The sequence below is a fragment of the Saimiri boliviensis genome, chromosome 4 (genome assembly GCF_048565385.1).
Source record: "Saimiri boliviensis isolate mSaiBol1 chromosome 4, mSaiBol1.pri, whole genome shotgun sequence".
Lineage (NCBI taxonomy): Eukaryota > Metazoa > Chordata > Mammalia > Primates > Cebidae > Saimiri > Saimiri boliviensis.
Genome location: NC_133452.1, coordinates 30,636,414 through 30,708,502, shown reverse-complemented (window position 1 = coordinate 30,708,502; position 72,089 = coordinate 30,636,414). Strand labels below are relative to the sequence as shown.

At 40.5% G+C, this 72,089-nt stretch overlaps 1 protein-coding gene across 1 annotated transcript; it reads left to right on the top strand.

The window, feature by feature from the left end:
* The first annotated feature begins 22,711 nt into the window (after positions 1-22,711).
* On the top strand, positions 22,712-68,906 carry HECA (hdc homolog, cell cycle regulator). Its single transcript, XM_039467817.2, has 4 exons — positions 22,712-23,326; positions 53,568-54,608; positions 62,429-62,583; positions 65,346-68,906. The coding sequence occupies exons 1-4, from the start codon at positions 23,056-23,058 to the stop codon at positions 65,508-65,510; spliced, it is 1,632 nt and encodes a 543-aa protein (XP_039323751.1). The 5' UTR covers positions 22,712-23,055; the 3' UTR covers positions 65,511-68,906.
* The last annotated feature ends 3,183 nt before the right edge of the window (positions 68,907-72,089 follow it).

Genomic DNA, 72,089 nt, shown 5'->3' with positions numbered 1-72,089 from the left:
GTTAGGAGTTTGAGACCAGCCTGGCCAACATGGTGAATCCCCATCTCTACTAAAAATACAAAAAAAATTTTTTTTTTTTTACAAAAAAAAAATGTATTAAATGTGAAAGCAAAACAGGTACATCTATTTAAATATTTTTTACATAATTATAGATACAACAAAGACAAATAACTTAGCAAAAATTACAAGTTTAAAGAATAGTACTATTTTGAAAAGCCAGCATAGTATCTGAAAATACTCCATTTCAATCATAATTAGTGAATATTATTTCCAGAAAAAGTAATTTGCATTTTCTTGTGAAAAATATGGTTTTTTTAGATGTCTGCCAAGATTGATCAGAAAAGTCCATCTTTCTATAACTAAAAAAGTATAGCCTTATTGAGAACTTTTTTTACCCAATGGCTTTAAAAAACACCAGTGTCTTCCTTTGGGCTTAGGTGAACTCTAAATCTTTACTTCATTTTCAAACTACAGGGCATCAACATATACAAAAACAAATCAGATTGAGAGTTTTGGTTTGATTTTTCTTCATACTGAGCAAAGAACCTAAAAATCTCTACTAAAAATACAAAAATTAGCTGGGTGTCGTGGCGAGCACCTGTAATCCTAGCTACTCGAGAAGCTGAGACAGGAGAATCACTTGAACCTGGGAGGCAGAGGTTGCAGTGAGCTGAGATCAAGTCATTGCGCTCCAGCCTGGGCAAGACTCCATTAAAAAAAAAAAAAAGGAACTAGACATTCTTAAGGTAATATTAAATTATAAAATTCAGTGGAAATATTTTGTTAAAATGTAATCTTTCTCTCCTGTAGTCATGGGACCATCATCACAAGGACCCTTAAGAGCAATGATGCGTTATGTGGATATTGGGACATTTTAAAGATCTCATTGTCTTTCATTGAATGGAGTTAGAGAGATATTTGATCTGCTCAAGACAGGAAGTGGAAGTTGCTAATAGTATCTATTTCCATTCATTGTGCTGCTGCAAAGATGACATGTCATGGAAAGAGCAGATGAACAGAATCATTCCTGGGTTTTAGCATTTCTAAATCTGAGAGAGCAGTCCCAGGATTAAATGGATATGGTGATAAATACAAAAAGTTAATCTGAGCCACCTGATGGCTTTCCACTAAGATCATTTCAATTCAACTACAGTGAAATTTAATTACTACTTACTGAGTGCCTAAAGGAAACCAAGTAGGGATCATGGGTTTCTTGGTATTCTTTAACTGCTCTCAGCTTAAAGCTTTGTTCCAACTCTGAACATAATTCACTCTTACACGTCTTAAGTTTCTGACCTAATTTTGCCTCCTTTTTTCTTGTAATAAAATTATACGCTGTTCTCTTTCAAAACTCTGCTCAAGCTTCATCTTCTTTAGTTAGCCTCTGCAGACAAGGCAGATGAATGCCTGTCGTAGTGAAAATGTAGACCCTCAAGAGGGCCATCCTCGGTCCAGATCCTGTTCCCCAACACCTCACACCACAGGCACTCCCTGTACATCCCAAATCAGTGGCTCTCAATTTTGGCTGCACAATAAAATTCCCTGGGGAGCTCTGAAAAGCTTACTTTTAAGAAGCCAAAGAAGAATCTTTAATCTGGTATCCCTAGTAGCTGTAAAACAAAAACAAAAGCAAAACAAAATAAAAGAACAAAATTGGGAAAATGAAAGCTGTTAAAAAAAAAAAAAAGGGAAAAAAATGAGGAGCCCTTTTCTGGGCTAATTAAATCATCATCTCTGAAGACAAGGTTCCCACGATTTGTTTTTTTAAAGTTTTTAGGTTATGTAAAGATTTGTTGACAGGTGAGGCTTGTCTTCCACAAAGCAGGACTCTTAATGTGTCTATACTTAAGTATATGTTTCTTTATTTCTCTTTCCTTTTTTTTACATGTAATCTCACAAAATCACGTTTTAAAGTTGTATGTGGGTTCTCCAAAGAAACAAAACAATAGGAGACACCACACATATATACATAAAGATTTATCATGGGAGTTGGCTTATCCCCCACAGCCTGCTGTCTACAAGGCAAGCTGGGGCTGTGATTCAGTTGGAGTTTGAAAGCCTGAGAATCCGGTGGATGGTGTAAGTCCTGGTCTCAGCCTAGGACTCCAAGAACCAGGAATGCGGACGTCCAAGGGCGGGAGAGAAACGGAAGTCCTAGCTCAAGCAGAAAGAACAAATTCACCTTTCCTCTACCTTTTTGCTCTATTTGAGCCTTCCACGGATTAGATGGTACCCACCCACATTGTTGAGGATGGTCTTCCTTACTTGGTTTACAGATTGAAATGCTAATCTTTTCAGGAGTTACCCTCATAGACACACCTGAAATAGTGTTTCGCCATCTATCCGGGCATTTCTTAGCCCAGTGAAGTTGACATAAAACTAACCATCATAGGAGTTGAAACATGTCTTATATGTCATTTCTTACAATTTACCTTTGGAAATCTCCAGCAAAGGACATAACTTACCCAGCCCATAGATTGAGAACCAAAATATCAAGATTTACTAGGCTAAAGATGTTTGGAAGATTACTGGTATGATGATGTTGATTATTATTTTAGACAGAGTCTTGCTCTGTTGCCCAGGCTGGAGTGCAGTAGTAAGATTACAGCTCACTGCAGCCTCAGCCTCCTAGGCTTAAGCGATCTCCCCACCTCAGCCTCTGGGGTAGCTGGGACTACAGGTGTGTGCCACAATGCCCAGCCAATTTTGTATTTTTTGTAGAGACAAAGTCTCTCTATGTTACCCAGGCTGGTCTCAAACTCCTGGGCTCATGCAGTCTCTTGCCTCAGCCTCCCAAAGTGATAGAATTACAGCTGTGAGCCACTGTTCCTGGCCTGAAGATAGTTATTTAGAAAGCAAATTCAAGAGTCTGCTTTATTTGTAATAGCAGACCAAGGTGAGCCCACAGATCACTGGAATAGTCCTGATAGAGTGAACACACCTGGGCTCTGAAGTCATGAGACTTCTTCAACTTCAGCTCCTGGGATTGTCAGGCGTGTCTCAACTCTTCCTCTTTCAGTTTCCTTATTTTCAAAAATGCAGACAGTAATGCCTTGAGGCTTATTTAAGTATTAAATTGGGTAAATATTTATGACAGTGGTGACATATAGTTAATTTTTTTAGCAGTTATAAAACTGTGAGAACCTTCTTTCACTGACTTTAAAAGGTAAAGAGAAAAAGAACTATTTTGCATTTGAATAGGTGTTTATTATTTTGTCAGTTCTGAAGATTTTTAATATCACAAAATTTCTCAGCATAACCTGGCTCAACCCAGCCATTTGGATTCAAACATGTTTCTGGCATGCTTCCTAGAGCTTACATTTTTATATTCTTTGAAGCATCTGAAAGAAATATAAGCTCCACTGTTGTCCAGAAGGAATTTAGCATATTAGTTACCTATAAAAGAACAAACCTATAATGTTTACAATATATCCCTTTCAAAAATCTGTTTAGAGGAAGAAAGCAAAAGTATGAATCTATAATGTTTGCAATATATCTCTCAAAAATTTGTTTAGAGGAAGAAGAAAAACCCCAAAGCAGATAGACGACATGGTGATTCATCCATCACCAATGAAGAAGGAGACTCAGAAATGCAGTGAGAGGCGGGGCACAGTGGCTCATGCCTGTAATCCCAGCGCTTTGGGAGGCTGAGGTGGGTGGATCACCTGAGGTCAGAAGTTCGAGACCAGCCTGACCAACATGAAGAAACCCCATCTCTACTAAAAATACCAAATTGGCCAGGTGTGGTGGCACATACCTGTCATCCCAGCTACTTGGGAGGCTGAGGCAGGAGAATCACTTGAACCTGGGAGGCAGAGGTTGCAGTGAGCCAAGATGGCGCCACCGCACTCCAGCCTGGGCAACAAGAGTAAAACTCCTTCTCAAAGAAAGAAAGAAAGAAAGAAAGAAATGCAGTGACAGTGTGGGCCTCAAGTCCCCAGGGAGCTCAATGCTTTTGTGTGTGCACATGTGAATGTATGTGCGTGCATGCATGCCTGTGTGTGTGTTTTCTGCATGTTCCTGATGATCTTTCAGTTTGAGCCATGAAGAAAGCAAGTATCAACCACTTTTCTGTTTTGCCTCCAGGATAAATACCAGAACAGCCTAGCAGAGGTAGAAAAACAAGAGAAGATAAGATCTTAACTATCATAATGAGGACAGGCACTTGCTTTTAACCTCAGAAGCAGGGGAAGTGGTAGAGTTTGAGTGCTGTTTGCAGAATCCGGAAGCTCTACCCAAGGCTGGAGCAATGCAGATGTCTACCAAGACCTCTGATTATAAGTGACAATTTCAACATCAAGTTTTTTGGACTGAAAAGTAAATTCCATTCACTAATGTACTTTGGGGAAAAATTCTTCAAAAAATTATTTCCCTTACCTCTCCTACTCCCAAAACTTTTAACCTGCTTAACCTTAGGCTGGGGAGATGACAGAAATTAGATCAACATAAAAAATTAAATGACTGTAGAATGAAAGTATTGCATTCTACTTAAGTGTTACAGGTCTTTCAATCTTAACTATATATGCTTAACTCTGAATATATCTTAAATATAAGTTATAATAATGACTTATTTTATTTACTTAGGCCCAAAAATAATTGTTGGATTTAAAAGTATGTACTTATTTCACCTCTGTTAATTCCCTACTCTTTGGATCTAGGATACCTTAAATCATCACCCTATCTAATCTAAGCAACCTAAGATATGCTCCATAAATTATAATACAGCATCTTCCAGATAGCAAAACCATGATCAATGGACAGAAATTATAGAAATACAGGATTCATCTCAACATAAAAATCAACTTTCTGGGAACCAAAAATGTCCAATAATACAGTAGACTGCCTTACAGAGTGCTTAGCTCACTATTGCAGGAGGAGCTCAAGCTATGTCTAAATGATCAGGCGAAGGCCAGAGTCAAACTAAGACTAAATGACCATCTGCTTGGGATATTGTGGAAGGAATTCTAGTGCTTGATGAAAGGTTGGATTGCAAGGTCTCTTCCCAAGATAAAATTATATGACGTGGAATAACACAAATCTGACACTGAATACTTTGGTTGGTACTGCATTTATGATTTTAGATAATTTGGCTCATCAAGAATACAGACTATGGCTTACTTTTAAGCTGGAGCCCATCACATTTTATTGGGGGTCCCTTAGATGACTCTTAGTAACTTTCAAAAACTGAAATATTACCTAGTTTATGATCTTGAATTTCATTCACATGTGTTCCTCTCGTCCCCCTTACCCCTTACCTGTCAATGTGTTCTTCTGTTTCATGTTTTACCCACTCATTATGTCAATTATACCTGATTACAGAGTACTTTCATGGAAGATTGATTTCCACTGCAGCCCTGAGTGAAATCACATATATCATTTCCACCAATTATCTTTGTGGCTGGAAGTCCTGTGCTATGTATATGCCTCAAACATAAGGATGGCCCTAAAAGGGTCTGTCATTAGTCCCTTGAGTGAAAAATATATTGCATAAAACATAATTTATTTCTTTTAACTCATTAGGAGCCATTTAAAAGTTGATAGCAAAGTTTATTCTTTACCTGAAAAAAAAAAAAAAAAAAAAGGTGAGGGAGGCTGCAGATAAAAGTGTCCTCCCTCTCAGCACCCGGGTGTTGCACGTGTAGGCGTAACAGCTGGCATGGGGATATTAATAGGCAGCCATTGTTTTTGCACCTGGCTGGGGATCACAATCTGAGGCTGGAACCAGTGCAGCTGCAGAGGTTCTTGTGAGATTTTTCTGAGCCACAGAAATGAGAAAACAATCATTTTGATCTATGACAAACTAGTCTTCATGAAATACCTCAGATATTAAAGAAGGATACATGAAGTAAAGAGTAAAATATGATTATTTTGAACAGTCTCCAAACTATTAGTGCATTTTTCTATTATCCTAAGAATAAAGAACATTGATTCTAAAGAAAAACGAAATAGACGAGATATTTGAGTAAGATAAAAATATAGCACTAAACATTGGCATTTGGATATGTGTAAATATTGTGTGACTTAAGTTCTGAGAAGGTACAACTAAGACACTCATTCCAAAGGAAATGGGAATCTGGTTATGGAAAAATAAAGATACGAAAAATCTTATTTTGAACAGGAATAAAATTAGACATTTTCTGAAGGTCTATTACATACTTCACATAAAAAGACACTATGGGATTTCTTCCTTTCCCTTCCCTTCTCTCCTCTTCCATTCTGTTCCTTCCGGTGTCCTTCTGGTTCCTTCCGGTGTCCTTCTGGTTCCTTCCGGTGTCCTTCTGGTTCCCTTTTCCTTCCCTTTGTCCTTTTTTTCTCCTTTCCTTTCACATAGATTTCCTGAAACACTTAAAATCCTCATATAAGGTCATCTCAAATCTACAAAGGTGAGAAAAAAGCAGCTCTTACATAGCAACTGCTGCACGAAGGGATACAGCATCTTCATAAATTATTCAAATATAAGCTGGAATGGGCACAGCAGGGTCAGTGAAGTAGAGAATAGTGTGATGGGTATTGAGAGGTAAAGAGACCACGTTCTGCCAGGAGCCATCGGCAAACTGGCAATGGAAACGGAACAGAGGCCAGTCGACCTGTGAGTGACTGTGGATACAGAATCCACAGGGCCTGGGCTTCCAATGGCTAACGTTGGCAAGAGTGAGGTGAAGCCAAAGAGGACAGCCATTTTTCAATTATTTTTACTAGTTTGCCAGAGTGAAGAAAACGTAAAGGAAGAATGTGTCTCTCCTCGCACATAGTACAGGATTGAACACTACTATTGATTCCCAAAAGAAAATCTACTTCATAAGCCAGTGTTAAGAAGTTGGTATTTGACTTGCGATTTTACATATGTATGTGTGAGTAGGTGGAGACTGGGGTGGGTAGAAAGTGGTTACAGGGCAATATGTTTCATTACCGGAGACAGGTCTCCTCCTCCAAATCCATTTCCTCCCCCAGATCTCCCTGTCCCCACCTGCAGTTGACGGGACTCTTATTCTTTTTCATCCTCCCTCCCCCTCATACAATCTCCAGCTTCTTTCTTTTTTCCTGGTTTTCTCCCCACCTACCTTTCCATTCTCATATGCAGAGAAATGTGTCTTATCCCATCTCCTCCTCACTCATCACTTAATACTGTCTTCAAGTGTCTACAGTCCTGAGGATGACTTCATGTGTGCTCAGCAAACAAAAGATCCTTTCACTAAATGATCCACCCACTTTATGGAGTGACAGATGAATTTTAAACACTTATTTATTTCTGGGACACCCCCAAATGTTGTCAACCTTGGCATCTAAAGCCCTGCTGGGTAAAGATATTAAATACAGTTTTGTCATCTCAGCAAATAATTACAAGTATTCTGAGACAGAAGGAGCCTATGCAAATGTTTCCAAAGGTCCTCAGGTGGTCAGCAAGGGAGATCTCAGATTTCTCAACTGTGCCATTCATTATCATTTTGTGCATTTTAAATTTTTAATTTTTTTGAGACAGAGTCTAACTCTGTTGCCTAGGCTAGAGTGCAGTGATGCAATCTTGCCACTGCAACCTCCACCTTCTAGGTTCAAGTGATTCTCCTGCCTCAGCCTCCCAAGTAGCTGGGATTACAGGCACCCACCACCATGCCCAGCTAATTTTTGTATTTTTAGTAGAGACAGGTTTCACTGTGATGGCCAGGCTGGTCCCGAACTCCTGACCTTATGGTCCACCCGACTCAGCCTCCCAAAGTGCTGGGATTACAAGGGTGAGCCACCACACCCAGTCATTTTGTGGATTTTTATCTGTGGGAACCTAACATTATCCTTAGGTCTCTGGTGTTAGTGCCAATCATATTGCTGTGGACGTCCCTTCTGCCACATACCTGCACTGAGCACAGAGGCTCCTCTGTATCTGTTGATGAGGAAGCTAGTCATGCTACGAAAAGATTGGAACATGCTACTTTCCTTTCATACCTGGCTGAATGCTGAAGAAACCAACTATAGAAGCATATTACCTTCCTTATATCTTTCTTTTGCTTGAAGGCAAATCTCATTACCCCTTTTTATTAAGTGAGTTGGAAAACTAAGACTTTTTCTTTGACACCAGATATGTGGGTTATTTTATATTTAAAATTCCCCTTTCTGTTTTACTCTTCTCTTTCTATTATTAGGTAGAAATATAACTTTTAACCATATCATTTTGTTAAAAATGCAGTTTGACATGGAACCAGAACCATTCTCCAAAGAACATCTGTCATTTTGTGGTCTTGGATTTCTGAGGAAATCTGCTTTCACTTGCTATAACTCTAACCCCTTATTGATTCTTTAGACAACAATTCTCAGCTAGATAGACTCTACTTTCTTAATTTGTTATTTTTTATATTTACTATCAAGGGAAAGCCAAGATATGCGAAGTAAAAGAGAGAATCTTTCAGTTAAAGCCTGCTTTGATTTTTTTCAAGTGAAGCTTGTTTGTTGTGAGGGAATAGCCTGTTAAACACAATATCCCATCCATAATAAATATTTGCAGAAGGTTAGGTGTTTGCAACAAAATGTATGTATTTCCTTTAGAAACTGAATAGAAGTTTCCAGAATCTCTTCTCAATGAGACTTCTGCTCCAACCCTGAAAAATAGAACCACGGTTGTGTCCTGTTATCTCATAACACCTTCAGCATATTTTTTGTCATTGTACTTGCCACATTGCAATGAAATTGTCTGCTTAAGTAAACTCTGTAGACTTGCTTTTACTGAATTGGGGTTTGGTTTCAAGCCATCAGCCCATTCTGAGATATAATGTAATGAAATGTAGGAGGTGAAACTATAAAAATACTAGAAGAAAACTCTTCTGGATATTGGTTTAGGCAAAGAATTCATTAGTAAGACCTTAAAGGCACAAGCAACAAAAACAAAGCAGGCAAATGGGTCTTAATTAAACAAAAGCTTCTGCACAGCAAAATAATCAACACAGCGAACAGAGAGCCTCCAGAATGGGAGAAAATATTTGCAAACAATGTATCCAGCAGGGGGCAAATATCCAGAATATATAAGGAACTCAAACAACTCAACAACAGCAAACCAAATAACCTCATTAAAAAAAGTGAGTAAAGGACATGAATAGACATTTTTCAAAAGAAGACATACAAATGGCCAACAAGCATATGAAAAAATGCTCAACATCACTAATCATCAGAGAAATGCAAATTAAAACCGCAGTAAGATACCATCATACATCAGTCAGAATGGCTGTTATTAAAAAGTAAAGGCAGGATGTGGTGGCTCATGCATTCTAGCATATTGAGAGGCCAAGGCAGGTAGATCGCTTGAGGCCAGGAGTTTAAGACCAGCCTGGCAAATGTGGTGAAACCCCATTCTCTACCAAAATACAAAAAATTAGTTTGGTGTGTTGGCATAGGACAACACCCAATCCTAGCTACTCAGGAGGCTGAAGCATGAGAATTGCTTGAACCCAGGAGGCAGAGATTGCAGGGAGCTGAGATTGTATGAGTGCCTGGGAGACAGAGTGAGACTCTGTTTTAAAAACAAAAATAAAGGTAAAAATATAACAGATGTTGACAAGGATGTGGGGTAAAAGGAATAATGTAAATTAGTACAACCTCTATAGAAAACAGTATGAAGATTTCTCAAGGAACTAAAAATAGCATTACCATTAGATCCAGTAATCCCACTGGGTATCTACCCAATGAAAGGGAAATCATATCAAAAAGACACCTGCATTAATATGTTAATCACAACACTGTTTACAATAGCAAAGATATGGAATCAACCTAAAGTCCATTGATGAATGATAAAGAAAAGATTATATATATTCATATATAGTACTCATCCATAACAAAGAATGAAATCATATCTTTTGCATCAAGATGGCTGGAACTAGAGGACATTATCTGAAGTGAAATAACTCAGAAACAGAAAATCAAATGCCACATATTCTCAACTATAAGTGAGAGCTAAATAATGTGTGCACATGAGCATAGAGTGTGGAATGATAGACACTGGAAACTCAGAAGGCTAGGAAGGTGGGAAAGGCACGAGTGATGAGAAATTACTTAATGGATAAAATGTACATTATTTAGGTAATAGAATAATAAACAATAAAAACCCAGACTTCACCATTACTAAATATATTCATGTAATACAATTGCATTGTACAACTTACATTTATACCAAAAAAAAAAAAGAGGTCAAAAGAAAGAAAAGAAAAAAAATAGCCCCACAGCATTTACCATAAGGATAATGTTGAAAATGTTATTCAGTATATCACATAGTATTTGCCTTTGGGCTGGATGCAGTGGCTCCTGCCTGTAATCCAAGCACTCTGGGAGGTTGAGGTGGGCAGATCACCTGAGGTCAGGAGTTAGAGACCAGCCTGGCCAAGATGGTAAAACCCCATCTCTACTAAAAATGGAAAAAAAAATAGCTGGGTGTGGTGGCATGTGTTTGTAGTTCCAGCTATTTGTGAGGCTGTGGCACAAGAGTTGTTTCAATTCAGGGAGGCGGAGGTTGCAGTGAGCCCAGATCCTGCCACTGCACTCCAGCCTGAGCAACAGATTGAGACTCTGTCTTGAACAAACAAACAAGCAAAACAAAACAAAGCAAAAAAAAGAGAGTATTTGCCTTTGAATGATCGTTGAGGGTTTTGTTTGTTTGTTTGGCCTTATGTCAGGAATAGGTATGCTATTCCTGAGCCATTGGTCTGCTTTTATCTGGTGGAACTGAAACTGTCCCAATTGTCCCATGGAACTGATGTTTATGGTTTCTTTGAATAAACATAAAAATTAACCTCCCTTAAAACTTGAGAAAGTTAACATTTGTCTTATCTGAGTTCCTTTCTCAGGAAACTAACCATGAGGGCTCCCACATAGCACCAAGGAACTGAAACTTATCAGATCACCACATCTGAACAATGAGACACAGGACCCTTCAGCCATCATCATTGGCCTAAATGACCACCTGCTTCCTGTGAACCAACTCCCTTTCCTTATCCCTTCCTAATTCCTGTTTTCCACACCTGGTTAAAATTCTTCCCTGCTGTATAAACCCTTAGTTTTAGTCAGTCAGGGAGATGAATTTAAGACTGATCTCCTATCTTCTTGGCCATAGCACTGAATTAAAGCCTTCTTCCCTGGCAATACTCATTGTCTCAGTGATTGGGTTTCTGTGTGGCAAGCAGCAAGACCCAGCATTTTGGTAACAGAACCTGTGGATTTTCTGTCCCTTGACAGAGATTGCCAAGCTTACAGCCAAATTTCTGGTAGATCCTTAGCAAATACATGCAGATCTTCATTGCATTTATTTTGTGTATTACCCTGCCTCTAGTTGTATCTGTATCTTTCTCTCACCAGGCTATGAGCTCCTTGAGAATGTACTGGGATTGTTTCTCTATCACTTTGCATTTGGATGTGGCACAGACTTCACTGTATGCTCAGTAAATATTTTTGAAGGTAAACTAAATGAAGTTGCCATTGGAAAATAAGAAGGAATCATCTGGTAATTTGAACAATGCCAGTTTTCTCTTTCATAGAAGACAAAAGGAAAAGACTGAGAATCCAACTGCCACCTACAAACAAGAAGGCAGAAGATATTCCTTAAGTCAAGGATAAATAAATGAATTCAATAAAAAGTTCCTTGTTTTTTAACCTACTGATGTTGTGATCATGACAATTGTGTGGCTTATAAACCAAGGAAAATGAAAGATGCTTGTTATCTGTCCATCACAGAGCTTTGCACATAGTTGGTACTAGATAAATACACGTTGTACCCAGTTTCTCTGAATACTAGTTTGGAAAACAGAGTCACTTAGAACGCTTGACAGGAAATGTCTGGTACTTCTTTTTTTCTCAGATTGAAACCTAAAAACATCTCAGAAAACCATTGACTCAGGATTGTTAACTTAATCCAGAGTCACAAAAGACATCTAGCTCACTGGGCAATGTTTTTTAATGACAAAATGCCCCATTTCATCTAGAACTTTCAAGTCTTGATTTATAGTAGATTAATTTTGTTCTTTAAAAGCAAACAAACCAACATAGCAAATATTGGGTTATTTTTTCCACTTACAGGTTTTACTAGAATAGAAAATACTAGCAATTTATTTGTGGGTACTGAAACTTATGGTAATCTTTTTTCTTTCTTTCTTTCTTTTTTTTTTTTTAAGATGGAGTCTTACTCTGTCACCCAGGATGGAGTGCAACAGCATGATCTTGGCTCACTGCAACCTCCAGCTCCTGGGTTCAAGTGATTGTCTTGCCTCAGCCTCCCAAGTAGCTGGGATTACAGGCACCTGCCACCACACCCAGCTAATTTTTGTATTTTCAGCAAAGACAGGGTTTCAGCAGGTTGGCCAGGCTGGTCTTGAACTCCTGACTTCAGGTGATCTACCTGCGTTGGCCTCCCAAAGTGCTGGGATTACAGGCCCGTGAGCCACTGCACCAGGCCCAGCTTTTCTTAAGATCAAATTTTTGTCTTTAAGTCCTGTGTTTTTTTTTCCCTTTAAAATGTCTCCGATATGCATCCATCCTTTTCTTTGGTTCTCCTTTTAACTCCCTAACCCCAAATTCTCATCATCTCATCCCAAAATGATATAATAGCTGGCTTCCACGTCACTGCTTTTTCTATCAAATCAATCCTGAATGTTACTATCAGAGTATTCTTCCAAAACGATGTTTTCATCATATCATTCTTACCTAGTAACTTACAATAACTTCTTAGAGCTGGACGAATCAACTTCAAACTTGGGCAAAGCACTGCTTCTCGCAATCTCCTCCCATCCTGGCTCCCAGCTTTGTACACCAGAGTGCGCTCTATTGCAATCTTAGCATCCTGCATGGGTCCTTGATACAAACTGTCCCTTTAAGGTATCTGTATCTGCATGCAACAGGAAGTGGGTTGTGGTTTGTTCTGGGATGAGACTACAGCTGTATGTCAAAAAGGGTTTATCCTTGACCTAGAACTAGTATTGCTTTTAGAAAAAAAATCTTGTTTACAGTTAAAAAGGAGACAGTTAAAATAGTGCTTACAGTTAAAAGGAAGAAAGGCAAATAGCAATAGGCAAAGAATATAAAATTTAAATGCTCCTGGTAATAACAACTACTACCAAGAGCTTACAATATACTAGGCACTACACATACCTGAAATAGATACCGTTATCCCCATTTCACAAATATCTTGCCCAAGATCACACAGCTAGCAAGCCAGAACTGCAACCCAGGAAGTCTGGCTCCATATACGGGCCCCTAACCAAAAAACTATAATAACTCTTCATTGGATCTAAAGCTGGCATCTACCCTGAAGCCCGAGAAGTGCCTGCTGTAGGAAATAACCAATGTTTTCTGCTTCTATGCTAGAAGGAATTTCCCCTATCTTGGAAGGAAGGTTTTTTTGTTTTGTTTTGTTTTGTTTTTTACTTAACAAAAGCACACTATAGTGTGGGTCCAAACAAGACCATGTACTCTTATCACTCTTGTTTCCACTTTTGAGCAGCTCCTTTAGTTATTGCTCTTTATTGTTTCATTTTACAAAGAAACCCCACAGATTAGCTAGGACAATGTTTTAACCCAAACCAGACCATTCAATACAATATTACAAATTGGAGAGTGTGGTAGGATTGGTTCAGAGTGGAGTTCATGCTGTGATCCTCTGTGGGAGACTCTTGACTAAACCCAGCTTGGCAATTTTAATGGTGCAAAATAAATGGCCCAAGCCAGGAAGACTGCAGAATCAATATCTTGGCATTTAAAATAGAATCTTCTAGTACAAATGCTAACACAACATACAAGTAGAGAACTATGACTAGGTGATCAACAGCATATAGAAAATGGCCATACCTAGAATTTCAGGCATAAGAAGATCTTGTACATGGGATGTTGCCTCCGTTGCCTATTTAATAAAACAATTTATTCATTTCCCATTGGCTCACAAGAGCTAGTTGTGCACATCTATTTCCAACCTTGAGTTCAGTGGCTTGTGTTGATAACCTAAAATTGGCCACAGTAGGAGCATTTATACCATGGACAACTGGAAATGCTACAAATCAGGGTTCCCTTCCACCTCCCTTCCCAGCCAGTTTAGCAACAGCACAGCACTAAAACTACCCTAAGAGTTACTTAAAACAGCAACTATTTATTATTTCTCACAATTCTGTGGGTTGACTAGGCTCATCCGGGCAATCTGTTCCATGTGGTAAAGCCATGGTGACTCATACAGCTATATTCAGCTAAGATAGGATTTCTCAAGCTTGGCACTAGATTTGGGGCTGGATAATTGTTTGTTGTTGTGTCCTGTGCATTGTAGGCTGTTTAGAAGCATCTCTGGCCTCAACGTACGAGATGCTAGAAGTCACAACCAAAAATGTCTCTGGACATTGATAAATGTCCCTTGAAGGCAAAATTGCCAGGGATTCAGAACCACTGAGCTAAGAGCTTGGCTGGAGTTGGAACATGAATGTACCTTCTTATCTTCCATGTGTCCACGATATTTATTAAAGAAAAATATTATTCATGACACTAGCTAGAGATGATAAGGCAAACTTTTTTTCAGGGGAACTACTACCGTGGAGTTTTATATTAGGAGAGAGAGATTGGCTCAACTCCAAACACAAGGCAAAGGGGAGATTTGTAGCCAAGGGATGGGAGTTAGTGGATAGAAAATTACTAAGAGGAAACATCAAGGTTAGGGGGATCGTGGCCAAACACTTGAGAAGATTCTTGCTGAAGGCAGGCCAGGCTGACCTCATACCAAAAGTTGGGGATTTTTATGAAATTGGCCCAGCAAGATTCTTGCTAAAATGGAACTAAGCAGGCCAAGGACAAAGCAAGATTGGGGCCTAGTCAAAAAGAGGAATCAGAGGGGCCTGACTCAAGTTTGGCCAACAAGAGAGTCTCTGTCACCTTTTTCATGTGGCCTCTCATCATTCCGTAGTCTGGCTCAAGTTTCTTTGCAGCATGGTGGCTGGCTTCTGGGAGAGCAAAAGCAAATTTAGGGTCCAAACTAGAGCAGTTGCACTTTTGCTGCATTTCTCATTGGTCAAAGCAAGTCACAAGGCCAGGTTAGATTTAAGGGGAAGGCAAATAGACTCCACCTTATGAAGAGAGGAGTAGCAAATTTTTGTTCATCTTTAATACATACAGTACCATGTTTGCATTTAAGGACTTAGAACAAATATTCTGCAGGAGGAAAGGAAATCTTAAGACATAATTCTATTCAAGATTGACTGAAATTAACTCCAGAACCAGACATAGCAGTCCTTATTACTGGACTAAAGGTGAAACTGTAATCAGTGATGGTAAATTTTTGTTCCCTATAACAATTATAGCATAATTGAAATTTCTTAAAATGGAAGCATTATCATGAATGTTTAACTGTTTACATGATTTAGAATTAGCACTTAATGTATTATTTCTTCTGACAGTTTCTGTTTTATGGTTTTGAAGATATTTCCCAAGAAAATTTCCAAAGAACTGGTTGTTTACTAAAGGGATCCAATATTTGTCTTTTCACCATTGTATCAATTCTCACCTGATTGCTAGTGTCAGAAGTAGATTTTTTTTCTTTTCTTTTTTCTTTCTTTTTTTTTTTTTTTGAGATGGAGTCTCACTCTGTTGCCCAGGTTGGAGTGCAGTGGTGCCGTCTGGGCTGACTGCAACCTCTGCCTCTCAGGTTCAAGAGATTCTCTTGCCTCAGCCTTCCCAGTAGCTGGGATTACAGGCGTGTACCACCACGCCCAGCTAATTCTTATATTTTTGGTAGAGATGGGGATTCACCATGTTGGTCAGGCTGGTCTCAAACTCCTGACCTCAAGTGATCCACCTGCCTCAGCCTCCCAAAGTGCTGGGATTACAGCTGTGAGCCACCGCGCCCAGCTAGAAGTAGATTCTTTATGATTGTTCCAATGCATTATTTCCCAAAAAAATATTCAGCAGGACTCTACTTCCACAGATGTTAATGGGCATTCCATGTAAAAGGATTTATAGGTTATATAAACTTGGGAAATTCTAAGTTGAGAGTAAACAGATTTCTTTACTGCTGGACTTGTTAGGATCTTTACTATGCTAATATATATTGTGACTCATACAATATACAGTGTTTCCTAGACTTATTTAGCCACAGAAATAGAGGCATGTCTTATATAACTAGTGTTCCTCAGAATATTCTTGGTAGAAATCATTCCAAGTAGAAATAAAGGAGGAAGCAGAATCTTGAGAGAAAATTCTAGCCAAGATCAATCAAAATTAACTCCAGAAACCAGCCAAGCAGTGGCCTTAGCACTTAGAAGAAAATAGGTGTCCTTGAAGTAGATCCTCAGATCCAACAATGTATTAACTACACTTACTGCGTTTGTTCTAAAAGTCAATAGTTCCTTAACTACAGAGGCCTGAAACACTTAAGAATTTTTTGCTAAAGTTATTGTAAATTCATGAAATTTCACCATCCAAGATCATCAAAGATTCATGAGTTGAAACAGCAGTGTGAAAAGGAACTGGAATAAGTTCTTACCTTTTCCCATGTTTTTTGTCTTATAAACTAAACTTGAAGCCCTTGAAAAGGAGAACTTAGAGTGCAAGCAGTATATTAACATATTTGTGGTAGGCAGCGTCTAAGCTGGGTTTTAATCATCCCCACCCCTTCGTGTTCATGCCCTTGTGTAATCTCCTTCACCTGAGCTTGGGCTAAACCTGGTGACTTGCTTCCGAGAAACAGAGTACAGCATAAACGATGGATGTTACTTGTGAGATTAGATTACAAAAAAGATTGGCATCTGTCTTGTTTACTCTCTCATGCTCCCTGGCTTGCTCCCTCGGATGAAGCCAGCTGCTCTGTTGTAAGCTGCTCCAGGCTGAGGCTCCTGTGGTAAAGAATTGAGGGGAGGTCTAGGGCAGGAGTCCCCAAACTACGGCCCCCTGAGGCCATTTATGCAGCCCCCCGCCACACTTCAGGAAGGGGCACCTCTTTCTTTGGTGGTCAGTGAGAAGAGCACAGTATGTGGCGGCCCTCCAACAGTCTGAGGGACAGTGAACTGGGCCCCTGTGTAAAAAGTTTGGGGACTCCTGGTCTAGGGCCAGCAGCCCACAAGGAATTGAATCCTGTTCACAACCCTAGGAGTGAGTTTGTAAATGAATCCTCCCCCGGTTGGCTGACTGTAGCCTTGTGAGAACTCAGCTAAGCCACACCTAGGTTACTGATTCACAGAAACTGTGAGATAATAAATGTTTGTTGTTTTAAGCTGTTAAATTGTGGGGTCATTTGTTACGCAGCAATAGATAACTTGCTCCTACTGAGAGGCATTTAGAAAGGGCCAATGCTGTATAATCTAAGCCAAATCCTGCAGACAGCCTACAGAAGCACTGTGGTTAAGCCATGCTTTAGAATGGCAGAATAGAAAAGTACTGATTTTAATTGGGAAGAAACATAGGGGATATTGATAAAAACTAGGTGACAAAAATCTTTGAGTTTTCAGTGCTACTCCAGAGGAGATACCAGAAATACAAGCTGTAGAAATTGATAATTCTATGGCCACTACAATTGCTGATAAAGGTATTGCTATTATATGGCTCCTTGTTATGCAAATCTAGATCAAATTGAGTCGTCCCTTTTTGGTTTAAATATTATGCTAGCTGAACATAGAAATGTGGTTTTGGAAGAATTTTTTTCTTCTTGAGGTCTGGCTGGAGTTATTCCTTTAAGGTGCTCCTCTCTATTATCTTTTATTGAATGAATATGTATTAAACACTTACAATATGGCAGGTCCTGTTTTAGATATAGAAGATTAACAGAGAAATCCTCACCCTCTCGAAACTTACGTCTTAGTGTGGAAGGACAGACAATAAACAAAGTTAATAAACATAAAAATAAATCTCGGCCGGGCGCAGTGGCTCAAGCCTGTAATCCAGCACTTCGGGAGGCCGAGGCGGGTGGATCACGAGGTCGAGAGATCGAGACCATCCTGGTCAACATGGTGAAACCCCGTCTCTACTAAAAATACAAAACACTAGCTGGGCATGGTGGCGCGTGCCTGTAATCCCAGCTACTCAGGAGGCTGAGGCAGGAGAATTGCCTGAGCCCAGGAGGCGGAGGTTGCGGTGAGCCGAGATCGCGCCATTGCACTCCAGCCTGGCTAACAAGAGCGAAACTCCGTCTCAAAAAATAAAATAAAATAAAAATAAATAAATAAATAAATCTCTTAGGCTGAACGCCATGTCTCACGCCTGTAATCCTTTGGATTACACTTTGGGAGGCTGAGGTGGGCAGATCACGAAGTCAGGAGTTTGAGGTCAGCCTGACCAATATGGTGAAACCCTGTCTCTACTAAAAGTACAGAAATTACCTGGGCGTGGTGGTAGGTGCCTATAATCCCAGCTACTTGGGAGGCTGAGGTAGGAGATTCACTTGAACCTGGGAGCTAGAGGTTGCAGTGAGCCAAGATGGCGCCAGTGCACTCCAGCCTGGGGGACAGAGTGAGATTCTGTCTCAAAAATAAATAAATAAATAAATAAATCAATAAATAAATCAATCTCTTGAAGGAAACATCCTTTTGGGATTACTGGGGTCTAAGACAGCATTGATGCTGAACTAGGACAATAGTATGAGCAAGGAAGGAACAGAGGTTGGAGTAAGCACCAAGTTCAGGGGTCACTGAGAGCAAAATTCTGACTTTTTTATGACTGCTTTTCTAGAACATGAAAATAATGTAAAAGTCACAACTAAAGGATGGAAAAGAGATTTTAAGGGGAAATATTTGAAAAACTATTAATATTGGTAATCAGGAACAGCCTAAAGGGAGAGTCTATGGAATTTATTAATCAATAATTATTTGCTTTAATATTCCATTTTTTCAAAGTTTTTATAATCACAATTGTCATTCCTCAAAGAAAGCCTGTGGCCATAGAAGAAGCTATTTCCATAGGAAAAAAACTGATGCATAAAGACAATACATTGCTCCAGGTATATTTATTTGAAGTGACTTTTTAGCAGATCAAGCATTAGTACCTTTCAGCTTATGTTTCAATTGTGGACATATTCTTGTGTGCATTACTGTATTATCTGCAGAATTCCTTCTGAGTTCCTCTATGATTCTTTGGATCAAGGTATATTTCGATATTTGGCTTCTTACCTATGTTCTATGTCTTCAAGTATCCTTAACACATATATTTTGTACTTTAAACTTGACCCAAACTTAGCTGACCCCAGGAGCTCAGAAGACAGGCACAATAGGTCAAATGAACAAAACTAGGGCACAGAAACAATGACTGCTTATTCCAGTTTCAGCCCTGAAGATTAGCCCACCCCTTTCTCAAAGGTGTAAACTGTTTGCTTTTGATGCCCTTGATTTGTTGCTGTGCTTTATTTTGTTTTTGCAGAGAAGTGAGCGACAGGGTGGGTGAGGTTTGGGGGAAGGAAACCTAGGATAGAGGTATAATTTTTTTGAAGTTTATTTCAGAGCATGAGTTAATCAGGGAAATTGAAAAATGAGAAGGCAAGTGTAGATGTACAGAACAGAGTGGCTTCTTCAGTTCTTTGGAGTTCTTTATATTTCTGGAAGCTTCTGAGGGCAAGTTTCCATTGTACCACCTGCCACCTTTTGTCTTTTGATATGCGCTCGCTCTCTCTCTCTCTCTGTCTCTCTCTCTCTGTCTCTCTCTCACTGTCAGAAATGGTGGGAAAAGAGGTAGGACAGTAGGATTCCTGAGTAATTCCACACCTTACATAGAACATAGGAAATGAAGTCCTTTAACATCACCTAAATTTTGTTCCTAACAACTTAATTTTAGTATATTGTCTTTGTAGCAATAAAATCGGAACTATTGACTCTGCATCAAATTTGACTAAAGCTAAAAATAGATTAGCGAGGTTGAGCAGGGAAGAAGTGGCAAGCTTCTCCTTCCTCCTTTTCATTTTGTTTCAGTTTGAATAGAAGGAGGTGGCTCACACAATTAACCAGAACAGCAACTGGTTGGATGTCTGGGTACTTTGAGTCAATTAGGATATTTTTGTGGAAAGTTTCCAATTCTTAAGTCTCAGTTATATAGGTGTGGGAGGCAGCTGGTGTGAATGTCTGTCTGCAGGGTACATGGGTACTAACTGTGATCCAATATGGCATGACAGCAATGTGCTTATTCAAGAAAATAATTATCTCTATTTTCTTGTACTCTAACCTAAAATGTCATCTTCACAACTTATAAAACAACAACAACAAACAGGAAAAAAAAAAAAAAAAAAAGGAAAGAAACACCAAAACTAACATCACCAGCATATTTTGAGACCTCTAGTGGTATCAATAATGAAATTAAGCGCCATTGCACTCCAGCCTGGGCAACAAGAACAAAACTCTGTCTAAAAAACAAACAAACAAAAATAACAGGGTGGAGTTCCCAGATAATGGGGATGAACAGCAGGGCCCTGAATGTGAAGATGTGAAGCCTTCACAGTCTGGTCATGAAAACAGTTCATTCAAACAAGACCCACCATCCAAGGATGTAACTAGATGCCTGGACTATGAAGCAGTCCCTGCTTGGGGGGAACCCATTCCTGTGAGTAGGACTGAGTGGTCCTCCAAGATAGGTGGCCACGTTATGAGCAGGAGGTGATGAGGTGACACCTGTGAAGACAGACCTGAGGGCAGTGGACCCCTGGGAAGAGCTCCACTTGATCTCTTTCTGCAATTCTGTTCTGCCTTTTTGGCCAACTCGTTTCCTTCCCTCAGGTCTCAGCTCAGATACATCACTTCCACAGAGACCATCCCAGGAGACCTGTCAGAAGTTCCACCCTGTTACGTACCTCCTTCATCTCTAATCATGTTGTCAATGTACGTGTTTACTTATTTCTTGTGTATCTCCCTCTCACTCAAATGAAACCTCCATAGACAGATTTTATCTGCCTTGGGCATGTCAGAGAACAGCTAGCATGAATTTGTTGAATGTATAAATTAGGTTCTTTCCTCACGAACTGTGGAGGAAAGACTAGTTTAGCTGACAGTTTTGCAGTGTCCCCTTTTATAGTGTGATCTTTAATTCAGCTCTTCAGTAAAGGCTCTGTCATGGTGGTGTCATTACAGTTAGAGAGTTTTGACTGCAAGTTGTCCGGTTCTTGGCGTTTTGAACAAACAGCTGGACGAAACGCCCAGCAAAGCAAGGAAAGAAGAAAGCAGGGATTTACTGAGAATGAAAGTACACTTCACAGTGTGGAAGCGGCCCCAGCAGTGGCTCAAGGGCTCAGATACAGAATCTTCCTGGGTCCAAATACCCGCTGGAGGTTTCCCACTGGCCACTTCATGCTCACCTCAAGTAAATGAAGTGGTTGCCCACGATTGGTCTGATTGGTTGCGGAAAGCAATATTGCCACCAAAGCAATATCCCAGTGTGTAAGCTGTGTGGTGAGGAAGGTGCAGGGAGCATATGGGTACAAGTCTAGTTTGGGGTTGTCAGAGATTTCCTAGAGAATTGATGATTTAGCTGAGACTTTAAGGTTCAGAAAAATGTAGCCAGAAGAAGAGTGCTTTAGGTATCTTCCATGCAACAAATTTTTATTGAATACTTACTGTGGGTCGAGCTTTATGTTAGACTCTGCAGCATTAGAGAGCTAGGCACAATCCCTGCTCTCCTAGCACTTAGAGAATTTCAAGATAGGGGGAGAAATAGACATGAAAGTATAAGCACAAAATATCTATCCATCAATAGGGCCTTCTAAAGGCTCACTATCCTCTAATATATATTAGGCAGTTAAAAGTTTCATCATTTTTTTTCTACTAAACAGTCCAGCCAGCAATTTCCCTGAGTATCCAGGGTTCCTGCTTGCTGCTCCAGGCTCTGTTACGCACTCTGCTACGGTTGCCCAGAGCTCCCAGATTTCCCTGCCATTACCTGAATGTGGAGACGGTACTGTGTCTTATACTTTCCTGTCTGTATCTCTGTAGTTCACAATTCCGCAGGAAGAGGGTCTGGAGGCAGGGAACCTAAGGCCCTTTCGCCTCCAACTTCCTACAACTACATTGAAAGGAAAACCCTAATTTTCCACGCCTAAGTAACAAGAGGGTCAGAATATACTCCATTTGCAAACCCTCACCTTCTTGCAACCAATCAGATGTTTGCACAGAAATGTAACCTTTGTAACTCCACTTGAGCCTCTGATTGGCTCACCACAACCTCTGCCTTCCAGGTTCAAGTGATTCTCCTGCCTCAGCCTCCCGAGTAGCTGAGATTACAGGCAAGTGCCTCCACGCCCGGCTAATTTTGTATTTTTGGTAGAGACGGGGTTTCTCCATGTTGGTCAAGCTGGTCTCGAACTCCCGATCTCAGGTGATCCGCCCACCTCAGCCTCCCAAAGTGCTGGGATTACAAGCCTGGGCCACCGCGCCCGGCTCACCCTGTTTCTTTAATTACTGATACTGAATGGCATAACCTTTGAATGGGTTATGAATCGAAAATCCTTTGTTTTCCATTCTTGCTCTAGTCACACAGCTTATTTTTCCAGACCATACTGTTCTAAGCCTCAATTACATTAAGGTCAGGAGGCCACCGAAGAACTCCACATGCCACCGCACTGGCGCGTGGAGCAAGTCAAGAACGGCTGCCGCGAACGCCTAACGCCGGGGACCCCAGGAGGCCCGGGGTGGGGACGCCTCGATGACGTCACTCGACGTGGGCCGGCCCCGCGCAGGCGTGACGTCACGCGGGCGGTGCCGCCAGCCGTGAAGTCACCTGGTGGGCGCGGCCAGGCCGAATCCCCAGTGTCGTCACGAGACGGGGTGGGCCCAGAGCGTGTCAGCGCAGCCGAATCAAAACAAGCCGGAGACCCGCCTTTTCTCTCCGGCTCGGGAGCGTCTAGCTCGTGCCCCGGGCCCACGGCGCCCGCGCGGCTGCGAGCCTCGGGTGGCCGCGCGCCGGCTCCAGGAAGCCGGAGAGGGCGCGGCGGCCCGCATGGCGCGGCACGGGCCGCGCGGCTAGACGGGCGCTGAGGGACCGCAGGCTTGCGCCCTCCGTTCTTTCCCGGAGCCGGCTCCGCGCAGGGCCGGGAGCGGCCGCGCCGCTGGGAGTCGCCTTCGCTGACGCCGGGCACCTACCTGGACGCCCGCGAGCGAGATGCCCAACCCCAAAAACAGCAAAGGGGGCCGCAAAAACAAACGCGCCAACAGCAGCGGCGACGAGCAGGAAAATGGAGCCGGGGCCCTGGCAGCGGCGGGCGCGGCAGGAGCGGCGGCCGGGGGGGCCCTGGCGGCGGCGGCAGGCTGCGGGGCGGCGGCGGCAGGCGCGCCGGGCACCGGGGGCGCGGCGGGCGCCGGAGGCGCGGGGACTGGCGCCGCGAACGCCGCGGCCGCCGCGGGGGCTGCAGCCGCGGGCGATGCCAAGAACGGTAAGAAGGGGTTGGCGGGGCGAGCGCCAACTTCCTCCCCGACGGGGACGGCGCGGTGGCGGGGCCCTGGGTGGCGTGGGTGGTGCGTGGACAATGCAAGAGTCAGGAAGTGCTCACCCCGCCTCTCCGCCCCGCCGCGGCTGCCCCTTCGTGGTCCCCACGCCTGGCAGTGGCGGCGGGGACGGATCTGCAGCCCCTGCCTAGTGTCCGCGCGGGGGGCAGCCCCACTCCGAGGGGCGCCCGGCGGCAGCAGCGCTGCCCTGGGGCCCAGCCTGCTGCCCGCGCTGGCATTGCCCCGCCGTGTGTGCCGGGCCGAAGGGAGGAAGGAAGGGAGGAAAGAGCTGCCCAAGTTGAGAAGAATGATCCGATTGAAAACTTAGGCACCGGTTCATTCTTCCTGGTGCTCCCAGGCCGCGCATAACCCCCTAAGAGGAGGAGATCCTTAATTCTCCGCACAGCCAGGCTTGCTGCGTCGATTGCCACAAGTGAGGAGGCCTCGAGACATTTAGGGCCTGTGTGTTTGCTCTTTAATTCTCTGGCTTGCTTGAGGAAGGAAGAGAATCTGAACTTGACTTCCGTTCCCAGCCCGGAGTTAAAAAAAAAAAAATCTTTCTCTGTGTCATTCTGCTTAACATTTTGAGAAGGAAGCCTTATAGTCTTAGGTAGTGCCTGAATGCTCCTTTTGAGGGGGCACTTAAGAACTGGCCAAGGTGTGACAGGATTTCTATTCTCACTACAGAGACACGGTTTTCGTTGTAAGGTGCTACTAGGCAAACACTTTTACTTATTTGGACAGTTCTTTGAATTCCTTTAGTCAGGCACTTTTTCCAGGAAGATGATGTAGGTATTTTAATGAAGGGTGATTGGAATTTTTATATATGGCTTTTAATTTACAGCTTTAGCTTTTGAAGCTGTTCTTTGTGTAGATGAGCCACTTTTTAAACAGGGCACCTGCACTTATAAGCAGCCCACGGTGCTCTGAACAGAGGCGGCTGAATGTAGCCTGTTAGAACTGTAGGCCCCGTTGGCTGTGTCTCGGCAATATTGAAATAGGGAGATTTATTTATTTATTTTCAGGAACAAACTTGCCACATTTGAGAATGTTTGAGAATACAAGTTTTGGGCAGCCTGTGTTCTTCAGGTTCTTTTGTTTTTCTCCTGGCTTTAACCTTCATTTTGGTATTGATGTGGCAGAGAGAAAGGTGCTCACACTCTGGGTGGGACAGACTCGTGGCTCAGCCATTTAGAGCTTCGTCATCTTGGAAAGGTCAGTCTTCTGAGCCTCAATTTCCTTGTTTGTAAACTTGAAAAGAAATTACCCTGGCTCTCTCCTAGTGTTATTGGGAGGCTTGGAGTGTCTCTTCCCTATTATGCTCCTAGTTCTTGTTATTTTAAAGGTTACGTATATAATGAACCTCAAGTTTCTCACAGGGTTCATGAACAATGATGACAGCTTTCATTTATTCATTCAAAAAAGATTAACCACCTGCAGTGTTACAGGTACTGTGTTCAATACTAAGGGATCCAGCGGTAATCAGGAGGAGACATCCTGGTCCTCAGGGAGCTTGCATTCCTGTTCTGGTGGTGGTTTTGGTTTGCTCTGCCCACCTTTTCTTTGGCCTTTGTGAAGCTTCAAGTTTGCCGTTTCCTTTTTTTCTTGCTCCAAAAGATTAGACCACTTCAGGGTGGCGTGAAGAAATTTTTTTCTTAGGCTACTTGTACTTTCTAGTTTGTACATATCAAACTGAGCGAGGGTTATTTTCTGAAGTGGCAAACTCAAGAATATTTAGCAGCACAGCAAGTGTATGTCTGTGTGACGCTATGTTTCTGATTAGGAGCTTATTTTATCAGGTGAAAGTGGGGGAGAAAAAGGAATGGGCCAAAATTCTCATAGTCAGGGTCAGAGAATATAACTTATATGAAGAGGAGTGAGCGGAATTTTATGATGCCCAGTTCTTGGTTCTGACATTGTGTGAAGTCTTCGTGAATGGTTCACCTTAATTTGAAGAACCCCTCACTGCAATTCTGCAGTTAATGGTAACTGAGCTTGGATGCTAAGGACTCCTGTGTGCAAAATCAATGAATAAGGAAATTACAAATTCCTTTGTTTCTGTTTGGCTCTTTAAAGCTATACTTTATAAGGGAGAGGTGTGGGAGAGGTATTATTGGTAAAATTTTAAAGAAAGGCGCAAGAGACATGTAAACCTTCAAAATCAACTAAGGACCAATGTTTGAATTTTTAGTGTTAACATTATTATTAGTAGCATTTTAAGTGTATTTCAGTTTTTTGCTTAACTGTGACATTAGATTTTATAATTACGAATATTGCAAACAAATCAAGTAGTTATTCCCAGAAAGGAGGTACTTAGTATTCTTTGAAAACTTTTAAATAGTTTGTTTTCACTGTTCAGGTCAGCTATCTATATCTGCAAACATGCAAACTTAATGATTTCACTTAAAATTAATAGTGTTTATTTGTAGTTGTTTGGAGTTTATAGAATTGTTTTGTGTCTTCTAGCTCTTGGGCAGTGTGACCACCAGGACAGGGCAATATTAGCTCTTAGCTGTTCAGTTTGTCAAGTGGGCATAAACAAATACTCTATAAAAGGAGATGACTAGCTAGGGAGAGCTTGGAGAAGCTATGGTATAGTTGTAGTTTAAGAAGTGGAACTGGTTGCAGTTATGTATCTTAAGTTACTATGAATTATAAGGATATTGTACCTCTCATAAGAAATTTATTAGATACTAGTTTATGAGGCTTGTTTTCAGGGATTGGAGTAAAAGAGCCCTCCATCCTTTTCCTACATAGTAAACATCTGTCTGCCCATACTGTTTGCATTTTCACTGTAGGTAGACAAGATAGCCAAAGGTTATATTTAGAATCTAATAATCAAAAAGTAGATATGTAGTTTCATGGTGGTTCCATTAGGCCTCTACATTTTTGCTTCAGGCCTAAAAATATTTGAAACCCTGATTATAGTATACCTAATTTTCGATGGTCCTGGATCTTAAGTACTTTTATAAATTCCTGTTATTGGATGACTATGGTTCATCACTCCACTTATTACTGACTTGCCACCAGAGCCCGTGGGCTGTAGAGTCTGCCTTAATGCATGGAACTGTTTCTACAAATGGAGTTCATTTGCATAGTGATTGGCTTTGCGTTTGGTGGACCTAGATTCAAATCCTGGCTCCTCAAATTACTTGCCACATGACCTTGGGCAAGTCATTTAGCTTTTCTGAACCTTTGTTTCTGCTTATGTAAAATGGGATTAGCGTACCTACTCATATAGATGTAGTAAAATATCTATATCTATCTAGTAAATGTATTTAAATAGATTACATACATTAGAACAGTGTCTAACTTACACTACCAGCTTATGAAGTGTTAGCTGTTTGTCTTAGATCCTGGAAATAGTGTGAGCAGAGATACATGTGCTGGAGGTTTACTGGAGGGTGCTCTTAGCATCATTCCTAGTGGAGGAGGGAAGGAAGCAGGATTGGGCAGAGGCAGGAGTTGAACTGTGATGCTTCTGTAACAGAGACCCTAGTTGATCCTCTCTTGGGGAGCTCTGGAGGTGGGATGGCCTTTCAGAGTTATCTCACCTTAAACAATAGGGGCAGGGCCTTCTTCCACACACTCCCCCGACTTCCAGTGGACTGGTCATTTGGACTTGGGCTCTCCCCCAAGGAAGAGAGTATGACCTTGAGGATGGCATCTCTTTATGTGGAAACCTTTATGGAGAGGGACTCAGCTGACAGGCTTCAGCTCTGAGTGAAAGAGCCATTCTTATTCCGCTAGCATTATGGGTGTCTTCACTTAGACCACCAGTACCATTCACATAAAACTCAGATGTGGGATAAATGTTTCTCACGAACAGCTAAATAGGCATTGTGGAGAAAACGGAGAATTAACCACCATTATAACAATGTTTCCATGGGAAAATGCATTCTGAATTCCATATATCTGTTTACAAGTAGGTTTTTTTTTTTGGAGTACCACCTGTTCCCTATATACAGGATTTGTATTCTGTTGCATATTTAGGCCACTAAATACACTTTTTATAACCTAGGTTTGTAGTATATTTTAAATAGTTTCTTTTTAGATGTTTACTTTAATTCTACTACATTTAAATTATGTATATCCATCAGAAAGAAAATGAAAAATGCTTGCTGTTTATTTTCAAATCAAGGAGCATCTGTTAAGGATGTAAGGTATATAGCGCACCATCGTGATCTTAGAAAACATTTTCTTGCCTTACCTAGAAGTCAGTTTTTCGGGTCTCAAGAAGTATTTGCCTCCTTCGGATGTTGTCTGTTGAAAATGCTGCCTCATGCATCGAAGATTCTTTCTGTACACTTTGTGTATTAAAGTGAAGAACTCTGTGTGCTCTGCTCATGGTGCTCTATTCGCAGTCTTGTCTTTCTCTCATTCTTTACTTGTTATAGGATCTGTGACCTGTCCTTAAGTTCCAGAAACTAAACCTTCAATGTCAGTTTTCCTGTAAGTCCAAGAACATATTTTATTCCACGGAGAATTAAAAATGGGAGATAAAATGGGAAAATCTCTTGCAGCTTAATCCTCCTATGAGTTTACTTCAGGCTTTTAGCTATGAATAATTTAAAACACTTGAAGGTATCAGAAGAGATTCTTTACAGAAAAAAAAAAATCTGTCCTAATTTTGATCACCAACTTTTTGGCATTTTAAGGGCTTTATTTATTTGAAAATACTGTGTTATTTTATTATTTTACCAGTAATAAAATAAACATTGTAGAAAAAAAGTTTTCTTTGCCTTTCTGGTTAAACACATAATTCCACCACTTAGAGATCAACATTATTAATATTTTGATATATATTCTTGCAGCCTTTAAATTTTTTTCTCACAAAACTTTTCAAAGTACGTGTATAGTTTCTGCAAAAAGATCATATATTTTATAATCTGATTTTTACACTTAGAATACTTCGTGGACATTTTAGCAGAGCAATAAATATACAGGTGTATCATCATTTGTCTGTGCCTTGGAAATTTGATCATTCCACTATTGGTTTACTTTTAGCTTCTTATTCATATATCTCTGGGCATTTGTCCACTTACTTACTTAGTTCATGTTTTAGTTTGTTTCTGCTGCTACAACAAAATACCTCAGTCTGGATAATTTATAAATAATAGAAATGTATTTCTCACAGTTCTAGAAGCTGGGAAGTCCATGGTCACAATGCCAGCAGATTCTGTAGCCGGTGAGAGCCTATTCCATTGGAGGTGTTTTCTTACAGCATCCTCACATGACCGAAAAGGTGAAAGGGATGAAATTGTTCCCTTAAGCACTTTATGGGGGCTCTAATCCCATTCATGGGAACCCTCATGGCCTAAACACCTTCTAAAGACTCCACCTCTTGAAACTGTTGCACTGGAGAAGAAGTTTCAGCATGAATCTTGGAGGGACACAAACATTCAAACCATAGCATGCACTTAGGAAAAATTCTTCCCTGTGGACTTGCTGTGTCAAAGGATGTGCATATTTTTTATGATTTTTAATACATGCTGACAGATTGCCCTATAGAAAGGCCGTACCAGTTTGACATTGCTGTGGTCTGAGTGCTTTTCCCCTTGGCTTCATCATTTTCTGGTTGTTTTAAAGGCATGCTGGAGAGTTGCTGGTACCCCAAAATGTCTCAGCAACTGGAGGGCCCCATTTGCATCCAGAATCTGGAGCAGATGCTTTTATACCTAGGGGGAGTTTGCAAGGCTGGATGTATTTCCACTGGGGACTTTCGTGGTCTTTAGTGATTTGGTGGTAAACAGAGATTTTAAAAAGTAGTAATGGTGGCCGGGCGCAGTGGCTCACACCTGTAATTTCAGCACTTTGGGAGGCCTAGGCAGGTGGATTACGAGGTCAAGCGTTCGAGACCAGCCTGACCAACATGGTGAAATCCCATCTCTACTAGAAATATAGAAATTAGCCAGGTGTGGTGGTGGACGCCTGTAATCCCAGCTACTCAGGAGGCTGAGGCAGGAGAATCACTTGAACCCTGGAGGCGGAGGTTGCAGGGAGCTGAGATCACATCGTTGTACTCCAGCCTGGGTGACACAGTGAGACTTTGTCTCAAAAAAAAAAAACAAAAAACAGTAGTAATGGTAAACAATATTTTAGTAACTGGTGATAGAGTTAGTGAAGATGAAAGCATAGACCTTTGAAATTCTGTCTGCATCATGATTCTAATCTACTGAAGTAAGATCTGGAGTTTTTAAAGTTTTAGTGAAAAAGACTGGGTACTTCAGGTCTGGGTGTAAACCTAGTTGCCATAACTTACTAGCGAAGTGGCTTTGGGGCAAGTTATTTAAGCTTTCTCTGTCTCCATTTTCTAAATGCAATCCTTTGGGGTGTTTTTTTTTTGAAGAAAAATAATATATCTGAAAGACTTTGGCACAGGGCCTGGCAGAAATGAGCTTTGTCAACAACAGCTTTGTAAATTTTGTGGTTTGTTCAACTTTATCCAACTAAAAAACTTGTTAAGCCGTTGTGCTGTTGAGAACAGACCCTGAGAGACATTAGGTTAATGTGGAAAAATACTATAGTATGGTGTAAGTTTTTTTTTGTTTGTTTTTTTTTTTGAGACAGAGTTTTGCTCTTGTTACCCAGGCTGGAGTGCAATGGCGTGATCTCTGCTCACCACAACCTCCGCCTCCTGGGTTCAGGCAACTCTCCTGCCTCAGCCTTCCGAGTAGCTGGGACTATAGGCTTGTGCCACCATGCCCAGCTAATTTTTTTTGTATTTTTAGTAGAGACAGGGTTTCACCATGTTGACCAGGATGGTCTCGATCTCTTGACCTCGTGATCCACCCGTCTGGGCCTCCCAAAGTGCTGGGATTACAGACGTGAGCCACCGCGCCTGGCCACAAGTTTTTATTCAAGGACTGCTTTGACTCAAAATGATTATCTACTCTTCCCCTATCTTCTCTTTCTTATCATAGTTTACTGGGGAAAAAATCAGATGATTTAGCTAAAAATCAGCAAACAAAAAGCAACATGTAAAAATGGGTACATCTTCCTTATATAGAAATAAATGCAAATAAGTTATTACATGTATTAAATAAGGACAGCTGTGAAAAAGCAGGAGTGTATGAGTGGCAAAATATTGGGTTAAATGTAAGTATTGGATTTGAAGATGGAGAAGTCAAATGAGTATGTGGAGTTGTAGGAGGTGAGGAGCCTAGGATGTACTTTGGGGGATCAGCCAGGGCTTAGTGTTACTGAGAATTAAGCAAAAGACCCTTCCCTTTCTCTAGAAAACTATTGGAGAGTTCATCCATTAGATCCTCATTCATTGTTTATGCACTCATCCGTTTACACATTTGTTACTTACCTACTGTCTCCTATGACTGAGAAGTACAATGTTAAATTATACTTGGGGGCATCAGAATCCAAACCCTCAAGGACTCACTGTGAAGCTGGCAGAGAGACATGGGAACAACAGGAGCCATGATAATGGACTGTGGGTACCCATTGGAGAAAATGATGTCTCCTGGAGGAGGGACTTTTGAGCTGAATCTTAAAGGAAGAGAGACAGTGAATTCTAAAGATAGAGGAAGGATGTTCCAAACAGAGGGAGATGACAGAGGGCCTTGAGTTTTGGTTGGTCCAGGAGTTTGATGTGGCCAGTGTGAGGTACCATGGTAGGACTGGAGGCTGGAAAGGGGGCTGGGCCAGTCAAAGCTGGATGTTTTGTAGCAAGTGAAGAACCGTCCACTTAGGTTTATAAGCAAGGACATGGTCAGCTGCATTTGAGAAGGGGGTAATCATAGGTTGTTGACAAGTTTGTAAAATTATATATTTTTACAGAATTAGTATCTTTTAATACTAATAAAGGATTGGAGGTGGAGCCTGCCATGGACCCTCAATTGTGGTTTTTCAGTGAAGCAGTGGGCACATGGCACATGCCGCTTTTCTGCCCGGCAGGATGACAGTGTTGCAGGATCCAAGACTGCTGTATGGAAAGCCTGTCTTAATTGTGGGCAGCAACCCTGTGCCGTCCGAGCCATGTGAGGTTACTGATTGAGGTTAACATCAGAGAACTAGATGCCAAGGGGAGGGATTGGGACCATCTGAGCAGGTGAGATTTTCTGTAGAGGTAGGGCCTTGTCCCTGTGGTTTATTTTTCATACCTTGGTAAAAAGTGTGTATCTCTGTGCCTAGTTGTACTAATTATCTTGTTTTGTCATTTTATTTTTGTCAGCATCTTATCAGTTTTTAAAACAATAAATTCTGGTGAGGGAAATTCTGGTAAGGTATCAAATTGCTCATGTAAGTTAAGTAGCTACTTGCCACATTTAAAATGTATATTTGTCCCTAGGGGTAAGCATAGGTTTGATTATACTTTAGATCCTGTCCCTTCAAGTTATAAAGTCATCTCAGGAGAGTCTTGAACTGAAACTGAATCACAAGCTTTGTTTTTGTTTTATAAATGAACACTCCTGAGTGCGGTGCTTATTTCAGTATAATATTTAGTATAACACAACTTCTTATTAAAATAACACACTAGCTGTTATGCCTAACACAGCTGTGGGCAGAAGTGGAAACAGAAATGTACAAAAACAAGTTCTGGCTATTTTTTTTTCTTCTTTCTCTTTTTTTTTTTTTTTTTTTTGAGATGGAGTCTTGCACTGGCACCCAGGCTGTAGTGCAGTGGCTCAGTCTCAGCTCACTGCAATCTCCACCTCCTGGGTTCAAGCAATTCTCCTGCCTCAGCTTCCCAAGTAGCTGGGAATACAGGTGTGCGTCACCATGCCCAGCTAATGTTTTTGTATTTTTAGTAGAGACGGGGTTTCATCATGTTGACCAGGCTGGTTTCAATCTTCCAACCTGTGATCCACCCGCCTCGGCCTTCCAAAGTGCTGGGATTACAGGCGTGAGTGACTGCGCCTGGCCTAAGTTCTGGCTATTTTTGATTGGCAGTGGGTACAGTCTGTAATCTGAGAGTGGGAACCTGAGATGGCTGGTGATGGGTGTCAATGAACAGACACGGAGAGCCTAGAGCAGTGCTGCCGGAAGCCGCGAAGAGGGCCTGGCATTGAGAAATAAGAATTGCCCTGCAGAGGCAGAGTCGTACATGCCTGAAACATAGGGAAGCTCAAATAATTCTTCCATATGGTTTCCAGCTCCTTGGATCTGTTCTTACTAGGCAGTGCCTACCTGCCACAGTGACTTTCTTTACCTCAGTGATGATACAGTTCCACTGTGTTAGGCATTTACTTTTAGTAGTGAAGGTGATGTGCTGCAGTGCAGAAGCAAATTAGGGAAGATTCCTGGGTGATTGGTGTGTTGGGGCTGTACAACTCACAGAAGGGAGAAGCAGCCATTCCTGGTGACAGGAACAGTAAAGATGCCACAGCTCCCCTTTTTGAGAGCTTAATAGGAGTCACGTGTGACATCTGCATTCTACATTTGAGTATGAGGACTCTAAGCTTCAGAGATGGCCTTCCCTTCCTGCAGAAAAGGCTTGGCTGTAGGGAAGTGTGCCTGACCCCCATGCTATATAGTTGGATTTTTGTTGATGTTGGGTCTGTCCTGACTCACACACATGTATATAAATAATGAAAAACTATATGCAGGTTTTTAAAGGAGAGGACTTAAATTCAATATAAAAACATCAATACTGTTTTTATTACACCAATACTGTTTTTATACTGAATAGGGACATTTACATTACTTTTAAAAGGTCTTATGGGTCGGGCATAGTGTTTCATACCTGTAATCCCAGCACTTTGGGAGGCTGAGGTGGGCGAAACGCTTGAGTCCAGGAGTTCGAGATCAGCCTGGGCAACATGGTGAAACCCTACCTCTTCACAAATACAAAAATTAGCTAGACATGGTGGTACATGGCTGTAGTCCCAGCTCTCGGGAGGCTGAGGTGGGAGGATTGCTTGAGCCTAGGAGGAAGGGGCTGTAGTGAGCTGTGTCTAGCCTGGGCGACAGAGCAAGATGCTGTCTGAAAAAATGAAAAAAGCTCTCTGGGCACGGTGGCTCATCCTGTAATCCCAGCACTTTGGGAGACTGAAGCAGGTGGATCACCTGAGGTCAGAAGTTCGAGACCAGCCTGGCCAACATGGTGAAACCCCATCTCTACCAAAAATACGAAAATTAGCTGGGCGTGGTGGTGGACACCTGTAATCCCAGTACTCGGGAGGTTGAGGCATGAGAATCGCTTCAACCCAGAAGGCAGAGGTTGCAGTGAGCCGAGATCACGCCACTGCACTCCAGCCTGGGCAAGAGCAAAACTCCATCTTAAAAAAAGAAAAGAAAAAAGCTTTATGCTTGTCATTCTGGTACTTGAACTGAAATTAAGTTTGTAAAACAAGAAAATACTTGACCAGGGAAGCACTTTACTCACACATTGTACATGTATGTCGATCTAATCCTCCTGTCACAGAAGGACTTCCTGGTGTCGGCTTGGGAGGGTGTGAACATTTGAACTGGCACTTCCTGTTCTTAATGGACCAGAGTTCATAACTAGCATGTGATTATCTTTAGGATAAAGTCCTAGAAGTAGGATCACTGCTTTGATACATATTATCAAACTGCTCCTAAGGACGAGGTTTGCCAGTTTACACCATTAGTGGTGACGCAGTTTCTTCATACTCTGTAATGTAAATTTCGATAACTATTTTAATCTTTGCCAATCAGATGGATGAAAAATCACATCTTGTTGTTACATTTGCATTTGTTGGATTGTCAGTGAATATCTTCTTATATGTATATGGATCATTTGTGTTTTTTCTTGTTTGTGATTTTTGTCTATCTTACTTACAGGGTGTTTGTGTTCTTACTGATTTTCACAAAGTCTATATTCAGGATACTTTTTGACATATGCTTTCCCTAGTTTATTGTTTGTTTTTCAGCCTTGTTTATCATTGTCTTTACTGGTTAGAAATTTTACAGTTTTGTATTATTACATTAACTTCCACATAGAAGTGGAACCTCTATAAAGGTAAGGGAGTGTGAGGAAAGTTGTGAAATTACTTGTAGGCGAAGCAGTTTGGGCATGGCATAAAGTTAGCAGCTTTGAGTTCATTTGTATACCTGTATACAGTAATGCTATTATATTTATGAGGTTGTGTTTACTTTTTCATTTGGAAGCCTCTGTTTCTCAAAATTGGTTGCAACTGGCTGGGCACAGTGACTCACGCCTGTAATCCCAGCACTTTGGGATGGCGAGGCAGGTGGATCACTTGAGGTCAAGAGTTTGAGACCAATCTGGCCAACATGATGAAACCCCATGTCTCTACTAAAAATACAAAAATTAGCTGGGCATGGTGGAGCATGCCCGTAATCCCAGCTACTTAGGAAGCTGAGGCGGTGAGCTGAGATCATGCCTCTGAACTCCAGTCTGGGCATTAGAGCAAGACTGTCTCAAAAAGAAAAAAAAATTGGTTGCAACTCTTGCTGCCCTCCCTTACCTCCTCTCTGAGTCTCTACCCACTCACTGCTGTGCAGTCAAAAGCTGAGCTCCAGTGCTCAATACCCGTCTTGCACATTTCTAAAATCCCTTGTAGTTTTTTTTCCAGCTATATAGGACTTTGACACTTGTAGATAAAGATTTATTATTTACTTGTAATTACCTCTTCTCAAGAACCGGGCTGCAAACTGAGGCCTCTTAAGGCCAAATTGCCCGTAACTTGCTCATGATAACAAACTTAAATGCTGAATCAGAAAGTTCTCATTTTCCTCCTTCTGGCACTTGAACTGAAATTACATGTGTATATTAATAAAATGAGAACATAGCACTCAATTGAACCAAGAGTTTATTCACACATCATGCATCATGCTGATCCAGGCAGCTTCTGTGCCTTCTCAGATGTCTGATTTGGAAGAGGCTTCCAAACTCATTCCTGTTCTAAAGAGTCTGAGATTTGGGAGACACAGGTTTTGCAAGGCCGCCGAACCTTGCTAAGCCCAAATTGTATCTGCAGAAAGTGAAGATAACGTGATATTGTTTGTGACAAGCTGTTTGCAAACCGTAGGGCTGTTTGGAAAAGCAAATCGTCGTGCCATCATTTGGGGATTTTAGTTTTTTCTAGGTAAGTTTTTGGTTCTCTGTGATGTGGTAGTGTGGCTGCTTCCCAGCCAGTGATGAATGCACACACTGATTTGTTGGAAGAATCAGTGCAGACCTTGGCTTTCCCCCAGGGAGTTTGCAGTGAATGCTGGTCTTCCAAATCTGTATTCTGCTGCTTTGGGGGGAGGCTTTGGTTTCTCTGAAAGTTTGGATCTGGGAGCTCTTGCTGTGCAGATTTTGCCCAGGGAATCTGTAGTATTCATTCTCCTGCTGGTCTCAGGGCAAGCCCAGTTTTTTGAATCATACCTTCTGGAGCTGCTGCTGCAACAGCCTTTCTGACCCCATAGTGGGGAGAAACTGAGGCAACAGAAGCCTGCGGGAGGGTTCTTTCACCAGTGTGAGTATAGCTGACTTTGGGATTGTTTTGTTGTGATCTATGGATCAATCCTATTTCCAAGCTCTCCTGATTTTGTTATAACAGCAGAGTTCACTTAGATTTTAACCATTTGGTTAGCAGAGCCTTGCTTTTGGCCTGTTGTACTGCATGATTTGCAGTGTGCATCTGGATTTGTAATTACGCTTCACATAGTTTATATTTTGATTCACTTCAGGCTTTTCTGCTTTCTCCTCTTTACCTGCCTCTGGGACCACGCGGAGTAGAAGTTTGCATGTTTTTGTAAAAGCGTTTTGAAATGTTCACCAGACTTTCATGATTTCCTTACTTCCCTGTTAGGTTTTGCATTTTAAATCAGGTGATAGAATTGTGAATTTATCAAACCATATTGTGGATTTTATCCAAACAGTTTCTGTGGGTATGAAATACAAGTCATATGTATGTATCAACATTTTATATGGAATCATGATCTTTCTTGGGGTTAGGTCGAGAGAAAACAATTTGTTAGCTTCATCCATGAGAGATACTCAAATTTGAAATTTTTGACTTTGGAATAAATCAGTTTTCCTCAACTTATGTTTTAATGTTCTGTGATATATGTGATCTAAAGATAATTTTTAGGGTGGGACTGGGGCTAAAAAAATAAAGAAAAAAGATGATCAACAAGATGACTTTGAATAATTTTTATCGAATTAATTTTAAATATTTTCTTGATGAATTTTGGCCATATGAGTTAGAATTCGTTTAGAATATAATTTCACATGTTGAGTATAATCACATTTAATATAACAAATTGTCTTATGGTAGGAAATCAGTTTTAGTTTTTTTTGGTAACTCTTCGCAAATGTTACATTATTCTTCCCTTCTGGTTTTGAAATGAACAGTTTTGAGTCTTTGAGAATGGTCATACTATAAAATTATAATTGTGTGCCACAAAAGTTAGTAATTGTAAAAGGAATGAATGTTTAGTTAAAATATCACTAGCTTAAACTATCAATGGGAGTCTGTAATTGTAAGTTTACTTAGTTTTCCTTAGAACATTTTATGAGATAGTCTCTTGAAATCAAATCATATTATAGCAAGTTGCTTCAAGTTTGTGTATATGGTGAACTGCTAGGCTAAGACATGGTCATGACTGACTGTTGAGTCTAGTTTTCATTTTTACTGAGGTATGGGTAAGACTTAGACATGCCCTCTTCTTTGACAGGTTTTTCCTTGTTGCTTGTTGCAACAGATTCTCTAACTTGCCTGTTGGTTGCTGATGCAGCTTTTCAGAAATAGGCTGGGCAGTGTGGCCCCAGGCAAAAGCTTTGTCTTTTCTCCCCAGAACCTAGTAGAATGACTGCCAGGGTAATCACTATAAAGCATTTTACCAGGTTATTTGGAAGGAAAGCAGGGAGCAGAAAGAGTATATTTCAGGAAGTTCAGCAGGACAGAAAAGGCCTGTGGAAAACAAAGGAGTATAAGGATTACATTTATTTAAGGGTATGGATAGGGTAAAGAAGTGAATTTAGCTACCTCGTGCTGAGATTTTACTGATTTAAATACAGTGGTCTTAAAATCATCTTGGGAGTTGGGATGTTAACTCAAATCTGTTAAACCCAAACAGAATGCAGGCAAGGCAGGCTGAACTTCTGTTTCTCTCTGGCAATGGTTTTTCTGCTACTTAATATCTCCATACTGAGAGAATGATGTTTCTTTACATTCTTTCTAAGGAAAATCCTCCTCTTTCGAGTTTAGCAGTTCTATTAACTAAAGCAGATTGACCTTCTTGTCGTTATTTTTAAGGTGCAAAGATTGGAGTCAGGAAACCTTTATACTGTAATTGAGTTTAAGTACTTTTTAAAGTACTTGTATTAGGTCGGCGCAAAAGTAATTTGCAGTTTTTGCTATTTTTTACCTACTTTTTAAGTACTCTAAGGATTAATATGAGTATTGAACTTTTTGAATAAGACACTATTCTTATACTACAATCTGGTCACACAAAGCTGTGGGGTCACTATCTCTCCAAATAAGCTGGCTCTGTGCTCTTGATTGTCCTATGTGCAGTGTGAATGGAAATACAAGAGAGAAGGCCACTTACTGGCTACATGGTCTTGGGCACATCACCGAGGGAGCCTCCCTGTGCTCAAAAAGAGTTTGTGGAATCTGGACCAAAGTGATTGTCCAATTTCTATTCTGTGAAACTTTGATACTTCTAAGAAACATTTAGGATAAACTATGACACCATTATCTTCATCCTGATGTTCAGCCTAAACCAGGCATATTCTGGGTCTGTGTTCTTTTGGGTATTGACATGGCTTCTATTAGACAAGGAAATTATGACTCTTCTACTTTATAGCCATTAATGATGTGATTTCTTACTGATATCAGAGTATCAGAACCAGAATTGAAAAAAATAGGTAAAATAGAAGCCTGTAATTTTTTTTTTTTTTTTTTGAGACAGAGTTTTTCTCTTTTGCCCAGGCTGGAGTTTAGTGACGTGATCTTGGCTCACTGCAACCTCAGCCTCCCAGGTTCAAGCGATTCTCCTGCCTCAGGCTCCTGAGTAACTGGAGGCCACAGGCACACACTGCCATGCTTGGCTAATTTTTGTATTTTTAGTACAGAAGGGATTTCACTGTGTTGGGTAGGATGATCTCGATCCCCTGACCTCATGATCTACCTGCCTCACCCTCGCAAACTGCTGTGATTGCAGGCGGGAGCCACCGCAGCCAGCCAGAAGCCTGTAATTTTTTATTAGTTTGAATCTCAGGCTGGGTAGACTTGGGGGTTTTAATTCAAAGTAAGGAAAGGGTGAGTCTAGGAGAATAGACTAAATATATTAAGAGAGTGTTAAAAAGCCCAAGTTGTTAACTGTAGTTGAAGAGCTGGGTGTGTATGTGTGTGTGTGAAGCTTCCATGTTTATTTTGACAGAGTGGTTTGCCTAAGTAAAAGTTTTGTATTTAAATCCTAATCTAAGCAAAGAAAAACATGTTTAACTGAATGTAATGGCCTTGTGCTCAATTTGCTGCTCACTTTGGAGCAGCTTCACACACTAAAATAACATAAGGGAGGTTAAATTAAATCAAAGGTTAAGGCAGATAAGCTTAAGTGAGCTCACTGTAGCTCCTATACGAATTAAAACAAGTAGACAAAATATTTTTGTAAGTACTAGCCTTCCTTTATGTGTGGTGCTTAGTGTCTTTATTTTTTTCATAGAGAAAAGGTCTTAAAAATATTTAAGGAAATTTATATTAAAACCGTTTGAGTTTTCATTTAAATAATACTTGCCAGTTAATCAGGAAATGATTCTTAAAACATTTTTTTTTAATTTTTAAGTTTTGTGGGTACATAGTCATGTATAGGAAATGATTCTTAAATACCCTGTGAATTTGAGGTACAGTGTGGAGCATCAGTGGGCTGCAGTTAGCCTCTTCATCTGCTCCTGTTTCTTCTCATCTCATTTCCATGTTATAGTCACAGAGATGGGCCAAGGCTGAAGCAGAGACTTGACTTGTGGCCTACCTAGTGATCAGATGGAAAAGCAAGGCTAGAGCCTAAGTATGGAGCTCCTTGAAGATGATCCAAGAACTTGGAGCATTAGTCTGAGTTTCTGAGGTTTCTGAATGTGTATATGACATGATCATAGTCAAGTTTTCAGAATGTCCTTTTGAAGGTTTCAATCAAACTTTTTTGCTGTGTATCTCCTAAGAGAGTTAGAAAAAAAAAAAAACAGCATTCTTCTACATTTTTAAGTTGTCACACTGGTTTTTAAAGGCTTAAACAGATGCTGAGGATACAGTTTCCAGTTTATTATAAACATTGTCATTTACCTTTATGCAAACAAAATCCTAGTTATCATAGTAACTTGGTAACCATTATCATCCATTTAAAAAAATAGAATTTTTTTTTCCAAGTTGGAATTTTGCGTTCTTGTCACCCAGGCTGGAGTGCAGTGGCACAATCCCAGCTCACTGCAATCTCTGCCTCTCAGGTTCAAGCGATTCTCCTACCTTAGCCTCCAAGTAGCTGGGATTACCATGGCATGTGCCACCATGCCCAGCTAATTTCTGTATTTTTAGTAGAGATAGGATTTCACCATGTTGGTCAGGCTGGTTACTCCTGACCTCAGTTGATCCTCCTGCCTTAGCCTCCCAAAGTGCTGGGATTAACAGGCATGAGCCACTATTTCCATTCAGTTTGTACTCAGAATTTGATCCTAAGACAGGGTATTGTCCTTTTATTAATCATGGTATATTTTTCTTTTCTTTTCTTTTCTTTTTTTAATAATAAGAAAAAGAATAAAGAAGAGGGAGAAAGAGGAAGAGGGAGAGAGGATGGGGGTATTGCTTTATTGCCCGGGCTAGAATGCAGTCTAAATATGGGTACGCCTATAATTGTCCTTAATAATGGAGACATGAAAGAAAATGAGGGAAGAGAATAACAAACAAGGAGCCAGCCAACATTTCGTTTAAACTGCTAAGTTGATATGATGTGGTGCTGATAAGAGTGTATATTTTGTGTATTTAAAGTGGAGAGTTCTATAAATGTTAATTACGTTTACTTGTTCCAGATTTGAGTTCAAGTCCTGGATATCGTTGTTAATTTTCTGTCTCATTGATCTGTCTAATATTAATGTTGAAGTCTCCCACTATTACTGTGTGGGAGTCTAAGTCTCTTTATTAGTCTTGTATGTCTGGGTATTCCTGTATTGGGTGCGTATATATTTAGGATCTTTAGCTCTTCTTGTTGCATTGATCCTTTTATCGTTATATAATGTCCTTCTTTGCTTCTTTTGATCTTTGTGGCTTTAACAACTATTTTATCAGAAGGCAAAAATGGTAACTTCTGCTTTTTATTTATATATTTTAGCTCTCTGTTTGGTTGGTAAATCTTTCTCCATCCCTTGTTTGGAGTCTTTGTGTATCCCTGAATATGAGATAGGTCTGGATGCAGCATAAAGATGGGTTTTAGTTTTTTATTCAAATTGCCTGTCTGTCTTTGGATTGGGGGATTTAGTCAATTTAAATTTAGAATTAATAATGATATATGTGAGTTTAATACTGCCATTTAATATTAGCTGGCTATTTTGCCCATTAGTTGATGTAAATTCTTCATTATATTGATGCTCTTTTTGGTATTTTTTAGAAAGGCTGATACTGTTTGTTCCTTTCTATGTGTAGTGCTTCTTTCAGAAGCTCTTGTAAAGCAGGCCTGGTGGTGATGAAATCTCTGAGTGCTTGCTTGTTCACAAAAAACTTTATTTTTCCTTCACTTATGAAGCTTAGTTTGGCTGGATGTGAAATTCTTGGCTGAAAGTTCTTTTATTTAAGGATGTTGAATATTGGTCCCCACTCTATTCTGGCTTATAGGGTTTCTGCTGAGAGATCTGCTGTAAGTCTGATAGGCTTCCCTTTGTGGGTAACCTGACCTTTCTCTCTGGCTGCCCTTAGTATTTTCTCCTTCATTTCAACCCTGGTGAATCTGACGATTATGTGCCTTGGAGTTGCTCCTCTTGAGGAATATCTTTGTGGTGTTCTCTGTATTACCTGGAGTTGTATATTATCCTGCCTTACTAGGTTGGGGAAATTTTCCTGAATAATATCCTAAAGCATGTTTTCCAGCTTGGATTCATTCTCTTCGTCACATTCAGGTACACCTATCAAGCGTAGATTAGGTCTTTTCACATAGTCCCATATTTCTTGGAGACTTTGCTCGTTCCTTTTTATCCTTTTTTCTCTAATCTTGTCTTCTTGTTTTATTTCATTGAGTTGGTCTTCGACCTCTGATATCCTTTCTTCTGCTTGATCAATTCGGCTGTTAAAACTTGTGCATACTTCACGTAGTTCTCGTATTGTGTTTTTCAGCTCCATCAATTCACTTATATTCCTCTCTAAATTGTGTATTCTTGTTAACGTTTCGTCAGACCTTTTTTCAAAATGCTTTGTTTCTTTAGATTGGGTTTGAACAAGTTCTTTTAATTCACAGAAGTTTCTTATTATCCACATTTTGAAGCCTGCTTCTGTAATTGGAACACACTCGTTCTCCATCAGGCCTTGTTTCGTTGCTGATGAGGAACTGTGATCCCCTGCTGAGGGAGAGGCATTCTGATCTTGGGTATTCTCAGCCTTTTTTGGCTGTTTTCTTCCCTTCGTTGTAGATTTATCCATCTGTGGTCTTTATAATTACCGTCTTTGTAAATGGGTTTCCGAGTGGACGTCCAACTTATTGATTCTCAGCGCCGAAATCTCAGCAACCCACTGCGCCGACTAAATCAGCGGCGTTAAGATTGATGGTGCTTTTCTGACTCTGCACCAAGAACTGACGCTCCGAGGCACCGGCAAAACTGCCTCGCAGGTCACAAGAGTCGCACTGGCGACCGGTGGGGCTTCTCCGCTGGGAATCTCCTGGTGCGTGAGCAACAAGAATTCATGTGAAGGTGTGGCGTCCTCTCGTTCTTTGTGCTTTCACTGGGAGCTACAATCCCGAGCTGCTAGTAATCAGCCATCTTGGATCTCTCTCCGCGCCTCTATTTTTCTATAACAATATATGTGTATAAGCTTAAATTTTTATTAAGTTGAACTTCTGGGATGGTAGAGTAAGGGCCTCCAGAAATTTGCTCTTTCATAAAAGCAATGAGAACACTGACAAGAATTACCAAAATCAACTGTTTCACAACTTCGGAAGTTAACCAAAGGCTTGTAGTAATTCTAAGAGTCTTCTTTCAATAGATGACTAAATCATAATAACAAGTGAGCTCGTGGTATTTTAACTTGTGTTGGCCCCACCCCCTTTCCCTAGCTCCTGGTATCTTTCAAAGGAATGTAAATGTTAAGTAAATAGTTGTTATACTGTATTTAGAGAATAATGACAAGAAAAATAAGTCTGTGTATGTTCAATACAGAAACAACCATCTTTTTTTTTCCCCCTGAATATTTTCCATTGACAATTGGCTGAGTCCACGGATGTGGCACCCACAGATATGGAAGACAGACTGCGTATGAATGGGATTGAGAGGGAATCCTAGCTACCTAAAGAATGTGTGCTGCACCAAAACAGCATTCTGATTCACATTCCATAACAAAAACTCTTGACTGGTTTAATAAGACACAGTGCAGGCCAAACTGCCCCATTGGAACTCTGATCTAGGGGATATATAGACATCATATCACTTATTAGTTAAGCTATTAGAAGATTTTGAAAGCAGGAGTTGTGGGTTGCGTTTTTGAACAGGTGGTCTACAGATGACTCATATTGCCAGTTAATCATGCAGTCATATGCTTTACCTGTTGGGTGGACTAGAGAAGGGTTAAAGTCAGTAGTCTTTTCAGCAGAGGTAAGGGGAAGGGGCCAAATCAGCCAGGGCCTTTGGCCTCCAAGCACCATTTTGGGCCTCATCAAGAGAGAAGAAGCAGGTCCAACATTTGGGGATACTGCATTGTAACTTACGTGGTAAGTGGAAATCACATAGATAAAATGTAAATAAGGAGGTTTGACTATTGCCACATTTTGCGTATTTGTGCTGACAAAAGAGGATATTAATATGGATAATCAAAATCAAGTTTATTTTGCAAAATCAAGCAAGGACAATATTGGAATACAATACTAAAGACTGACACGAAGTTTTAAAAATAATATCATTTAACAACTGGTTGAACAGTTTCTTTGTAGTTATACATATACAGTCATGAATTGCTTAATGACAGGGATACATTCTAAGAAGTATGCTATTTGGCGATTTCATCATCAGGCATATATCATACAGTGTACCTGTACTAAAGTATAACCTACTACACACCTAGGCCAGATGCTATACCCTGTTGCTCCTATACTACAAACCTGTAAACAGGTTTATACTGAATACTGTAGGCAGTTGGAACACAATGGTATGTCTACCTCTAAATATACAGAAACATAGAAAAGGCACAGTAAAAATACAACACAAAAGATAAACAGTGGTACGCCTGTGTAGGACACTTAGACATGAAAGGAGCTTGCAGGACTGGAAGGTACTCTGGGTGAGTCAGTGAGTAAATCTGAAGGCCTAGAACATTACAAAACTGTAGACTTTTATAAACGCTGTATACCTAGGCTACCCTAAATGTGGGGAAAAATGAGATGTGTATACTAGGACGTCACTACGCAATAGGAATTTGTCAGTTCAGTTGTAATCTAATGGGACCACTGTTGTGTATGGAGTTCATTGTTGAATCAAACGTCATTATATAGCACATGCCTATATATGTACACATACATGTACACACATATATACTGACACATATGCTTCATCTGGACTCCTCTTCCCATTTTATGATAGTGTGATTTGGTTCCAAGAACTCCTGGATCTACAGTTCCTTCAGAGCACATTATACAGTGCATGTATGTACATGATGCTGTGTAGTTTTCAATGATTTAGTACCCTCAAGAGCTAAATCTCTAAACAAGAGAAAAGGCAGCTTGCTAATTTGTTTTCTAGTACAGTGTGATCCCATTATATGCAAATTATATTATGCAAATTTCAACTAATCCCATATAAATAATATTAATAAAAGCTTCACATTGTGTGCAAAATTTCAACAAGCATGTTTTCCCAAATTAGGCATGAAGCCATTTCATATTTTCAAAGCTGTCAGGTCAGCTGAATTATAAAAATGCTTTCTTACCCAGTGGTACCATTTATATTTTTTATATTTTATATTTTAATATTTTATAAATGTGTTTATATTTTCTTAGAAATATCTACTAACTTGTGGCAATAATACATGAACTCTTGTTGCTAGAATTTCTGTAAGGATTTTGGTGACGTTTGTATTACTATTTTTACATTCAGTGTTACAATTTAAAATCTTCACTATAGCTTTTTCTTTTTTTAAATTTGACAGAGTCTGGCTCTGTTGTACAGGCTGGGTATAGTAGCATGATCTTGGCTCACCGCAGCCTCTGCCTCCCAGGCTCAAGCGATGCTTTCACCTCAGCTTCCCTAGTAGCTGGGACTACAACAGGCCCGCACCACCACACCAGGCTAATTTTTGTATTTTCTTTTTGTTTGATTGAGACGGGATCTCACCGTGTTGCCCAGGCTGGTTTTGAATTCCTGGGCTCAAGTGACCTTCCTGCCTCGGCCTCTTAAGATGCTGGACTTAGCCATTGCACGCAGACTGTAGCTTTCAAAATATTATCTAAGTGTGCTAATACTGATGTTGAAAAACATCCTGAAAGTCAGTAACTTTGGAACAGAAATTAGATGTGATAAAAGATACTATGACATGACATGCTGTTTATGAAATAAAACTCAGAAGTATTCGAGTTAATGCTGATACAATTTAAAAGTACGAGTAAAGCAAAAATACAGCACAATAACTGAATGTGTATGTGTTCTGAGTGTACATTCCTCAAACTCTGCCCTTAGACTGGAATAATCTGTTCTGAATTATGTAAGTTCTTCAGGATCATGTCCCATAAATAAAATGCAGCCATGCTTTATGAATCTCTGTTACCCATATTAGGGGAAAACGGCTTAGGATTAAAAATACGTATTGTTACAGAACAGGGTCCCTATCCAGACCCCAAGAGAGGGTTCTTGGATTTCATGCAAGAAAGAATTCAGGGCAAGTCTGCATTGCAAGTGAAAGCGAGTTTATTAAGAAAGTAAAGGAATAAAAGATTGGCTACTTCATAGAGCAGCCCCAAGGGCTGCTGGTTGCCCACTTCATGGTTATTTCTTGATGATATGCTAAACAAGCGGTGGATTATTCATGCCTCTTCTTTTTAGACTATGTAAGGCAACTTTCTGACGTTGCCATGGCATTTGTAAACTGTCATGGTACTGCTCAGAGTGTGGCAGTGAGAACGATAGAGGTCACTCTTGTCACCATTCTGGGTTTGGTAGGTTTGGCCGGCTCCTTTACTGTAACCTGTTTTTATCAGCAAGGTCTTTATGATATGTATTTTGTGCCGACCTCCTATCTAACCTTGTGACTTAGAATGTCTTAACCGTCTGGGAATGCAGCCCAGTAGGTTTCAGCCTCATTTTACCCAGCTCCTATTTAAGATAGAGTTGCTCTGGTTCACACGCCTCTGACAGTATTTGTCTGACAAATTTTTCTGACACTGGGAAGAACATCTTTAGAGGCTTAAAAGAGCATACTTTTGAAGGTCTCCTTTTCCTTCTACTTCCTTGAAACTAGTCATTAAGTATTGAGTGAATTGTTTTATGCATGCCATAGTACTGCTTGTTGTGAAGAAGAAATCTACTTCTTGCCCTTCATAAGCTTAAAGTACACATAAAAAGTCATGACTGACAAAAGTGTAAGTTGGGAGAGCATGCAAGTGGCAACATTTGGCCCAAGAGTTGATATAGAGGGCTATAGAGAGAGGAATGGTACTTTCCCAGCTAAGAGAGGCTGACGCCTCTCTGGGCTTGGGATGGTGTGGAAGGGATTTGGGCTTGGGACAGGATTGAGGAGAGGCACAGGTGAAGGAGGGTGTGTGCCTGTATGTAGTGAAAGGAGCAAATGAGAAGGGGTGAACATAACACTGAAGTGCTCATCTCCTGGTGGGCTTGGCCAGCGTTGCACTTAACGTGGAGAAAGGAGGATGGATGGTCACTTCCTGGTTGTGGCTTTCCTCTGAACTTGTTCAGAAATCCCTTCATTTTTCTGACAAGTAATCTAAAGTAATATGGCACTTATTAACAATTGCTTATAGTTAAATAGTGCTCGGCTAGGTACAGTGGCTCACACCTGTGATCCCAGGACTTTGGGAGGCCAAGGCAGGATCACTTAAGCCCACGAATTAAGACCAGCCTAGGTAACAGAGTGAGACCCCACCTCCACAAATTTTTTCTTTAAGTCAGCTGGATGTGGTGGCATGAACCTGTAGTCCCAGCACCTGTAGTTCCATGCTGAGGTGGGAGGATGGCTAGAGCCTGGCAGATTGAAGCTGTACAGTAAGCCATGATCACACCAGTGCACTCCAGTGTGAGCAATGGAGTGAGATCATGGCTCAAAAAAAAAAAAAAAAAAAAATTGGTTCTTCGGTGTCAAGCACTGTTCTAACTACCTTAGTAACTTCTCTTTCTCCCTCTCTCTTGTTTTGAGTGGAGTCTTGCTCTGTTCCCCAGCTTGAGTGCAGTAGAGTGATCTCGACTCACTGCAGCCTACACCTGCCAGGTTCAAGCGTTCTCCCGCCTCAGCCTCCCGAGCAGCTAGGACTACAGGTGCACGCCACCATGCCCAGCTAATTTTTATATTTTTAGTAGAGATGTGATTTCACCATGTTGGCCAGGATGGTCTCGATCTCATGACCTCGTGATCTGCACGCCTCACCCTCCCAAAGTGCTGCGATTACAGGCATGCGCCACCATGTCCGGCCACTTTAATAACTTATTTATTCCTCATCGCAACCCTTTGGGGGTAGGTATTAGTACTATTATTTTTGCCATTTTACAGGTACAGAAACAGAGGCACAGGGAAGTTTAGGTGATTTGTCAAAGGTCTTTAGTAAGTTGCAGAGCTGAGTCACATCCAGTCAGGCTGGCTCTATGTCATATACCACAGTCTGGGTCGGGAAGCTGGAAATGGAGGACACTGGCTAGAAATTCATACCCTAAGGGGGCCATGCTCTCTGCAAACAAGGGGATTTGTTCCCACATAAGAGGAATAATCAGCGATATAATAAAAGTTTTGAAACCCTACATTTTTGTTTGTGACCTAGATGCTAAAAGGAGGGTGGCAGGGATGATGTTAGTTTGAGGAAGTGAGGGTGAGGGTCAGGCTCTGCCCCGACAGAGGAGGCCTGGATGAATCTAGGAGACCCGGCTGGAGCTCTGTAGCTGCCTCCCCAGCAGCTGGGCTGATTCTCCTCAGGGATTTACCCTCTCTAGCACTATGGTCACCATCAGAAGACTAAGTCTGGTTGGATCATTCTTTTCTTCAACAGAAGATTTATTAAACACTTATTTACATAGTAGTGGGTTTATAAGAATGAATGTGACTACGTCTCTAATTTAGATTTTGCCTGGAAAGCCTCCTATGACTTAAAAAGACTCTCCTTACCTTCATTCCACCCAACTCCCCACGTGCTTATGATGCAACTGTTTTAAGAGGGATAAAAATATTTAACTCACAGTTAAAAAGCTGAAAATAGCAATGTTTGGTTTATGGGGCTCCTCAGTGTGAATGAGTTTGTCAGGGGGCTTGGGCTCCTTGGGCAGTCAGTGTGTAAATGACTGCTGTCAGATCCTCTTTCAATAGATGGCGAGCATAGAGTTCTGAAGTGAGGGTACGATGCAAGGTAAGAAAGCTGGAGAGACAAGATAGGCTTGGCCCAGGTGACCTCAGCCTGGCTACCCTGTTGCCCAGACTTGAAACTCTGAGATTTGTGCCCAGAATCACATAAACCCTGTTTATTTTAACTTGAGCAGGAAAAAATAGAAGCTGGGTACTGAATACTTGATGATGAACCTAAAATAGAGGCCTTGGAGGGTTTATATACTTTTTTAAAACAATGCTAACTCTGTGTAAAGGAGCATTTTTCTGTTTTGCTTATTAGGTTATCACAGTTTAGATTATTGCCCCAAGGGAAGTTGGTGGCACAAGTGTGGGATACCCTTCTCCCATCTCTCCTGTTGAAGATTTAGTTGCATCAGATCAATCTGTGTTCCATTTATACCTTTATGGGACTGCTGTTCTCTTTTTTCTTTGGAGATAAGGTTTTGCTGTATTGCCTAGGTTCACTGCAGCCTCAGTTTACTGGACTCACTTGATCCTTTCACCTCAGCCTCTTGAGTAGCTGAGACTATAGGCACATGCCACTGAGCCCAACTAATTTTTAAAAATTTTTGTGGCGACAGGGTCTCACTATGTTGTCCAGACTGTTCCTTAACTCCTGGTCTCAAGCTATTCTCCCGCCTCAGCCTCCCAAGTGCTAGACGTGAGCCACTGTGCCCAGCCATACTTACTTATTTTCTAAACACCTACTGTATGGCATGTTCAAAACATTAGGAAAAGTAGAAAACATTGGAGTAATTTGCATTTATCTGGGAAGTGAAAAACACAGGTTTAAAATTATGGCAGAAGTAGCATAAAGTAAACATTTTTATGAAACTTTGCTGTTTGTGTTTCCATGTACATGAGCTGAATAGGGCAAGCATTTTATCTCCACTTTACTGATGAGGAAACTTGCTCAGAGTCAAACAACTAATCAGGAGCAAAACTGGCACCAAACACCTCTCTTCTGTTGTTCCCTGGTGCTTTTCCAGTTTGGACAATGTGTGTGTGTGTGTGTGTGTGTGTGTGTGTGTGTGGTGTGAATGAGGGAGGAAAGTATTTTTGAACCGAGCCTTGAAGGAAATCATGTCCAAGTTTAGAGGCCAACACACCTCTGCAAAAGCATTGTCAGACATCCTCTGACTGTTCCCGAGGCCCACCCTCTTACCCATTTTGCCTGCCTCCCTGGGAGCCTTACCCTGCTGGTGTGTAATAGGGTGAGTTGTCTGTTGTGCATATAACTGGGTATTTCACATACTCTTGGCCTTGTATTTGTTTTTGAAGCCTACCCTCAAGGCCACATCAAAGTGGCTGACTGTAAACAAGCAGGCCGGGCAAGTCGGAGTTGGGGTTCTTTATACAAGGAAGAGGCTTGCGGGTTAGGAAACAGTGGAGCGTAGCTGTGAACATGACACTGTTAAAGTGACAGGAACAGGGCACAGCTATTGTTCCTCGTCTGTGTTCCATGTGTGCACTTCTGTTAGATCATTAGGGCTCTTAGCTTAAGACCTGGTATGTAGGAAGTGCTCAGTATTGGTTCAATGCTGTATTTGCTGCTTTTTGAAAAGATATAGAATTTTTCCTCTCTTAATCTACCTTTCTTTAATGTGAAAATACTTTTCTTTGTTTTTTTTTTTTTGTTTGTTTGTTTTTGTTTTTTTTTTGTTTTTTTTTTTTTGAGATGGAGTCTTGCTCTATAGCCTAGGTTGGAGTACAGTGGCGTGATCTTGGTTCACTGCACCTCTGCCTCCCAGGTCCCTGTTCAAGCAGTTCTCCTACCTCAGCCTCCCGAGTAGCTGGGATTACAGGCATGAGCCACCATGCCCAGCTAATTTTTGTATTTTTTAGTAGAGACAGAGTTTCACCATGTTGTCCAGTCTGGTCTTGAACTCCTCACCTCGTGATCTGCCTGCTTCGGCCTCCCAAAGTGCTGGGATTACAGGCATGAGCCACTGCGCCCAGCTGTGAAAATACTTTTCAAATAAATATCAAGTCACTATCAGCATTTACACTTGGAATATTGTGAATGCAAAGATTAGTTAGGTCTTCCTTTAATCTAATTTGATTTTATTATTCTCGGGTTAGTAAAATTTGGTTACTATGGTTACATTTCAGTGATGTTCACTTCAAGGTTCTTCATATGAAAGATCAAGATAAAAACAACTAAACTTAATAATTGACCAATTAACATTTTAAAGGACTCTAAAGGTCACAGCCTAGGTGACTGGTTAATTTACTCAGTTTCAAACCACTCTTCTACTTCTTCTTGGTGTACTTCAGTACATTCAAGTCTTTCTGTCCAGGATTATAGCTCACTTTTTCCCTTCTGCTCCTCTTGTCATGTGTGGGTTTGGTGAGCCAGTGTCTTTAATGCAACTTTATTCAATACTGGAGTTGTACAAAGCTGGGGCCCAGTGGTGCCAGGAACACTAAGATGAGTAAGAGGCTTCCTCTCCTGAGTTGTCAGCTGGTGGGAATCCATGATGGGGCAATCTGGTAAAATTGGTGTGTAGAGAGGTGAGCCTTGAAGGATCAGAGTGGGGAGGAAGTTGATTAGGTGCCCGGTGCTGTTCTCAGCACTTCATGCATACAGCTTTTTTTCGTTTCATTCTTCTGAACCATTTAAGGTACATTCTGTTGTTTTCTGCATTTTATACAGAAGAAACTGACACAAAGAGAAGTTAAGTAACTTGTCCAAGAGCACTCAGCTCATAAATGATCCTGCCTGGATTCCAACTCAGGCGGTTTGGTTGCGGAGTCTGAACTGTGAATGGCTGAATGGGATTTGGACCAATGAAGATTAAGGGGAAGCCACGGTGATCAAATATTAACATGGAGGTAGACAAATTGGTTTAGGGCCATTTTGCTGAGGCTCTGGAATCCTATACCAGAAGGGGATAATTGTAATATATGACAGAACTAATATTTGTATAGGCTTTATGGGTCCACATTGCCACCACCTCTGCTGATTGATTTGGTGGAACGTTGTGTCTGTTGTTCAGTGTGCAGGGATAAGACTGGAAGGTTGTTGAGTAGAGGAATCCCATGGTTTGTTCCCTCTCCTATGTCTTTAAGCTGTCCTGAGGTTTTGGCCTGCATTCCCTGAACATGGTTAAGGCTTAGTCTCTGCTGCTTCTGTCCCTTGCCCATGCTCTTTCCCTGCCCTACGGTTATTCTCTGGAAATAGTTTCCTGGAGTCTCCCTGTTTCTCCCTTTTCACCTCACTGTCCACCTCTAATCTGCCCTCCATCATTCCACTGTCTCCCTGAGGAGACAGTGCCTGGCTCCCTGCTTATTTTGACTGGGACTTTTCAGGCTTATCACATCCGGTTTGTTCTTAACCAGGGGTGATTTTTGCCCCCTAGGGGCTACCTGGCAGTGCCTGGAGACATTGAGAGAGGCTGGCCTCTACAGGATAGACAGTGAAGTTGCTGCTAGACATCTTACAGGATGGCCATTTGCAGTTTTCCATTCTTTTTTTTTTTTTTTTTTTTTGTTTTTTTTTTTTTTTGAAAGGAAGTCTCGCTGTGTCACCCAGGTTGGAGTGCTGTAGTGCAATCTTGACTCGATACAACCTCCATTTCCTGATTCAAGTGATTCTCCCACCTCAGCCTCCAAGTAGCTGGGATTACAGGTGTGCACCACTACGCCCAGCTAAGTTTTGTATTTTTAGTAGAGAAGGGCGTTCACCATGTTGGCCAGACTGGTATCAAACTCCTGACCTTGTGATCCCACCTGCTTTGGCCTCTCAAAATGTTGGGATTACAGGCATGAACCACCATGCCAGGTCACAGTTCTCCATTCCTAAAACTGTCCTCTGACTGCCTGTACGGAATTCTCTCCTGACTTGTTTTTCAGTAAATTCTCAGTTCATTTTTTACCAATCTCTAGGGGGATCTTCTCCTCCAGCCTTTGTTCCAATCCATGCATCCCAAGATTCTTTCCCTGGCCTCTGGTCTCTGCCCACTCCTCACATTCCTCTTGCGTGTCTCATTAGTCCTAGGGATTTAACTTTCATCTCTGGGTGAATGACCCCACATCTGTATTCACAGCTCTAGCTCGCTTGAGCTCCAGTAAAATTCATGTCTTCTCCACCTCAGTGATGCACAGGCACTTCCAACTCAGTGGTTGCTAAATAGAGCAGCCAAAAGTCTTCTTCCATCCTCCCTGCCCCCCTCCCACATTGCTGTCCATCAGTATGGACACACACACACTAGTGTGCGCACACTCTCTCTCTCTCATCACAGTCAGCTAACGACAAGACCAGCAGCAGCAACATTCATGATCCTTTATGTGCCAGGTAGTGTGCTAAACTCTTTATAAGCATTTTTTATTTAATCTTCAAAAAATCTCTACAGGGTAGCTACTATAATTATGCCCATTTATGGTTGAGGAAATTAAGGATTAAACAGATGAAATAACCAGTTCACTTTTACATAGCTAGTATTGCATGGGACCAGGACTTACACATATAGGTCCTTTTTTTCTCATTTAAAAAAAAAAAAAAACAGATTTTATTTTTTAGAGCAGATTCAAGTTCACAGAAAAACTGGAAGTATAGAGTGTTCTCGTATACCTCCTGCCCTCCTCCAGCCTCCCCCACTATGAACACAAAATGGTACATATGTTACAATCAATGAACCTGCATTGACACATCACTGTCAATTCCGTAGTTGACATTAGAGTTCCCTTTGGGTGTTATAAATCCTATGGATTTTGACAAATGTATAATGACATGTGTCTACCATTATAGTATCATAAGAATGGATTCAGTGCCCTAAAAATCATCTGTGCTTCACAGGTTCATCCCCCACACCCCATGGCAATCACTTGGTTTTTTTTGTTTTTTTAACTGGCTCTATTTTGTCTTTTTGACATTTTAGAAATAAATGCTAAGCTCAGATGTTCAGTTATCATTGAATAGCTATAAGGAATCAGTGGAGTTCCCATATCCGTGAATCATGTTTAATTCTTAAGAACTGGGTTAGTAGATTTTAGTTTCTGTCACCATGTTTTCTGTCCTTTCTGGGAACCCGCTTGGCTATTTGCACTGTGTGTGGGGGACGTGTACTTAAGATAAAGAGTACAAATATGTTGTTGTTCCCACTTCCTGTCCTGATAGCTTTGGAAGAATTCTGGTTTTTTCCTTCGCAGCCTGGCTTTGTAATTCTGTGTAGACCAACAATTAGTTTGATCTAATATCCCTGCCATTAGCTGTCAGACCACCTTTGAAGAGAACGGGGCATGAGGCCATCTGTATTCCAGCTTCTTTCTGGTATTCAGGACAACCTAAAGCTTGCGATGAAGGACTTTGAAGGCTCTTTTTAGAGATTCCACCAGGACTGATTGGTTAAGTAGCTTCATCATATTGTTCCCTGGTTCACTGGAGTGATTCATCTTTAAAGGAACCCAGGAACTGTCTTTCATTATATCCATGTCTTAGAAAAACCTCATACCATACTGTTGCAAGTACAGTTGATAATATCTCTAATCCAGACATCTGAAATCTGCTATCTCTCTCTCTCTCTTCCTCCCCCAGAAGCCCCATGTGCCACTCCCCTGATCTGCAGCTTCGGGAGGCCAGTGGACCTGGAGAAGGATGACTACCAGAAGGTGGTGTGCAACAATGAGCACTGCCCCTGCAGCACCTGGATGCATCTGCAGTGCTTCTACGAGTGGGAGAGCAGCATCCTCGTTCAGTTCAACTGCATCGGCCGTGCACGCAGCTGGAACGAGAAGCAGTGCCGCCAGAACATGTGGACAAAGAAGGGCTACGACCTGGCCTTCCGCTTCTGCTCCTGTCGCTGTGGCCAGGGCCACTTGAAGAAGGACACAGACTGGTACCAGGTGAAGCGGATGCAGGATGAGAAAAAGAAGAAGTCTGGCTCTGAGAAGAACACCGGGCGGCCTCCTGGTGAGGCAGTGGAGGAGGCAAAAAAGTGCAGGCCCCCAAATAAGCCCCAGAAAGGGCCGAGCCACGACCTCCCCCGCCGGCATTCCATGGACCGGCAGAACTCCCAGGAGAAGGCAGTGGGTGCCTCGGCCTATGGTGCCCGCTCCCCCGGTGGCTCCCCAGGCCAGTCACCACCCACAGGCTACTCCATCCTCTCTCCTGCCCACTTCAGTGGCCCCCGCTCCTCCAGATACCTCGGGGAGTTCTTAAAGAACGCCATCCATCTGGAGCCTCACAAGAAGGCCATGGCTGGGGGCCATGTGTTCAGAAATGCCCACTTTGATTACAGCCCCTCGGGGTTGTCAGTTCACAGGGGGGGACACTTTGACACCCCTGTGCAGTTCCTGCGGCGGCTGGACCTCTCCGAGCTCCTCACTCACATCCCCAGGCATAAGCTGAACACTTTCCACGTGCGCATGGAAGACGATGCCCAAGTGGGCCAGGGGGAGGACCTGCGGAAGTTCATTCTGGCCGCGCTCAGTGCCAGCCACAGAAATGTGGTAAACTGTGCCCTGTGCCACCGGGCACTCCCGGTGTTTGAACAGTTCCCACTGGTGGACGGAACTCTGTTCCTAAGCCCGTCGAGACACGACGAGATCGAATATGATGTTCCTTGTCACCTTCAAGGTATAGGTGTTACTTCACCTTGCCTGCTTTCCGTTTGTTAAAACCAAACAGCAAACAAGATGGATTGCTTTATTTGGCTTAGTTTTCACCAATGTTGTTTTTTTGTTCTAGTCAGGTGCAAGGTAACATTTGAATATTTCACCTTTGCCCAGTGGCGTGGTGATTTTTACTCTGATGTTCCTATACCAAGTACCATTGTCCTAGTGAATAATTTTGTGTGCTTGTTCTGCTGTAATTTGAAGAGAGGATTGCTGGTGTATCATTTTGCATAATGGGGAAAGAAATTAGAGGAGTTGTTGCATATTTGTCACTTGACTGTAAACCTGTTTAATGGGCCCAGCTAGCCGTGTATTCTCTTTGATCCTTATAAACATAACAATGAGGAAAAGCAGGGGTCAGAAAGGCCGGGGTATTTTTAGATTAGTTGAGTTAATTTTGAAGTTTATGAAAGATGAGACTGTCTTGATAGCAGCAAAAGGAGAACAGGATTATTGAAAGCTCAGGCGTTAGCCGGTGGTGGTGGTGGAAGGCAGGACGGTGGGATGTAAGGACTTGGTACATTTCAGCCATAAATTGAATGACAGGAGGTTGCTTAGTATAGGTGAGAAATCTGTCAGCTCATGTACGACTACTGAACTTGCATAAAGATGACACATCACATATAACATGTTTATACTTTAAATGTGTGCTAAAAGGCTTGTAAAAATGATATATCCCCACCTGCCTCCTTCCCACCAGCCCTGCTGTGTCAGTACCCAAACATTTCAAACCTTAGCCGATGTTTCATGTTTTTAACATCATTATTGTAAATACTGCTGTCTTCATTCTCCAGTTTTACATATTGTCTGTTTTTGACTGGCTTTGAAGATGGATGACTGTGCATCCCCCTTCTTCCTCAGGATGAGATATCACAATTCTTGGTTAAATCCTTAATGTTTACTATCATGAATACATACTAATATTGAACCAAGAAGTGTAGGGTTTTTTCTTGTTAAATAGAACAGTATATCCTAGAACACCTTTTGTTTTTATTAGGGTTAATTGATTATTGTTTTCATTTGCATAGGTTTTTTTTTTTTTTTAAACTTTGGCTAGTTGTTTTGACTCTCCAGCAGCTTTACAAACGAGCTTTTAAAAAGATGGCAGTGGCTTACGCCTGTAATCCCAACACTTTGGGAGGCTAAGACAGGCAGATCACCTGAGGTCGGGAGTTTGAGACCAGCCTGGACAACATGTTGAAACCTCGTCTGTAATAAAAACAAAAAAAATTCTCCAGGCTGGTGGCAGGCACCTGCAATCCTGGCTACTTGGGAGGCTGAGGCAGGAGAATCACTGTAAACCCGGGAGGCAGAAGTTGTAGTGGGCCGAGATCATGCCATTTCACTCCAGCCTGGGCAACAGAGTGAGACTTTGTCTCAAACACACACACACGCACACACACACACTCACACTCATACTCTCTCTCTTCCACATACCTGTCAGATTTTTTTGGAAAAAGTATTTTTCCCCTGAAAATGTCTCTTATAGAGACTCTTGACCTCCTGCTTCTACCTGTCCTGGGGCACTCAGGACTTCATATACCACATAGCTGTCCTAGGAGTGCCTTCATTTCTGTCGTATTTTTAAAAATCTTTTTTCCTAGATCTCATATTTTATTTTTTCTTAGTTTATTCTCTCAGTTTTTAGGAAACATCCTCTAGAAGCTTTTTGAGAAAGGGAGCATGAGAATAGATGATTTGAGACTTTGAACGTCTGAGAATACCTTGATTTTATCTTCACACTCCATTGCTGTTTAACTGGGTCTAGTCTTCTAAGTTATACATATTTCCCCTTGGCATTTCAAAGGCATTTCTTTACTGTCTCCCATCTTACAATGCCTCTATTTTGAGAAGTCTGATACTACTATTATTCCTGTCTTTGCCTCCACCTCCACCCCTCCATGAAGCTTTTAAGATTTTCTTCATATATCCCTAATGTTCTGAAATTTCACCATGATGTGATCTTTTACAAAGTTTTCTTTATTTCTTATGCTTTCTGTACTCTTTTTGGCACTTTGGCTCTATAAACTTACCATCTTCCATTTGGAGACGGAGTCTTGCTCTTTCACCAGGCTGGAGTGCAGTGGCGCAATCTCAGCTCACTGCAACCTCTGCCTCCCAAGTTCAAGCAATTCTCCTGCCTCAGACTCCTGACTAGCTGGGATTACAGGCATGCACCACCATGCCCAGCTAATTTTTGTATTTTTAGTAGAGATGGGGTTTCACCATGTTGGCCAGGATGATCTCAATTTCTTGGCCTCCTGATCTGCCTGCCTAGGCCTCCCAGAGTGCTGGGATTACAGGCGTGAGCCACTGCGCCTGGCCAGAAATTTGCTTTTGTGTTATTTCTTTGATAATTTCTTCCACCCTATTTTCACTTTTTTAAAAGTCTGTCAAACTCTTATTAATCTAATTACTCTAATTAATATTAGACCTCTTAGATTATTTTTTTGTTGGAGTAGAGAACTTCTTTATTTTATATATAATAAAGGATATCTAATAAATATATACATGGATCTTTTCTTTTTTTCTTTTTTTTTTTTTTTTTTTTTTTTTTTTTTTTTTTTATCTGTGGCAGACTGTGGCCCATTGTTGGCAGTCAGTGATTTTTATTTTTTTATTTTATTTATTTATTTTTTAAAATTCTTTTTTTAAATTGCATTTTAGGTACATGTGAAGAACATGCAAGATTGTTGCATAGGTACACACATGGCAGTGTGGTTTGCTCAGCCTTTCTTCCCCTCACCTGTATCTGTGATTTCTCCCCATACTATCTCTTCCCACCTCCGCACCCCCCATCCCTCCTCCATTTCCCCCCAACGGACCCCAGTGTGTAGTGCTCCCCTCCCTGTGTCCATGTGTTCTCATTGTTCAACACCCGCCTATGAGTGAGAACATGTGGTGTTTGATTTTCTGCTCTTGTGTCAGTTTGCTAGGATCTTTTCATCTTTATATTTTTATTCTGCTTTATGGAAAATTTCCTTGACTTTTTATTCTGGTGTTTTTACAGAGTTTAAAATTTTCTGTTCTTACATTTTTAATTTATAAGAGCTCTTCTTAATAGCATTATTTTCTTGTTTCATGTATGTAATTTCTTGCGCTACCTTTCTAAGCAAGGAAAGGGAGCTGAAATTTCAGAGAGTAGTCTCATTCATTTTGAGAATTGTACCTAACTCTCTATAAGCATTTGTTATAAAGGAGAGCATCCCAAAACTTAGTGATTTAAAAGGATAATTTAATGACTTTTCACAATGCTATGAGTAGATCGATTAGGACAGTTAGGTTGGCTTAGGGGACCTCAGCCAGAATGGCTTGTCTGTGTTCTTTCACCTTCTAATAGGCTAGCTTGGGCTTTTTCACATGGTGCTCTCAGGATAGCATTTAAGAGATGTGAGTGGAAGCTGCAGGGTCTCTATCTAGAGGCTTAAGCTTGGAACTGAGTAACATCACTCATCACATTTTGTTCATTAGCATAAGTCTGAAGACTAGCCCAGATTCAGTTGATGCTGAAATACTCTGCTTTTTGATGGAAAGTGTTGTATAGAATTTATGATGGTTTGAAATTTATTGCTGCCTATGATCTCCCTTTCCACCCTCCCCAGTGCTTGTCCAGTTTCAGAGCGTAATCATTTACTGTTCCTCAGTCTGCTTTCTGACCTCACATAATTTGATTCAGGGTTGAAATAACCTCATTGTTTCATGGAAGATGAAGGGTTTTTGGTATTTTTTTTTTTTCTGGTTAGGGGTAATTTTAGAGGGAAGTGGATGGAAACACCTTTATTTCTCCATTGTAAAACCTGAAACATTTTTTATGAAGATAATATGGGTACATCATATATGAGAATAGTAGTGTTCTTTTTCTATCCATGATGGACAAATTCTTTTTCTGTAATCAGTTGATCAAACTTACGGATTTTACACATGCTGAGTACTATCAGTTCTTGCTTGTCATCAATTTGTAATCTTAGGATAAGATGCTTTTATAAAATGCAACTAACCAGGCTTAAGGTTGTAGTATCACACCTGGATATGACGTATGTTAAGTATCATGTAATTTCCAGAGAAAGGGACCACTTTGGCTTGGTTCATAAAAAGAGGCAGCAAGGAGGCTGATATCAGAAGGTGGGCTGGATCTTGGTAAGCAGAGGGTCTACCCAGGTCAGGTGTTTGTCGAGGAGGAGGTAGTGCGTAAAAGCAAAGGAAGGATGGTTAAAAAGAAAAAGAATGGCAGGTTGTGATCAGGAGATAGGGAGAGGACTGTTTGTTTGGAGACAAGGGTGTTCTAGAGGGGGAAAGGAGTAGGATAGGGAGAGAACAGATAGCAGAAGTACTTTCAAGCCATAATAAAGAGCTCTGCTACATGTTCTTCATGACGGTGAATGGAAAGATTTTCGACCTTTTTTTAAAAGCAGGCAATCACATGGAGGAAAGGGGTTTGAAAGGGGTAGGATCTGGAGACAGAGTTGAGACTTTACAGTCTGTAGCCTAGACGCAAGGAGAAAAGAATGCTAAGGTGGAGACAGAATAGAAGGGAAGGGATATTGTCAAGAGGTTATTTCAAAGAAAAATTACAGCTCATGAATTTAGAAACAAAATTCACTGTATTTCTAGACCAGATAAATGGTACAAGAGTAGAGAAAGGAGACGGGTAGATAAAGGTGGGGAAAGGAAGGGCCTGACTTTAGGGGACAGAAGATGAGGTTTGTGTGTGTTGGGTTTGAAGGGATGTTGAGACTTGTGTGGAGATGTCTAGCAAACACAGTTAAAAATAAGCATTTGGGTTGAACACTGAGGAGTTTGTAACAGTGGTGGTTAAAATCCTAAGGGTGGAAGAGCTCTTGGATATGAAGAAAAGAGAAAGAAATGAAAGTAGGATATGATAAACATATGAGTAAATCTTGAGGGTACCTTTCAGGGAGCAGATGAAGAAAGGGGTGAAAATTAGGCCTTGAGTACTTGAGTGTGTGTGTATACACATCAAAACATAGACATATAAATAGATAATGCACGCATTAGATGTGCACCACAAAGATACTGAGAAGTTGAATGTTTGATATAAAACTTGAAGATCAGGGTGTTTAATTGTTACGGAGAAGTCATCGTTGCCACAAGTGAGGCCTTGACCACATATCAACATTTTTATTGCCACATCTTTGAGTAATCCGTGCCATCTTATTTGTAATAAGAAAGTGTAAATCATGTCTTTAATCACCAATTACTGATGGTGCATTCTTCTATTTTTCTTTTCTTTTTTTTTCTTTCCCTTTATTTATGTTTATTTTTGAGTATCTCGCTCTGTTACCTGGCTGGAAAGCAGCGGAGTGATCATAGCTCACCACAGCCTTGGACTGCTGAGATCAAGGAGTCCTTCTGCCCCAGCTTTTCCAGTAGCTAGGAATACAGGCTCAAGCCACCACTTGGCTTATTTTTTTCAAACGTTTTAAAGATATGGGATCTCACTGTATTGCCCAGGCTGGTCTTGAACTCCTGGCCTCAAACAATCATTTCAGCCTCTCAAAGTGCTGGGATTATAGGCATGAACCACTGTGCTTAGCCTGGCCATGTGTTTTTTAAAGTATTTTCAATGTAATAGAAGGGCCACACTGCAGGCCATGGGATTGCACAGCATGCAGGCTGACCTGCTGCTGCAGTACTTGCTATATTCAGTGGCCCTCTCTGGAGTATTACTCCCTCACCCTGCCCTTACCCCTCACTGCCCTCTCCAGACTCTGTCTCTGGACTCTGTTCTCTTGCCCTCTGAAAATAGTTTTGTTTAGCTTTAATAATTTATTAAGATTGATCTAATTAGGAAGTTCTTATAGGGCTTCTTTACCACTTTGAATCACATGTGATTGTTCTCCCAGGAATCGATTTTTTGTTTAAATTCACAAAGGGTTTAGAAATTCAAAATTCTCTGTGCTCAGGACAATGTGTAGTAGAACTGAAACAAATCTAGACTCAGTCCAGACCAGGTGTTCCAGTGAGTTTGCCTGTAGGTTATGGATCAGAGAGACATGAATCAGTCCGGACTTGCTACTTAAACTTGGGCAAGCTGCTCTGCTCTCTAAACCTCACTTCCTACTATCAAAAGTGGGAGCCACAGTAACGCCTATTTTATAATGTTGTTGTTAGGGTTAAATGAAGTGATTCACATGGAGCTGGTAGCATAGTGCCATACCTTTGCTTAACCCTTTGTAAAAGTTACTCTGTCTTCATCATTGTGGTCATTGTTAGCAGCACATGACTTTTGTGTCTATGGCTGCTGGTACCCTTCTCAGCTGTGGCCTCTGTACCCATGAATGTTTGGGAATTGCACTGAGTACGTAGGATGGAGAGTGCAACTCAAGTTTTTTCCAGTGGCTCCTGGATCTTTGAACGGACTCCCTGACATGCCCTGAGGCCCCAGTAGATGTGGCATGTGAGACCCTTTTACTTTCAGTGCCCTAGAGCAGAGATGGGCAGGCAGTATTTCAAGAAGCTCTTGTCATCCTTCCCCTTTTTGCTCTAAAGGCCCACAAGGTTATGCTGTCTTTGGCTGTTAACATGCCCCATCCATTTGCCCTTATAAAATGCTTTCCACATCCCAGACAATGTGCTAGTCAGCTAGTCTACAAGGATGAATAAGACATGGTTCTTGCCCTCAAGGAGGAAGAGGGTCATATAAGCAAATGCAAATGAAGGGCTCCCCTAAGTACTATAGATAGAACATAAGCCCTTCCATCGGGTAGGGAGCAGGTTGGCTCTTATCACTGAGTGCTGAAGACCCATAGTCTGACTGATGGCAGTGAGCAGCACATTCTGAATAGAAGGCAACTTAGGATTATGTGTTCTCCTGATGGTGGTTTTTAATATGGGGGGGGGGGCACCCTGGGTCCCACACACAGCAGAAATGTTGTATATGTTGCCTGGGCAGATTCTGGACATTTTGACTCTTTAATTATTTGAACTGTGATGCTTCCATATGTACTAGACATCTTTCCTTTATAAACATTAAGATGTTATGAAATAATGGAGGGGAATCGTGTTGTAACTTTTAAGGGCCCAGTGAATAAGAAGACATTGAACTTCTTTTAAAAAGTTACTTATGGCCAAGGCGGGTGGATCACCTGAAGTCGGGAGTTCAAGACCAGCCTGACCAACATGGTGAAACCCCATCTTAAAAAAAATAAAAAATAAAAAAATTTTTAAAAATTTAAAAAAAGGTACTTATAAGTGAAATACAATTCCGTTTCCCAAATTAGATGTGGTGATGGCTGAACATTTTGAGAACAAGGACAGTTAACATGGTAATTTTGGTTGTGGTGTAATTCTGGCCTATCCATCCCCAAGACAGATTTTTGACTTTTTATGTTAGGACTTGTCAGGGGGTGAGAGAGCTTGTGACAATACCAACATTGTTGGTTAAGTCTCCATATACTAAACATAAACTTTTGATCAAGAAGTCCTGCATGAATACAGTGCAGGCTGGTTTTCATTATATGTGACTTTGTTATTTGAATTTGGATGGGCCTATAATGTAAACCCAGCAGCACTTTTTGGAAAAGTGAATTGAAGCCAAGTTTGTAATATTCTTGAACTTAAAATACATGTTTTATTGACAATAGTAATTCATCATTATCCTGAAAGGACAGCTTGTATACTAAATATTGGTTTTTCTTTTTATATTTATCCAAATCATAAAATGTTTGCTTATAATTGGTAGATGAAACACTTTTTATCCCCTTGGAGATGAAACATGATTTCCATGATGGCCACTCTGAGCCTTGTGTCTTCTGTGCACAGGGAGACTCATGCACCTGTATGCGGTGTGCGTGGACTGCCTGGAGGGGGTTCACAAGATCATCTGCATCAAGTGTAAGTCGCGGTGGGATGGCAGCTGGCACCAGCTGGGCACTATGTACACCTACGACATCCTGGCTGCCTCTCCATGTTGTCAGGTAGGTATTGAATACACTGAGAGAGCAATGGGTGATATTAGGCCTCTGTCCCCAAGTGAATGTAGGGAAGATGCTTCCAATAATAAAGAAGAAATTCAGTCCAGCAATGACGGCTGAGTTACCACTTGTAATGTAGTCATTCAGTGGAATATTATGCAGTCATTAAAAGGGATAGTATAGAATAATACATAATTATGTGGGAAGCAATTCTAGTATATTAGGTCAAAAGAACAGGTTATAAAATGGCACAATAATAGGCTTGCATTTGTAAGTAAGTAAGCATGAAAAGTGAACTACTAACCTGTTACCAGATGGTCTCAGTGGTAGGAGGCTGAATGGTTCCTTTAGTTTTCTTTTTGCTTGAGTATATTTTCTTTTTTTCTTTTTTTGAGAGAGAGTCTCGCTCTGTCGCCAGGCTGGAGTGCAGTGGTGCAATCCTGGCTCACTGCAACCTCTGCCTCCCCGGTTCAAGCAATTCTCTTGCCTCAGCCTCCCGAGTGGCTGGGACTACAGGTGCATACTACCACGCCCAGCTAATTTTTGTATTATTAGTAGAGACGGGGTTTCACCATGCTGGCCAGGCTGGTCTCGATCCTCTACCTGATGATCCACCCACCTCAGCCTCCCAAAGTGCTGGGATTACAGGTGTGAGCCACTGTGCCCAGCTACTTGAATATATTTTCTAAGATTCTGTATGATTAGCTTATACTGAATTTCTAATAAGAAAAAAGTTACTTAAAAGGAAGAAAGTCACTTTCTTAAATAGACAGGATTTTCTTGTTGTTTTCTTTCTGTGGGATAGTACAATTACTCAGGAATTGCCTGCCTTGTAAAGTGTTAGAGGTTGTTGTAATCCTTAAAACACTACTTAAAAGGTGGCATTGTTTCATACTATGAGAACATCTGAAATTTAGCTGTCATCATAAAAAGAGGAAGTATTCACATATGAAAACACAAATAACCTGTAGAATCACAGGAGACAAAATCCTTGGAAATATCTTTTTTTACTTCCAAGTGTTGGGAAGAGAACATCTTGTTATATGATTCCTTAATACTCTCATGGGCAGGAGAGAAATTTTTCTTTTCCCTTAAAGTGTTCCAGCCTGTTTTTTTTAATACAAATAGCTGATACATACTTTATTAGTTACTGTATAATTGTATGTCTTTAGCATTATGGCTTGATTTTTGTAAAGATAATATTTTTACTATTAGTAGATATTCACTGTAGCATTTTATGATAGTTATTGTGCCTTAATGCCAGCTCTTGAGAGAAACCAGAGGAAGTGGCTTCCCTCTGCATACACACCACGGAGGATTATCTTTTAGATTAAATAAGGAAGTGAAAGAATGTTTGAGCCTGTTAACTCAGAAGATTAGCACTGCAAAGGACCTGGGATCTAGACCAGCCTCCTCATTTCCTCATACAATGGAGGCCTAAAACCTTGGGGTGTTTTATCCAGCTCTACATACATAGTGTCACAGCCATGCCTGCACCCTGTGATTCCTGTTGTGGTGGTCTTTCTAATACACCACTGAAAGGCAATGAGATTTTTTCCATGTCTTTTGGAAGAAAAACCAGAACAGCATCCTGCCATACCCAGCCTCTTGGCATTCACCATGCACTATAATTTTTCCTTAAAATAATTGGAGCCCAGACCTTACTTACCTGGCCCCCTACTGAAATGGAAAACATGTTTGATTACATGTTTAAATTTAAAGGTTTGATTACATTTTTAAATTTAAAAAAATTATTGACAATATTCACTGTGAGGATACAAGTTGTAGACACTACTAATGAATCAAGAGCAGTCTTCAATAAGATGGAGCCAAAAATAAGCAATAATTGATTCTTAGAAAAGCATAACAGGGTGAAGATGGGTTTGCTCAGAATCACACTTCTAATGTTGTTCATATCTCTCTTGATTTTGTTAAAAGAGTGTTTATCTCAGGTTACAGAAAAGTAGTTCCTGCCGTGGCTGAGGGTGAGCAGGCTGCTTTGGTTCACTCCCTGCTTTGCTGCTTTATAACCGTGGTCTCGAGCATGGTGCTTAATCACATGTGCCTCAGTTGCATTATCTAAAAGTCAGCTAATACTATCTACCTCCTAGGAATATTTTGAGAACAAATTGAGATTATACTTTCTAAGTACATTTTAGAAATGAGTCTAAATTCAGTCTGTTTTATTTATAATTTCTGGTTATTCACTTAAGTCCTGGAGCCGTTACTGAAAGGTTCCAGGACTGTGCTGTTAAGGAGAGGCCAGGGATGAGGAAGATGCCGAGCTGGGAGCTCCAGCAGCCTCAGACCAGCACCGCGCTCCCTGGATTGCTAATTTTACTTAACGTCTTTGGAGAAAATTTCTTTTTACATCAAAATACAGTTGTTATATAGAGTAGAATGGAAAATGTGTATGAATTTTGAAAATAAACCCAGAATCTTCAAAGAAGTTTCGTGGAGGTTTGGGTGAGGGAAGTCAGCTTCCGGCGGAGAAGGGTTTCTTATTGTTAGGGAACTTCACTGGAGAGTGTTTAGGCAGTACCAGTTTAGAATTTTCTTCTCATAAGTAAGTGAAACAGCTCGTAGTGCTGCATCTCAGGAGAGAAGTTGGGAGTCTTTCAGGCATACCCCATTTCTCTGTTTTGGTAATAAAAGGGATGATTTATGAAGCTCTTGCTCAGTTTCCCAGCATTTTGGTTTGGATGACTTTGACAAGTGTTGGGAAGCGAAGGGGTGTTATGGTTGATGGTGTCTGTTTCCCCCAGGCCCGCCTGAACTGTAAGCACTGTGGGAAGCCAGTGATCGACGTGAGGATCGGGATGCAGTACTTCTCCGAGTATAGCAACGTCCAGCAGTGTCCACACTGTGGGAACCTGGACTACCATTTCGTGAAGCCATTTTCCTCCTTCAAAGTTCTTGAAGCTTATTGATGAAAGCTTTGCTTTAGTAATAGCTATTTTATTGATATTATTACTTTATTACATATCTTTTATAGGGAAGCATTCTGTGACATTAATTTCTTTTCTAATTTAAAGGAGAGTTACTTTGTTGTATGTGTGCCACTAAGGGGCTGCCCTTGCCCTGTGTTGATTCCCGAGTGTTAGTCTGTGGTTTTGACAAGAGCCCAGATGGGTAATCCTGTGCATTTCGGTTGTGGTTCACTCTTACCAAGATTCTTCGATGCAGCTTTAAGATGATGGGGAGAATGGGGTGAACTTAGGAAAGGAATTATGTGGCTATAAACTAAAAGCTTGATAGGAGTTGGAAGGAAATGCTTACTACAATGTTAACTTTCTAAAAACCTACTTTGAGATCTTCCTTGGGTCTTTGGAAGAATATGTGACAAGTGAATGTAAGTCTGTGCCTGGAGAGCCATTAGTCTATCTCAGCCTAGTGTTCTGCAGCACACGTGGGCAGGCAGTTTACTCACACTGACAGATGACCTGAAAGTGGCACCAGTGCTGTTTCTATCGCTATTGTAATTTGCCAATCCATTTTTCATGCTGAAAATAATATCTAAATTGTAAGGCATATGAAAGATATTAGTGTTGCAGGTATTGGTAAAATGACCTATAACAGAATACATGAAATAGATTTGGAAATAATGCAAGACAGCAGAAGTCAATCATTTGAATTGTGTCTTTGAAGTTGGTAAAATAGCTCTTAGGGAGAATCCATGAATAACATGATTTGGGCAATGATGATTTATTACAGGTTGCCCTGTTGAAGTGTCATTTGGTGTCAGATTCTTTTCACAGGTAAATCTCTCAGACACAGAATCTAACTGGTGAGCTTCAGAACCAATAATTGCACACTTACTGTCCTCAAAATTGCTTATGGCCAATTTTAACAAACCATTTAAGTTTCCAAAAGCAAAGATTTGACCTTAAAAGGGAAGGGGAAAAAATGTGAAAGGATGATGAAGAAAATAATCATTTTACTATTTCTTTTAAAAGTGTGTTTTATTTGGGAAAATCAATGATTGTAATGTACAGCAGTATGTTTGAAAAATAAACCATTCTAAAAAGCCCATGATACCTTACTCTTGATGAAAAAAGATGATTATATATATATATATACACACACACACACACATACACACATATATGGAACTTTATTAGTCAAAGCATTGGGCATTCCAAAATACAGTCTTTGGTTCAGTAGATTTTGATGCATTGAATAGACTGACATCCCATACCCTTAGAGAATTGGAATATGATTTCTCAAAAGTGAATTTGATAATTTCATGTATGATATGCATAGAGAATGCTAAAAGAATGCTGAAAATAATTTTATGAATAGCCAAATTTGGGGTTGATGTGAACATTTTATATTACTCATTTACCTTTTTTTTCATTGTGTGATTTTTCTTTTCAGAAGCCTTTAGGCAATATTGCAAGTGAGCTTCAGTTCTATATGAAGTATTTGATGTTTTGTTTGAAACAACACAGCATTAACCAATGTATTGATTAATACTTTTCATCTTTCAGTTTGGATGATTGGGTTTGCTACATGAAGGTTGGTATTTGATCATCTGAAAAATATTTCAGCAGGAAGAAATGCGTAAAATGCCTATAAGAAGTAGAAGGTCATTGAACTGACAGTGTTTGATGCAACTGAAAGAGGACTGTAGTACATAGCTACCTGCAAACTTGTCTTTAATGCACAAAGCTGTAGTTGTGAATTAACTATTTCCTTAATGATTCTCTCATGTACCCAGATACAAAAAGTGTTAAGTTTCTATTGTCCTTGTAATACCATTTGGATTTTATTTCTGAATTTAAAATAAATAGTAAAATATTTACAGTGCTGATCTTTAACCCACCTAAAATTTTGTAGTGAGACCTGCTTTATATTGTTGTTCTGAAGCTTACAGTTGACCTATACAAGCTCCTGAATTTAGAACTGCTGTCAGTGTAGTAGATGCTGTGTTCCATGTTGTCTTTTTAGATGGCTTTCTACCCCCTGAAAAATAAATATGTTGAGGTTTTATGGTCATTGGGTAAAATTTACTCTTGGATATTATTTCGTTGATAAAGTTAGGATTCTGTGGATATAGTCAGTTACATAAAGAGAAAAGCATAAAGAGCATGAAGCATATCTGAGAATATCTTTTGCCTTTAAGACGATTCATTCTTGTCTAGAGGGAAAATTTGGCTGATGTGGGAATAAAATATAATTGAGTATTCAACACCATGAAGGTAAATCTTATTTTGCACATCTGCTGACCTAAATACCCCAGACTTTTCCTGAATACTTTGATTGGAATTGGAATATATATAAAAAAATATTATTTTTGTTGTGGTTTGGATACTAAAAGGATATTAGTTACCCAAGAGATCCAATTTCTGTTTTTCTGATGAATAAAACATGAAGCAGTCTTAAGAGTGACTAATAATTTCAAAATGGTTTTTCATCTACTCTTAGTATTTTTTAATTATTTATTTTTAAGAGTTTTATACCTTGAACAAGTACAATGATATGCTTTAGTTTAGTGAGAGGACAATTTCTGATTGATAGTTTTCTCTTCAGGCTATCTCACCTCTTCACTCTCTTGTCACATTTGAAGCAGTCAGTATAATGGGTTTATACTTGTTAACAGATGGTGCCGTGAAGTTGAGGAGTTGAGTAAATAATCCCGTTCTAATTGCAGAGGAGCTTTCCTCAGATGCCCTGTAACTTCTAGTTTTTGTGCAAGAAGTTCATTTTCTGAGTAAAAGTTATTTTCATATACGTTGGTGGAAAATTAACTCATCAAAAATAATCTTATTAGGTATTTGAACCCTAAAACTAACAGATAAGACTGATAATGTACCTTATTAGAGCACCAAAACTAATTTGCTAAAGTCTTCTGTTTAGTCCTGCAAGACTAATGCCTAACACGCAGTCTGTTCTCCTGTGTCTAGGTCGAGAACTCCAGTTTGCTTTTCTGTTTAGTGTCCTGGTAGCAGCTGTTGAGTAACTTTCACTGGAGGTTGGGAAGGAAGGGAGGAGAAAGTGTTCTTGTTTAGTGTTTATTTCCTATGATAGGATGCTGCCCAACCCAGTTCATCTCCATGTCCTGTTGACTGAATATTCCAGGTAATTGAAAGTAAATATAATGGATGGGCTCCATTAAAACCAGCTCAAAAATAAATTCCTGTCAGTAAAGATTTCTTGTCAAGATGTCTTGGATTGCACTTTTGTTGAGGAAAGACAGTGTAAATAGTTAAAGAATGTTGATAAAGTTGAAACATTTGGTTGTGGAATTGTATGTGGTTTTAGAGGGTTTATGTTTGTGAAATGTATGTATTAAAAATAATAAAATTCCAGAAACTAACATTTTACTCTGTTGTTAGTTTGTCACTTTATTTTTGGTTGGGATTTTTGAGCAGTGGGATTGTCTGGTCAGAAAAAAATGAAGAGAAAGCTTTCTCAGGTTTTGATCACTATTCAGGTAACCATTTCAAAGTCGCTGGCAGCTGATAAAAACTACTAACTTTTTGTGCTGCTTGAAAGTCATGTATCACATGTAAACTCGCTTTGCAACAAAAGCTTTCTGTAGGACAAAGTTGATTCTATACGGATAGTCCGAAATTATTGTTCTGGTTTAAGGGAATTCTGTTGGATAGATAGTATACGTTGAAGAAAAGTAAAACCAGAGGCCACCATTTAGATAAATCCCAAGGCCAACCACCCATAGCCACATAGCCAAAACTTAAGTCATCCTGATTTCCCTGAAGTGCTATTTCTAATCAAACAAAACACAAAATATAAGACCTTGTCAGCATGGTTTAGTGAAATCAAACTTGTTAGCTGTAGTAGTCACCCCCGATCTGCGATTTTGCTTTCTGTAGTTTCAGTAACCCATCCATGGTCAACCTCAGTCTAAGAATATTAAATGGAAAATTCTAGAAACAATTCACATGATTTAAATTGTGTACCATTCTGAGTAGCATCATGAAATCTCAAGTCCTGTGCCATCCTGTCCAGCAGGTGAATCATCCCTTTGTCCAGTGGATCCATGCTATAGATGTCATCTACCTATTAGTCACTTAGGAGGCTCCTAGATGAGTCCTGTTATTGCAATGGTTGTATTCAAGTCACCTTTATTTTACCTAAAAATGACCCCAAAAGGTGACCAGGCGCAGCAGCTTACACCTGTAATCCCAGCACTTTGGAGGCCAAGGTGGGTGGATCACCTGAGGTCAATAGTTTTTGACCAGCTTGGCCAACATGGCGAAACCCCATCTCTAGTAAAAATACAAAAAATTAGCTGGGTGTGGTGGCGAGTGCCTGTAATCCCAGCTATTCAGGAGGCTGAGGCAGGAGAATTGCTTTCCTTTTAAAGAATGTTAACATGTAATAGCCAGTCACAAAAGAGGACAAAAATACTTTCTCCCTTATGCTTTATAAATGGTTCTATAACTGCTTTGCACAGACTTCTAACCATTTTGGTTTGACATCTCCAGGTTTGCCAACTGTTCTTTTGTATGCACAATAAACTTACACAATTTAAAATTTTGATCTGATTTTATTTTTGATAATAGATTATTCTACAGATGTTTTCTTTGTTTCCTAGGTCTGTAACAATTTTCATAATGAAAAGACTTGATCTTATGTGTCTTCATTATAAGCAAAGAGAAAAGTGAGTCTAATTGAATGTCTTGCTGACTTCATATACGGTGATCAAGAATAGTTTATCCTTAAATCTCCTTGTCCTCTTCAATTCAAATATCATTCTTGTCCAATGTATTGAAATCCACAAACATTAGAACACAAGATAAGTTGGGAAAACCTGGGTAAAGAAAATCTTCAGTCTGCCAGTGGATTCAAAGCCTTTGTTGTCATTTATTAATGCAGATATCTGAGTCATAAATTTTGTTTAAAGCCTTATAAAGGTCTTGGGATATGATTTCTACCAATGTAACTTATGGTCAACAAAATACTTTGCAAGTTTAAGGAAAGTACAGTTCTTCCTGCAGAAGGAAAAAAAAGTTGCAGGAAAAAAATGAAGTTAAATTGTAATTGGTAAGCGTTACATTTAATGGAAGAAAATTCTTATTTCTTCTTGTTGGTTTCTGTTACTTTAGATATTGCTTATATTGTTTTGACTGAAATTTGGCAAATTCAGCAGCAATTAGATTGCTAATTATGAAGCCTGTTTAAAGGGTTACATTTTCAAAGGGGGAAAATTCTTGTCTCGAGCTTTTCTTCTTTTTCCGTTCTCTCAACTCTCCACAGTGGGGTAAACCTTACCTATTGAATGTGAAATACCTTTGAGAACAATAAGGTGTTGTACAGGTATAATATTTGAAATAGTAATGTGTTTTTAAGGCATATTTGTCTTTAGTAGAATTTTTTAGCATTGTAATAATTATGTTAGCTCTATCTGGCATTGCTAAGCCTCAGAAACAGCAAAAGTGAAAATAAAGCAGTTTGTCTCATGAAGTTCAGTAAACAGACACTGGTTTCATTCATCAGTGTTCAAATGGAATTGGCTACGTAACACCATGTCTTGGTGATGGGCACCATGTCAAGTGGTTCTGTTACACTTGATTAAAAATTTAGGTATCTAAATCAAGTATAGAACTGTCTAATTGTAATTCCTAATAAACCCTATTATTCTAAGAATGAGAAAGTTATAACCATAACAGTGATAGAATTTAGATATGTCAGAATTTGGAACAAGGGCTATGGTGTTTGTTTTACTCACATGGTAAATGTTTGTTAAATTTCATTGACAATTGTACTCATTTTAGAGGTAAACTGAGGCCCAGAGAACTTTAAATAAGTTCACATAGTTAATAACTAACTAGGAATTAAACCTGGATCCCCACTCCTAGTCCTCACAATGAGATTTGGTAACATATTCAGCTAGCTAACTGTTGTTCAGAGGTAGAGAAGCCAAGCACTTTCTTCAGTTTTCCCTTCTGTTTTCTGTTACCATTTGCGTACTGGCCACCTTTAGCATATTAATTGTCAGATGTAGACATTAGTAGCCTAAAGAGATCATTGCCAGTTGTCCATGTTACTTTTGAAACTGTTTTAAATATGAACTTTAGACCCAACCCTGAAGTTTATTTTTTGTTGTTGTTGCTTTTATTTTATGTCCTGATTTCATTTTCTGATGCTAAGGGTAACAAATCCCGGGGCCCAGATGAATGGCACTTCCACTTGCTATAAAGGAGAGAAAATGTCAGTTATAGGCATGTATACTTTTACCAGGTATGTAAATAAGATCTCTATCTAACTTAATGTTGACTAAAGAAAAAATATCAAGCTTTTAAAGAATGAAAGTTAGTTTTATTCAGAAGTCTTACTGAACACTTGTAGGCTGAGGCCTGTAGCCCAGGAGCAGCCTTTGAGAGGGGTTTTGTCAGGCTGCTCCAGCACGGATACTTCAACCCACTGCTAATATACAGATGCTGGAGGTTGGTGCATGCAAAATCACATCAAAGTTTGGGTGTAAGAGTACATCTGGTTATAGATTACAGAAGCATAATCAGTAAGCCTGTCAGACATTTTAT

Coding starts and splice junctions, on each gene's coding strand:
- HECA (XM_039467817.2), top strand. CDS start 23,056: ATGCCCAACCCCAAAAACAGCAAAGGGGGCCGCAAAAACAAACGCGCC. Junction 23,327..53,567: donor CGCGGGCGATGCCAAGAACG/GTAAGAAGGGGT, acceptor TTCCTCCCCCAG/AAGCCCCATGTGCCACTCCC. Junction 54,609..62,428: donor TGTTCCTTGTCACCTTCAAG/GTATAGGTGTTA, acceptor TTCTGTGCACAG/GGAGACTCATGCACCTGTAT.